At 35.6% G+C, this 72,089-nt stretch overlaps 3 protein-coding genes across 7 annotated transcripts; 2 read left to right on the plus strand and 1 right to left on the minus strand.

Annotated features, from left to right (window-relative positions):
* Positions 1-209: 209 nt before the first annotated feature.
* Positions 210-44,196, plus strand: LOC120347438 (uncharacterized). Of its 5 annotated transcripts, none has more exons than XM_078117706.1 (43): positions 210-368; positions 1,218-1,346; positions 2,534-2,657; positions 3,177-3,274; positions 4,554-4,664; positions 5,114-5,217; positions 7,683-7,863; positions 8,938-8,987; positions 9,777-9,921; positions 10,720-10,780; positions 11,366-11,559; positions 11,815-11,871; positions 13,097-13,189; positions 13,576-13,668; positions 14,133-14,169; positions 14,865-14,929; positions 19,290-19,486; positions 21,565-22,022; positions 22,621-22,758; positions 23,411-23,542; positions 23,763-23,848; positions 24,424-24,603; positions 25,253-25,324; positions 26,367-26,477; positions 27,629-27,730; positions 28,328-28,393; positions 29,671-29,757; positions 30,210-30,315; positions 30,970-31,145; positions 32,286-32,390; positions 33,848-33,941; positions 34,101-34,169; positions 34,658-34,815; positions 35,572-35,640; positions 36,175-36,294; positions 37,199-37,288; positions 37,685-37,768; positions 38,530-38,736; positions 39,202-39,321; positions 39,900-39,973; positions 40,401-40,553; positions 41,085-41,243; positions 42,927-44,196. In XM_078117706.1, exons 1-43 carry the CDS (start codon positions 351-353, stop codon positions 43,066-43,068), a joined length of 5,115 nt encoding a protein of 1,704 aa, XP_077973832.1. In that variant the 5' UTR covers positions 210-350; the 3' UTR covers positions 43,069-44,196. The 5 variants fall into 5 exon arrangements, with proteins under 5 accessions (XP_077973832.1, XP_077973833.1, XP_077973834.1 ...); XM_078117707.1 differs by having other exon boundaries at positions 13,579-13,668; XM_078117708.1 differs by lacking the exon at positions 26,367-26,477.
* Positions 17,644-18,630, plus strand: LOC144429905 (uncharacterized). The gene is made up of 2 exons (XM_078118139.1): positions 17,644-18,008; positions 18,170-18,630. Exons 1-2 carry the CDS (start codon positions 17,785-17,787, stop codon positions 18,342-18,344), a joined length of 399 nt encoding a protein of 132 aa, XP_077974265.1. The 5' UTR covers positions 17,644-17,784; the 3' UTR covers positions 18,345-18,630.
* An 820-nt stretch (positions 44,197-45,016) lies between the features above and the next one.
* Positions 45,017-45,781, minus strand: LOC120346964 (zinc finger BED domain-containing protein 5-like). The gene has a single exon (XM_039416764.2). It carries the CDS (start codon positions 45,779-45,781, stop codon positions 45,017-45,019), a length of 765 nt encoding a protein of 254 aa, XP_039272698.2.
* Positions 45,782-72,089: the final 26,308 nt, after the last annotated feature.

Consider the following 72,089-nt stretch of genomic DNA (forward strand, 5'->3'; position numbering starts at 1 on the left):
TGTAAGGTGTAAAAAATGACAGGCTAACTAATCATTTCACAGCCAGACAGCGGTACCCGAAATACAGAAATACACTGATGAGAAAACGAGAGGCCGTGGTTCGCCATATGATTAGATCGTTTTATCGGCTTTCTTCTTAGTCTACCCAGGATAAATAATAAAAATCAAGTCAATAATGATTCCCATATTGTACTAAAGTTGAGATGTATCCACAGCAGATCTAATGGAATAATACAGAATTAATTGATTTGGAAAAAACATGAAATTTCAAATATATGTAAGTACAGAAGTAGGTGCTCGATATACTTGATTGCTCCAATACCAGCTGCTTGAAAGAGTTTGAAGAGAAAATGGATTCTTGCAATTTGGTAAGAGTATTTACCTATGTTACAGTGTTAAGTTTTAGTTAGCAACATAAAGCTTCATTAAAAGCGTATTATAAGGTTATTATTCTTCACATTCTGATATTTGAATTGAATAGCTTTCTATTTCACTCAAATTTTCATTGGATGACCAGGAATAGTCTCACCAAACTAAACAGTGGGGCTTCGTAAAACCAGTCACTTGCGAATTCTGGCCCCATTTAGGGACTCTTGATTTTTCTTTTTATGGTCCATTTAGGTTTCTGTTTTATTCGACTATTGAATGATCTTGTGCATTCCTATATCGCAATAAAGCAATCTTTTTTCTAATTTATCATGGCTTAATTAATTTTTCAATAGTAAAAAATGGCACAATTCAATACCAAATCAGGCGCTTGTGGAGCTATGTGAAAACTTGTGTAAAAACCTAGACTATGTCTAATGCTGTAATGTTTTCAATTACAATGACAAAAACAATCAGACAATGGGAAATAGATTTTTATGAAGGGCCTGATTTTCTGCTTAGGGTTATCACATTTTACCATTGAGAAATTAATTATACCTTATTAAATTGGCAAGTTCGATTTACTCATACAACATGATACAAGCATATAATATTGTTCCATGCAATATAGAAATGCACAAGATTATTCAAGATAATAATGAAGCCCTAATAAACTACTCAGAAAACCTCCATACTGCCTCAAAAGGTGCCTAAAAATTGCCTGAATTCAAGAGTGCCTGCTGTCTGGTTTTAGGAACTAAACAGTGTATGTGTCTATTCTACATTTGCATGTTTCCCCCTCAAATCATGCTAGAATTTATATTCAAAGTCTTACAATATTTTCTGTTTAGTTGGAGTCGAAGATAACTCATTTTACATCGTATGATGACATCTCCTTTTACCTTGGTTCAAATGTGTCCAACAGTCCACAAAAAATATCAAATAAATTTGTGAAAAACTTCGGTGTTCTGATCGACCAGGTTTTTTTTTTTTCTATTTATGATTGAGCTGAAATGTTTCAAATTTTAGAGTTCATTCTACAGTTATGCTTTGCTCAATTGAACAACATTGTTTATTTACTTTTAAATGCACTGTCTGTACTGTGTCAATACACTAATTTTTTCATTTCATTTTTATTAATTCCACATTTTCGCTATAAACAAGACTTGATAAACAAAGGCTCACTCACAGAAAGAAAAATGTTGCCGTATTGCCCGGCAAATAAGTCGCTTTTCTAGACCCAAATTTTTGGCCTGATTTTGGGGGGGGGGGTCATCTTATTAGGCGAGTATGATAATTTTTTTGGTGTTGCCTTATTATTTAATTTGTACCATAAAATACCAAATATCTTTGGAGATAGCATCCCCACGCCCTCATCATTGCCGTGGTATTTTAGATCGGTAATGTTTTTATATGGTGGAAGCAATTGCGAGTTATGTTAAACACAATTAGATTAAATTGGAAGACAGTTTGAATTCTTGTAGTTGTTATGGATTGAATATTACTCTACAAGAAAAGTCATTATAGGCTCTTTTGATTAACCAATGCATGAATTGAATATTACGCTACAAGAAAAGTTCATTATAGGCTATTTTAATCAATACGCAAACACGGCGACCGCTCAGATGTCTCTGCATGGTAATTTGAGATTCTGATGTTGATGCGATTTTACTACCCGTCTTATTGGCAGGTTATATGCAGAAACCCATTTTTTTCCGGCTTATAAACGGGCATTGTCTTATTTGCCGGGAAATAGGTATTTAGAAGTGATTTGTTCAATTCTGTACAAGGTAGGCTACTTAGATTGTACACTGGTCAAAGTTATGACTAAATCTGTCTGAAAGCAGCTATTTCAAATCAATAACAACACCACTCTAGACGGCCCCAACATTGCATGCCTGCATTTATTGATTTCTTGGTAATCTTCAGATATCGTACTTCATTCATTCATATATGAACCTAGTCTTGAGTGATGATGAATATACTCTCTGATATTTTGTCAAATTCCAGGATGATTGTGAGGGGAACTCTGTAATTTATTCATACTATAGTTCGTCATACTATACCTTAATTATTATATACTCTGGGCGAAGTTTGTGGCTAACTTTCTGTGTTTTAACCAGTGTTACCTTACTATAATGATGATGATATGTTTGTTCAATCTCAGGCAATTCGTGACGAGAGCCTTCAAAATGTTGGGGTCATAGTTCAAGTTTTTAATCACCTATTACAACAAAACCAACCCGATACAATTCAAGTTTTAATTTCATGTGGATTTCATGAACAGTTTGGTGAGTTATTCAACTTTTCTGTCACAAACTTTTTCTTCCCAATTATCGTTGTAAATACACTAAATTAAAATAGTTTTACTAGGGACTACTGGACTACTGGATTATAAATACACTTCATTCCTGAACTTGACATCCGTCACCATCCGCCAATTGATTTAATATCGTTATAGATTTTCTCCCCTTCCTGGGAAATATTGAAATCATAGTGCATTATGACAAACAAATTCACGAATTAGTGCCTCAAGTTTTCAACTTGAATTTTTTTATCGATTGGGTTTCTGTGTGACTAACTACTTATCCTCCTTTTACACTTTTGAACACTGGATGGCTGTATGCATATAGTACAAGGATGCTTCAGCACGATTGATGATAGGTATTCTAAGTGGAATCAAGAGTCTTGCAGCAAGGCTTTTGGATGATTTTTTTCATTCCACGTTTAATAAACAATGCAATTTTCACTTCTTTTTGAATTTAATTGATCTCAACTTATATCTTGTAAAATTTAAATATTTTTTTCAGGTGTTATGCTCGGTTTTGCTTTCTCTCAAGTCAGCTTGAAGAAATCACCAAAACCTGCTGGTGATCAACTTTATCTTACTCTTCTTCGGTTGATTGTGGTGAGTTTGGAACCTCTGTGAGCAATGTTCCCTCCAATTTTTTGTAGTATGTGTGCGCAGAAATTTCGTTGTGTGCGCACTTTTTTTGGAAATGACTAATATTTGTGCAAAAACCAATGAAGAAATTTTGGTGTTCTAACCGGGTAATAAGTGGGCCAACAACAAACTTTCTCAACCTGCCAACCGAGCACATTGTTACATTACATCGAAATATGTCTGTGCGCAGTAAATCTATGCGTGTGCGCAGCCTCTGAAAGCTGTGTGCGCGTGCACACCTTAGAGGGAACACTGTTTGTGAGAATTCTTTACAAAATTGCATATGACCATGCTCACAAAAGCTTATGATATATTTTTTGTCATGTGGTGCAGGGCTACTCAACTATTTTCATTAAAGGGTCGTTTACAAAACTTCAAAATTACTGGGGTGCGCACATTTCAGAAAATTTATTTTATTAAATAAACAAATTAATTATTAAATTAAATACAAGAGCAATGCATGGCTCACAAATATGGACACAGATGTCGCACATTGGTACCAGTACGGCAAACTGTGTAGCCGCATATATGTTAATAGTATCAAAATCATCAAAAACTATAAAACCATGCTTATGCTGCAGACACGGTCCATATTGGATGGTCAAAAGGTTCGGATTCAGACTGTGGCATGTCAGTTGAGTAGCCCTGATATAGTGTTTAAAATTATCTCACGGGATCTCACGGAAGCAAGATTGAATCTGCTCCAGATTTTGCATGTGCATTCATCATAACTCGGACCAGAAGCCTATTCATTTTGGGCGAATTATGTCGTATAATTAGCGAGTTATTAAATAATTAGTGATGGGACATGCAAGATTGAATCTGCTCCAGATTTTGCATGTGCATTCATCATATCTCGGACCAGAAGCCTATTCATTTTGGGCGAATTATGTCGTATAATTAGCGAGTTATTAAATAATTAGTGATGAGACGCAAGGTGTCACTATGGAGTAAGAGCACTGTTTTGAGGGATCCCCTAACTTTCGATCGATAAGTCTTCGGTCTCTGACCGATATTCTATTTTGTATATTTAATAATGTCTGTAGGCCTACTGTAAGATAGCAGTCTGCTGCAGTTACACTTGTTAGAGGTTCATCGCACATTTGTGTCTCAGGCCGGTAAGGTCTTGGACATGTAGTATCCGGTCTCTGTTATAACTTATACTGTTTATTTATTACGAAGATAGCCATTTTTGTGGCAAATAACAAACATATGACAATTCTTACGTTTTTTTTCCGTTCAGGATTATTGTAGAAATATGAATGATCATTTCAACTGGTTTTTTCAAAACTTGTTGCAAAAAATTACTTTCATTATATCGGATTGCACAGTGTATTATGTCATCAGGATGCAGGTATATTTTATATATATATTATATTTAATTTATTAAAGATTGAATATTAAAATTTTTGAAGCAGTCCTTTTTGAAAATGTTTCAAGAAATAGTTGCTCTGGTATCTGATCATACTTTTGATCAAAAATTTATCTAACGTACTTTTTATTTGGAATTCATATATATATCTAATTTTATATTTAAAAATAAATATTTCAGGTTTGGACTTTCCAGGTTAATAAAGCTCTCGGTTTATATTTGAGTTTTTCTTTTATTTGCAAATTAGAGTGAACTATGGTAATTAAGATGTGTTATTATCTTTCATTGCAAATATGAACATATACGGCTTGAATGAACCCCATTTTTTTTTCAACAAACATGCAAGAGCACAGGTCATTTACAACTTTTCTACAACTTCAAAGATGTTTTTCTAAATTGGAAATAATAATTATTTCCTATGTGCTTCTCAGACTGCAGAAAAATTTCTTGAAATATTTTCTGATGAAGACAGAGAGGCTGTTGAGTTTTTACGGGATTCTATCGGACAAAATGTGGAGGTATATGGCCAAATTTGGTGAGTTTGTTATGCTGATTTTACAGTATCATTGGTTTTTACAATGTTTAAATATTGATAATGTTTTCCAATTTGAAGAATTTGAAAAAGATATTCTGAGAATTTTAGTAATAACCCCCAACCTTCAGCATATTGAAATTCAATTACAGGGAGTCCTCGGGTTACGACGTCGCGACTTACGCTGTTTCGAGGTTACGAACGCGCATTCCGTAACGCTGTTTCGATGTTACGAACGCATTGCATAAAAATATAAAAGATAATACTGTACTGTAATATCTGAGCCCTTATTAAACTGGATCATTGTGATCAAGAAAATTAGTGCTTTGGGCTCATTGGTTTTTGTCATTTACGATGCAATTGCTAACTATTACGATTATGAATGAATAATCACTAAGCTTCAGTCACGTGGTACACAGTTTCAGTGATACTGTACGCCATTTTGGTTGTTCCGACTTACACTGAAATTCGGGTTACACCGCGTCTAAAGAACGAAATAACGTCGTAAGTCAAGGACTCCCTGTAATAATGTTCTGACTCACTGCTGTAAGAAATACTCAAGACCGATCCTGTGATCGCCAAGGGTAGGCACAATACACAACTGCTCTTATAGTAGCCCCAGAAACATTTTTACTGCAGTGCTATCAGATTTCCATAAATTTTGTTTTAAGTCATTAAATTTTAATAAATCGAGATATCCTTAGTAAATAGGCTTATACGAATTTTATTGGTCGTTCATACCTTTTCATAAAGATTATTTGTTAATAAGAAAAATTTGTTCAAATCAAGGTAATAAATAGCACAATTACTCATATATCAATAAGATTGATCTCTAGGCTAAATAACAAACGATCACTATAATGCTGTGAGACTATAAACTATTGTAGCCAGCAGGCCAGGGGCGCAGCCAGGATTTTTCCAACGGGGGGGGGGGGGGGGGGATGGGGTAATACGGTGAAATTGGAAGTTTGCATAAAAAGTGAAATACAAGACGTGAGGCTTGTAATAAACTAAAAACTTCACAGCGAAATTCCACAGTTATGTGTAGCTCGCCTCTCTTTTCCTGACAATGTTTGGTGAATATTTTGCATATTTTTTATATTGTCATTTAACAATTATTTACATGCGTCATGATTGAAGGAGGGCAAAATTGTATTTTTTATTTGTAAATTGTAATTATTCAAATATTTTAATGAACATCGAATAATGAGTATTATCATTTTAAACAACATTAATTGGGATGTCGGCTGCCGTCACAATGAATTTTTTTTGAAATTACTAGAAGACTGAAAGCTCTGTATGCAGTGTATCAAAGCGACGATGCCCACAGTAATTTTTTAGTCATTGCGATCGTTTAGGCGGCTGATATCCCAATTAATGTTGGTAAATTATATTATTTAAGCGCTTTTTTATTCTTTAGTTGATATTAATTGTCACGCAATGGCGAATATTGAAGTTTGGTGTTTAGATTTCTGGCAGAATTTTGAGTTCACATCGGCGAAGATGTTATTAAAGACTATTATGGAGTACATTTACAACAAAAATTAATTTTATTTTGCTTTGCAATGCGCCGTGCTTTGTATTAAAAAAAATGATTGAGTCGGGAAGAGAAAGTCCTTTAATTAGCTTATAGCCCTTCTCTCCTTTTGACAGTTTGAGCACCCATAAACCATAACGGCGGTTAAATTCGCTTCATGTCTGTTTCATGGAGAGAAAAGAGCATTTATCACATTTCAATCAACAATTACTCATTCTTATTTACATTATCAGCGCCAACTGAAAAGATAACATAGCAAAAGATAACATAACAAGACAAAAAAGTTTGTCGGTGTTAATTGCGCTACTGGGATAACGCACAGAATAATATTGTTTTGACGGCGAAACCATGATGTGGAACCTTAAAACGACGCTGTTGCTTTTTTGTGGAAGAAATTACGCATGAAAAAATTTTCTCATGTAACTCACGCTGGCTTCCCCCCCGCTGACTTGCGCCCCTGGTAGCCAGGGATGGGCCAAAACCTAATATTTTATTATGTTAATATTTTCGAATATGAAATATCGAATTAATTTTAAATTGGGGGGTGTTAATGAGGAAAATTACATAAATCACTATACAATCATGAAACGAACGCCGAAACCATTGCAATGACAAAAAAATTAGTGTGGGCTTCACCGCTTCGATTATGACATCAACTGTGATTTCATTAAATCCATTTTGAAAAATACAGTTTTTTTCTCTGTACGGTGATCATTTCACTGAGTCTTTAGTAATTTCAGTCTTAAAATATTGTTCGACTGGTAGTTGCAATTACTGTACTAATTGTTTGTGACATTGATTTAATAAATCCACTTTGAAAAATAACATTTTGTTTCTGTACGATGATAATTTCAGTAAAATATGATATATATATTTCTACTTTGACAAGATTGTCAAACTAACTCAACTTTAATGTTTTATCTTACGACAGTGAGAAGGCATTCAAGAGTTTGCCACATGTAGGAGATTTCCAACTACAAGAATCCATTGTTGAGCTGATATTTCGTATGTGGCCTTCCAATGTGAGGAAAAGTAAAGTCATGAAATGGTGTGAAGGCAATCAGCAGTTGCTGACAAAGTTTCTTGCCATTTCTTATGACAAGTTTGATTATGTGAGTTGTTGTTTTCATTGAGACAGAATTGCTGTTTTACTATTTATTATTATACTATGCAATTCAACAGTCTTGCTGCACATTCACACAAATGTATTTGAAATCATGATTGTTATAAACCGCTCGTCTGAGGAAGTCTGATTTTAGTGCAGCAGGACTCTAAAATTGCATAATATGGTATTTTTATTCCTGCTACAGCATCCTTGCATTATACACATACGGATCAACTAGCGCAAAGGCATTGAGGAAGGATTGGGAGTTAGTCTCATGCAACCTTTACTGATAGTTACTATTTAAAGTTGACTTTCTGCATCGAAATGCTTATTTAATATCATATTTTACAAAGTGAAATGAATTTGGAAAAAAATTTGGAATTTTCAAAACCGATATAAATTGCTGAAAAGATGAATTCATAGCAATAATTATCTGTTGGATATGGAGATATTTCATCCTAATCTGCAATGCTAATTGTCAAATTAGTAGTAGCATTGTGCCTAAATCGTTGTCACGGCGATTGGATTATAGTGGAAGTATTATTTTGCGAAGGAGGGCCTGATTCTGAAGGTGTAGTTTAGAAATCTTGCTGTAGGCCAGGGTTTCCTAGACTTTCCGTTCATCAAATTGGAAGTTAAGAATAGAATATCCTAATACTTGGTCTATGTACTTTGTCTACATTCTGGGGAAACCCTTGCTCTAGGTCAGGGGTGGGCAACCCCTGGCACGCGTGCCAAACTTGGCGAGGCTTCAGAAACGGAATCGTTTTTTTTCAAGAAAAAAAGTTTCAAGACTGAATTATCTGTTGAAACTTTGCGTACGTTTAATCACTATTGATTGTTAGCAATCCGTTATTTATTTAAACTCTTTTTGTTTTTTCATGACATATGGCTTCAAAGAAATATATCATGACGTCACAACTGAGTGAGCTCTCGACAATTTTGGTCGGCACGCGGAAGAATATTTTTATTAAATTTAGTCGATTTTGGCATGCGAGCCGGAAAAGGTTGCCCACCCCTGCTCTAGGTAATTACTTTCTTTAGAAAAATTCATTTATGTATTGTAAGTTTTTTTTTTCAGGGCGTCCGTATATTCTTGAATGACGTGAATTCATCTAGTGCCAAGAGAAAGTTAGTCCATTTATTTATACTTCTTTCATGAATATTTGTTTATGAATAAAAATATTTTGGTTCACTAAATAGAGAAATTTTACTCTACTGCAAACGATGGCAGAAATTTTGTCAGAATTGTCATGAAACAACCACTGTCTAAATCTATTTCAACCAGGACTAGGGAGCTGATTTGTAATCACAGTCGCTCTGACTCCAGTTCTGTAGTCATAGTTGAAGTTAATTTCCACTCTTTTTCCATTTTTTGCCCTTAGAAATAGACTTGGTATGACCTCGTCATGAAACAGGCCAATGCAGTTTTGCAGGTTTCAAATTTTAAAATTAAACCTATTTTTAAATGAATATTTGAAACTGAATTAGGGACCTAAATTATAAGCTGAAAAGGATGGATTGTATAATTGGTATGATTTGAAGTATTATTATATTTTAAATGGGAAAATATTATCAGATGGTTTGGAGCCGGAGTCACTAAAATATCTGGTAGCTCTTACTCCACCTAATATGGTAAGGTTTGCACTAGCTCCAACAAAAGGTTCCAACTCTCCGGATCTCCAGCCCTGATTTCAAACACACATACAGAGTGTCCATAAAGTCGCTTTACAATACAAGGTAGTTCTCAATATTTCTTTACCAGATTTATTGTTTTTGATCAGTAATTGTTTAAATATTTAATTCATTTCATACATCTATGAGAGCCGAAACAATATATGGTATCGATAAATTCCCTTTTAAGACTTTATTTTATGGACACCCTATATATCGATGTATAACATCTTATTTTCATTTCAGGGTTCTCACCTTGAACTACATGGAGTTACAAATCGGAGAGCAAACTCTCGTTCCGTGCAATCAATGGAATAATTGTGTTGATTTTTGTTACGAAAGCAAAGATCTTTCCATGAGATTTCCAGTTGAGGAATCATCAGAACAGCATGTGAGTGTTCCCATTGCACACAAATACTCCAAACCAGTTGTTCTTGAACTTTCATGAAACATGGCTCCTTTCAAAAACTCTCAAAATGTGTGGCCCCCTCGCTCTTCATTTAAAAATTAGCTCCATTTTCAATAACAGGTTTTTATTATTTATTTTGTCAAATAATAAAAAAGATGCGAGTGAAGAAAATAGAAGAATAAATGCATTACAGTCGAAGAGTCAAACAAATCATAGTTCATTTACTTCGAATTAATGTACTCATATCGAATTGTTCTTATCGAAGGTCTCTACCCGTGCCACCCAGAGACCTGCTTCCTAACTTGCCATCACCTCTCATTCACTCCATGATGAAGGCTGAGGGCCTAAGAAAAACTGATTTAGTGCATTGAAAACCTTGCCGATTCTACTTCTTACCAATCGCCCATGAACAACCTAATGTGTCTATGCGAATGGTACCTATTGAAAAAGAACTTTGTTCATGCCCTCTAGGGGGCTTGAGAGCCCAGTCTTAAAAACTGTAAATTTTGATTTTGTTCATTTTTCTGGAATAAAAATAGTAAATCTTGTTTTTGTGTGCGATGACGTCATCGAAATTAAAAATTACACTCCCTTATGGCAGCTATTTTTTCACGTAATTTCAATTCTGCTCAGCTGCGATACCGATACCAGTATGCTACTGTGACAGATTGCATGTCCATACTACTTTGTGTTCATATATTTGAGCATTGGCGATGCTGCATCGCTCTCTTGTTTTGCTTTCTAGCCATATCTTTCTATTTTTTTCACATTCTCTTACAGAAAGGTTCCTGGATCACAGGCTCCATTGAAGCAGCAGATCTGGTTTCGTTCAAAACTTCAGGTTTGTAGATTTTTCTGAAAAATGTTTCTGAATAACTAGAGGTTCTGAGCCACTGGTTTTTACTTCTTGTGGTATTAATTGATTAACAGTCTTAAAAAATTGCTATTTTTTTGTGTCACTACTCACTATAGTTAATTTGGTACTCCCGTACTAGGTGTACCAGGTTCTGGTTAGGCCATAATTTGATTCAGATTTTCCTTATTTTAGTTTTTTTACGATTTCGGAGACTGTCTGTGTTAGCCAAGTGAATATACCTCTGCTCATAGGTTTCAGTCCCTTTACACAACTTGATGTAAAGTAGACAAAATAAATCAGTTTCCTCCATATTGGTACACACACTTTTGGAGTGCCGTTAATGATGATGCGGTTTCCTGTTACTGAGTGATGATAATTTTCATTTCATCTTATAAAGTGAAAGGGTCCATTTTTGCGGGAAAATTTTGTTTTTTCATGAAGCTTTTCCTTGTTTCGGCCGCAGAATCTCTGTGCAGCGAAAATGGGCCACTGAAGAGAAAAAGTTGAGGTCCTCCGTTCTAGGCATCATCAGTTTTAGTTCATATTAGAAATATTCATAATTTATTTTAGAAAACCCCGTAATGAGAAGCATAGACCTTCATATTGAGTTTGAAAGTTTCACTTCACAAGTTTTGAAAGAGTTTGAATTAATGGACGAGCTCGCCACAAACCTGGTCATTCGATTTTATAGAGTTGCGCCCCTGGATGCAAGTCATTTATTGAAATTCACAAGCAGCCTGTTTGGTAGCAAATATGCTTCAATGGTGAGATATTGTTCTATACTTTGCACTGTCTTTACAATTTTAGTCTAAATGTATATGTGTGGCATGAGGAAACACTCAATTCTTCATTTCATTTTTTATCTGGAAACTCGCTGACAAAGTCTAATTGTAACTTAAACTATGTTAGCGGAAGAGGCCAAAGATCATTCGGATCCCGCCTAACTCAAGGTGTAATAAATTGTGTAGGAAATGTTGAACCTTCTTTGTTTTTCAAGATTTTTTCTAATTTAATTTCAGAAACAGAAGAGAAAAGGTTTTGTGTCAAGACCTCAAACAATGCTGATTATGAACCAGGTTTGTATGTTGATTACTTTGACTTATTGAGATTAAAAAATATTTGAGTCAACATTTCAACTTGGTTACAGAGACGTAGCAAGGCAGAGAAGGTTGAGGTTCCCTCCAGTAGGAAATAAAAAAAGCATTTTTCTGTATCATATATAGCAATTTATTGTAACTTGAAACACTTTTTAGACTCTCTCTTGAAAATCCATGTTTTCTGGCCTCAGACCTGCTAGCTGGTCCAGTCTATCTTGATGTTATGAATAATTTAGAATAGTTCAATCTAAAAATTATCATTTTAAACAGTTGGAAGTCCCACGATAGGAAAAGCCTTTATTTAATTTCTGATGACTGTAAAAAACAGATTGATTATTACTTATCGATCATTAGATCGGTAAGTATGTTGATAAGTATTTGCCGTTTGTCTGTCTGTATGTTAGATGCACGTGATATCTCACAAAGGCGTGGTTAAATCTGCCCCAAATTTTGCATGTGCATTCATCATATTTCGGACCAGAAGCGGACCAGACCAATATTCTCGTATTTAATTCTTGATGTTATGAATAATTTAGAACAGTTCAATTTGAAAATTATCGATTTGAACGGTTGAACATTAGGAAAAGCCTTTATTTAATTTCTGAAGACTGTAAAAAAAAGGAGAACCAATAGAACATTGTTTATCTCAACTTTTCTGTGTTGGTAAGGTGATATACAATATTCAAAATCTCAGTGCACTTTGGCAACTGGTACATGGTATGATTTGTTCATCTCTCTCCTCTCTCATCAAGCTCTCCTCTACCTTTGTACAAATATGAAAATCCTATCCTATTTTGTTAATCATTTTTTGTCTCACATTCAACATTGGCTTATTGATAATATTTTTGAATATATGTTTCGGTGCTCCAGTAGTTTGTTAACTAAGATTGTGGACACCGGAATGTAGTATGTGTATCAGGTTGGGGTTAGGACATAATTTCGGGTACAAATAGCCTACTACGGGAGTCACTTGGCTAGTCCCGAACTCTTAATAGAACTAAAATGAGGAAAATTGGAATCACATAACACATTATGTCCTAACCCTAACCTGGTACACATACTATGTTCCGGTGTCCATCATCTTGGTTCACAGACTACATGTTTCCCGTTTATTCAACTCAACAGTATAACTATAAATAGCATAACGAATATGATTTCATCGATTAAATTTTTCTTAATTTGTAACATCTGAAATTCTATTCAGGATCACAGCCAACATTCTGATCACAATACAAGCAGAAACAATTCATCGTTCATTAATATGCCTGAAGCTAATGGCTCTTTGCCTCCCTCTCAGGTTAGGATTTTTTTTTATCAGTCATTTCGCCATATCAAGGCTGACGGCCAGCAGTCACTGATTTACAGGAACTTCTATGCTTTTGAAATAATGTTAATCTTTTCAGTTTATTCTCTACCCTACCCAATGTATTACATGCTGTTTGAAGTGGTTAACTGATGACATTGATAGATACAAACCGAACAATGTTGCATTCTGCTATTTGCTTAATAACAACAGCCACATTTACTGATATAATATTGTGACAATACTACCGGTAATAATATACGCGTATAATTGAGAATTTTTTTGGTTACAATTTTTACCCTTATTAAGGAGCTTGAGCTTGAATTACTTGTAGAATATTTTCCGGTAGAAATAAATTTCAACCAAAATTTTTTTTGTAGAAGATGAGTCGAACTGCGTCTGTGAAAAATTCTCAGAAATTCAGTCAATCAGTTGCAAGAGGTGAAATCCACAGACCTACGCAAGATATTGTTGTAAGTTACAAATGTTGTTCAGGATGACCCACAAGAAGACCATAAATTTTCTAATTACTTCTATGAAAATGAAGAAAATTTATTTAAAATCTGAACTTCTGTTTTTGTATTATTGTACCCACAAGTTTCAGTAATTTAGGACTCTTTGCATAAAAGCTATCTTCTCTCTAAAATAATTTCGAATTGTTGTAGGTTATGCTTTTTGATTCACCCTGTATGTACTACTTTGTGATATGATTTAAATATTTTTACAGCATGAGATACAGGGATAATGTACACGATATGTATCTGATATAATCATGCAAGATTAATCAAATCTCTACAAAAAGTTAAAAATCATTCTAATTCAATCATTTTGAATTTATCACATATTGCTCTGGTCGTCTCGGACTTAGAATTGATGCTTTATCTCTTTACATGTAGTTCCAATATATTACTTGAAAAATATATTCTTGCTTTTACAGCCAAGCAGTCAACCAAGACGCCAATCATCTATTTCCGGTGAGTAGCTTTCAGGACAGACATCCTAAACAAATTGATTAAAAATTATTTATATTCTGTACTTAAATTACTTAAATTTGAAAAGATACAGAATGGTTTTTCAACCTAGATGCTCAGGTGGGTGTCTTTCACTAGATGCCGTACCGTACTCTGTGCGGCCACATCTTCGAAATGTCGTTCCCATGGTTACATTACTGACGGTGCTCGGAGTCTAGTGTTGTACGTATTTGGTTTGACTCTCGCTGTCTTTTTTTCCTCATGATATAATGTTTGACTTCTTTCTCTCTTCTGTTTATATTTCTGTTAGACTAATTCACGGGTGTCGCTGCTCGTTAACCAGTTTTGGTTTCTCGCCGTTCCTTTCGCCCTGAAATGCCGTATTTAAATTCCTTTAATATATTTATTTGCATGAAGTGTTTTTTTCTGTTTGGTGAAAAAATAAATTACTGATTACTGACGCCCAAAAGGAATGAATTGAAATCATTTAAATTTTGTCTTATAAATTCCAGAAAAATGATCTAAAATAGTAACAAATCATAAGCAAGTATATGACCAAGTTGAGGCCTCTCAAATTTCAATTCAAAATAGCATCTTCTTACCTATTATTATATATCAGTGGCTGTCTTACCAGTACCCATTTTTAGAGCGAAATACCCGATGTGTGAAAAAAAATTGCTTGTTTTTGCATTTATTAGATAACACACAACAAGCTTCTCAGCAAAGGAAATTGTCAAATTCATCCAGACAAATGCTTGCTCAGGTAAATTATTCGTTAATAATTCAGTGTTAGCTCCCTCTGGCATAGGCGTTTGTAAAATTTTCATATTTATCCCGGGAGGAAGGAGCACGATTTAAATTTTGAATTCCCTGAAGTTGAAATGATGAGAACTATTGTGATAAAATAAGTCAAAATCTTCGAGTAAATCTCATAAAAGGTTCTTATTAACAGCCCATAAAATAAGTTGTCACTGTAATCGACTACAGCATTTCTACAATCCAGAGTCAAAGGTCAGAATTCTTCCAAGGTCCAGAATTTTCTTTGGCCCAGACTCTACAGAGTCGAAATTCGAAGTCAATTGTAAATTTCATTCAATTTTGGCGCGGCGGTGTGGCTAACGGGCTAAGCGTTAGGAATACGCTCGCCACCGTACCTCTAATTACTCTGCATGGGTTCGCAGGTTCGAATCCCATGCAGGGATGGTTATGTGCGAGAGGATTGCTGGACTACTCGCCGTCGCTGGGGGGTTCACGTAACCGCTGGTCGGTTACGGCTTCCTCCACCACCAAGTCCATGCTTCCGAAAACAAACAATATAACTGATCCCATACCAGACTTGGAATGGTAACCGGACGAGAGACCGTGGTTCGCCATATGGATAAGCCGTCTTATCGGCTTTCCTCTCCCCCGGGATAAATATGTAAATCCTCCTATCCTATTCTTCATCAGACTTAGGGGTGTACCCAGGAATTTTTAGGAGAAGTTTCTGAAATATTTAATTGTCAAATTAGACCATATAAGCTAGCAGGTACATGGGTTTTCAAGATTATGGAGGATATAAAAAACGCTTCAAGCTGTAAAAAATTGCTATGAATGTCACAGCGTCTCCTCTTGCTGACATTAGCAGCTTTGAGTTTCTTACAGTCCAAAGAATATGCCCGCTACCTTCTCTTTGCTGTTGAAATGATTCTTTCGGTATAGACTTGGGTGACTGATATGCATAGCGACTGCATTCGAGCTCTCCCTGTGTTGAGGTCAAGTGAGTTTGGGCGATTTTGAACATTACGTTTACTGTTGTCTGTGGAAACTGGGCATCTGTCATTTGAAATTGATATGGGTACCTTTTTTAACAATTTAAACCTATTTATTGCATATTTCTAGTAAAGTCGACAAAGATCCAAACGATAGGAAATTATATAATAATTGCAAATTGTACGCATAAATGTCTTAACACTTTCGATGCCAAGGACGTATATATACGTCATTTGGCGCCAACCGTTCCGTGCCATCAATGCAAAATGACGTATATATACGTCATTCGAAAAGGAAAAAGTTTAATAGATAGAAGAAGGTCGAGTTCAGGTATTTGCCGTCTTTTTTCTTCTCTCTCTCTCTCTTGTTGTCAAGTTGGGGGGAAAGAATGACGTCGTCAGCCAATCGCGTCATTCAAGAAATACCAAGATGAAAGGAGGGTCTGCCATGAAGTAAATTATCAACTTATTTAGCATGGCCGAGGTACATATTAGCCGCAAATTATCATCAAAAATTTGTACGAGACCGACTGACGCCAACACACGGTTTCAACTTTTTACGGTGAAATGATTGAAAGGTGTGAGGAGAGATGATAATATTATCAATCATGTTACGAAGATGTAGAAAAACATTACTAAACCGGGAAATAATTCGAATATTTTTATATGCATGATCGTCGTCTTATTGGCAGGACGATGAAATGATTCAAAATGTTGGTATTTTTGAACGTTTTTTTAATTTTTTATCATTTTTGGGTAACGGATTGACGGACATCTGCAACGAAAGCAAGTTTTATCGTCCTGAGAGGTGAAATGTTACATTTTGAAATAATAAAGTGAGAAATTGATATTATTCGGAACATATATTTTTCTACTTGTCAGTGAGATATGATCCGAGATATAGTAATTTAGTGGGAAATATATTACCAATAACACAGTGCCCCTCGTATGCTTTCAGCTCATATTGAATTACTTCCGTAGCTATTGTATAACCATAATTATAGCAAAATATGCAATCCTACGACTTTGTGTCGGATGAACAAGTTCAATAAGCAGCCATGGCGTACTGATTACGTAGCTACGCAATAGCGATCACGTGTCTGGCGCCACGAAGACGGGACTACGTGCAGTCGAGACGACTTGCGTAGCAAATTGCGTGAGATGACAATTTCGGAAAATCGTGTTCTTGACAGATCAACTGACGAATTTCGATGAAGCTTTAAACCTTTTTATTATGTCAACTTAGAGACACCGGATGCGTATAATGAATATTGAAATTGCATTTGGAAATACTTCATTTGCACGCCAATATTAGTTCAAATATCCACACAAATAAGTATTTGCTCGCTATAAATACCAGATTGAATGAAATGTTTGCCGAGGCAAGTAAAGACTTCGAATTTCATCGTTTACTGACTGAACCCACCAAATCTGGAAGCGCCCGACGAAAACTCAGGAGCAATACTAAGATACAAACGCACCTGAAATGTATTACGCATGTTTCGGTATTATCCGACACATCAGTCGTAGGTGAAAGAACTCACCTACACATGCGTATCTTGTCGGAATTGCTCTCTCATGCTATTATAACATAAGTTGGAGATAACTTGTCTTAATCTCTCATTGCGATAAAGATTCAATTCGAACATTTTATACAGCAATCAGAATCATTTTATTATACGAAAATATCAAATTCGAACAAAGAAAACAAAATTGTTTACTAGCATAAAAATATATCCTTCATTCGCTATATATTCCAATAACATTAATAATGGCCAATTATTGTCACTCACAAGGATAACATATTGCAAAATAAACAAAGTAGTCACATTGCATATTCATACAACTGTAACACATATGTATCTCTATGACCTCGTCACCATTACAATACGTCGAAAGTATTGAAATCGGCCTCTTATCTTGCCATAGTAGTGCGAGTGATTCAACAACTGGATACATTTTCAATGTAAAAATAGATTATGGTAATCCAAACTTGGAACAACTTCCACCCGGCGTCACAAAAACTTCGAATTTAGTTTTGCAACTAATGGAAAGTCATCTGGATAGAGGATATCACGTATTTGTTGATAGGTATGTTGATTATTCGGTATTGATAAGACAAATTAGATAATTTATGTCTCGGCGCCATACTGCGTTCTATTTTAGATAACGAATCATTGTCGGATATATCAATCAATTGCATAAACTGTTTTATCACAACCAATTTTTGATAATATTCATTTTTAATTTAGACTCTATAACTCTGTCGCATGTCGCCGAGGAATTGCAGCGAAGGAAAACATCGATAACGGGAACAGTCATGGCAAACCGGAAGGGACTTCCAGCAGAAATAAAAACAAAACTAAAGAAAGGGGAAATCATCTCACTACGAAAAGGACAATTACTCGCACTACTATGGCAAGATAAGAGGCCGATTTCAATACTTTCGACGTATTGTAATGGTGACGAGGTCATAGAGATACATATGTGTTACAGTTGTATGAATATGCAATGTGACTACTTTGTTTATTTTGCAATATGTTATCCTTGTGAGTGACAATAATTGGCCATTATTAATGTTATTGGAATATATAGCGAATGAAGGATATATTTTTATGCTAGTAAACGATTTTGTTTTCTTTGTTCAAATTTGATATTTTCGTATAATAAAATGATTCTGATTGCTGAATAAAATGTTCGAATTGAATCTTTATCGCAATGAGAGATCAATACAAGTTATCATCAACTTATGTTATAATAGCATGAGAGAGCAATTCCGACAAGATACGCGTGTGTAGGTGAGTTCTTTCACCTACGACTGAAGTGTCGGAATGAACGATAACCGATGACACCGCTTGGTTCGCCCCTTTCCCGATGAATCAAAAACTAAATACGAGAGAGAATGAATAGGAGAGAACTCTCTCGTTTTCACCTCGGCACGGAACGGTAAAATTGAAAAAACTGATCTTGGCATCGAAAGTGTTAATCAAACAGCAATAAATGTCTAAAGCAATAACCAAAGTAACACTTTCAGACATAAGCAACACCAACTGAGCTGTGCCCCAGGCTACTGAGTGCACATGGCCACATCACCTTCACAGGTTGTTAGTCGTGATCAGTCACCTGCAACTGATGACATCAATGGTTATGCTCAACCATCTGGGAAAATGCTAGTTGCCAGAAATACTGTTAACAATGAATGATACAGAAAAAATTACTTCAAAAATGAATGATACAGGTTGGGCTCAACCCACCTCTGGCTACGCCCCATCTACTCTGATCAGACTCGCCAGCACTTTCCTAAACTTTGTGAACATTTTCTCTGTGAAGCAGCAAATATTCAGTAATTAATGCATTAATCCAATACTACAGGGGTCTCAAAGATACCATGAAGCGTCAAAGCCATCAAGTGCTTGCATTATGAACAAAGTTCCAATTATATCATTGCGAGATTTGTGTGAGACTCCGGTAACTTCCAGCAAACCTCATCAAGGATCTATCTCTTCTCAAGTGATGAGAGAAAACAAAATGATGAATAATCTGGCTATGCATGCTGTGACTAGTGGAAGGTTAGTAGTATAGTACAGGGCTACTCAACTATTTTTCCCAAAGATCCATATATAAAACTTAAAAAGTTACTACGGTCCGGGAATATGTTTCACAGAGCACCTAATCATAGTTTCAGTGCAGTGGTTTCCAAACCGAGGCCTGTGTAGGCCTATTGATATAATATAGCCCGTCGAACTTAAGTGAAAAAGTTTAACACTTTACCTTTTTGCATTCTAGATACAGTCATTTGTAACATTATTATCACAGTTTGAGCATTTGTATATTCTTAACCATCAATCATACCGGTATTTTAATTATACGTACTGGTACTAAAATCTAGCCACTTGCGGGTGCTCTCTCGACCTGGGAATGTCCTTGCTCTTTTAATTTTGGCCTTTTGGGTAAGTGCCTCTAACTTTAAGTTTATAGAATTAACAGATACCGTTTCATGGAAAACTGGAAAATTACGAAAAATCAGCATCCTTAACACGCACATTCCCTGGCCAGTGATTATTCCATTTCCATCATGGTCAAATGCAAAAAGATTGAACGATAAAATATAAAATAAGAAGAATTGAATTGAAAAGGAAACCACATATTCGAAGTTAATCCGGATCGTATCGCCAAAGCCAAGAAGCAGTTGCGGCTCGATTTGAATACCCAAATGATTCGGTTCCGAGCCGCGGTCTGCCATTCTGTTAACCAGTGGTTCCTAACATTTTTAAATATATTTATCCCTTTGCCATCTCTTTATTTCGCCATCACCATTCATTCAGAAAGTTATGTTCTTGTTCTTTCTTGGATTCTTAGCTAGTGTTTGTTACTCATGTCTCTGGTTAAGCATAGTTCAATGGTTTATAATGTATGCGAAATTATTTATTACAATTAGGGCTGTCCAAAATCGAATATTTTTTTGATTCGAATCGAACCGAATATTTTTCTCGAATCGAATAATCGAATATTATTGCGCAATCCTAAATTTGTCTCTAATGTACAATAAAAACTTCCTCTTCAATATTGTGCTAACGTGTGTGCAGTTACATCTAAATTATTGCAAATACTTTGCATAACTATGTTTCCAGAGTTATAAAAGGAGGTCACAAGCCTCCTTGAACTGGTCAAAAAATTAGGGTTTCAAAAATTATCAAGTTTTAAGAGTTGGAAATTGCACAGACTCTTTTAATGCTCGTAGTTGCTATTTTAGTCCTATAATCATTAGTATTATAACTCAATATTTTTTGTGTAATTTTCAGTAAAATGATAAACAACTATTAATATAGATATAACTGTTGCCCAAAAAATTCAAAACTGCATTTCGGGAACTCACAAATTCAGAGCTAGTTTGATGACAATAATATTTGATGACCATATTGTCGCTGTACAACAGCCATCAACTCACAAGAGAGCAAATATAATAAATGGATGAAACAAAGTATTGCCATTAGAAGAAATTACAAATTCTATCGGAAAAAGATATTGGACCTCCAAAACGTGTTTCAGTCCTGTACCATGTTCCTATAATTACTGACTCAACAGCTACAAATCGATTTTATTTATAGAACTGGCGTTTTTGGCTGACACAAAATTTGACTTTTTCTTCTTGTGTTCTCTCAAAAAACGTCATCTTTTAATCATTGTTACCGATAACTCTTCATTTATGACCATGCATGGAATGGATAATTACATATCACCGGGCAATAGGAGAGACCTTTTTACAGCAAAGAAAGCGATAGAAACATGTTTTTGCTTGCCGGGTGAAAAACGCGGTGCAAAGGTGGTCGTGAGGTGCAATATGTACCAAATTTTAGCGATTCGTAAATTGGCCGAAAAATGCTTCGAATAATTTGCGATTCGATTCGATTTCGAATATTCGGTTCGCTCGGACAGCCCTAATTACAATAATACTAAAAACTTCAAACTTTGTTAGTGAGACTACACCAAATACAAAGTATTATTTACCCCCCCAAAATAATTAAATTTTCGGGGAGGAATTGTTGAAGTTTCATTTACTCCCCAAAAACAAAAAATTTCTCTGAGTTTCTACTCTTTAGCTCTAAAAAATATCTAATAAAATAAATTCAAATCTTATCTATTGTAGAAAAAACACAGACACTTTTGGAATTTCCCATGACAACACTTCACAAACAACTAGATCTGGCGGCGCTTCACGTCAAAAAGCCATGAGTCATGTTGCATCACAAAGAATGGGGTTATCGGAATCAATTAGTAATTTTAATCAAACGATGAGTCGAGCTTCGTTGCAAAAATCTGATCCAGCAGTTTCAAGATCAAAAAGCTCTGTTGCATCACGAAGAGTGGGTTCTGTTTCAAAAGCGTCAAGTCATGCTATGTCACAACAAGTTAAGTCAGCGCGATCAGTGACTTATTCAGCCTCTTCTATGATACGGAATTTGCCAAAATCAAACAAGTCAACCGTGAAAAAGTCAGAATCGAAGCATGATCTTGCAGTAGGGAGTTATGGTGGCAACAGCAGTGACGAGTTCAAGAATTCTTCCAAAAATAAAAAGCAAAGACCAATCTGTGAAATAGTCAAAGGTGAGTCACCGTTAGTGCTACCACAGGACCTTTTTTAGCAAAATGAAGCAAATAACATGTCTAATTTGAAAATAGGACTGGTGGAAGAATTATTCATACTGGCTGCATGGCCTTTGACCCACAACCATCGCTAACTCTATATAACTGTATATTTGAATAATGGATGTCAATGAACAAAGTATGGACCTCCTGAAGTATTGCGCACCAAGATGGCGCACAACCAGAACTCAGGTTGTGTACCAGGTTAGGGTTCAGGTCGTGCGACATCTTGGTGCGCATACTTCAGGAGTACCCAAAGTATATTATTAACATCAACAAAAATATAGCCTCATATCTAGCACTCAACTTATAAAGAGGATATAGTTGGCTGAGCATGGTTCACCATCAGTCACTAGTATCTGATGACCTCAAGTACAACTGCTCATGCTGAGCCTTTTTGGAGAACAATACAGATGCCAGAAATATGAATAACATTATAAACGAACCAACCCAATGATCTGATTCTTTCGAGCTTCTATTTGGACCGAATTTTCTGGCATCTCTCCTTTCATTTTAACACTCTAAGATTGAGCATTTCTGAATACAATATAATTTTTAGAAGCCGGGAACACTAGTGTTGAGTGGAAGGACATTGTTCCAGAGACTCAGGCCGTTCTAAACAATTCTACTCTCAATCCACTTGATGTTGATGCAAACATCTCCACTGATTTGATGCTTTCTTGTCTGCATGGAGAAGGTCTGTCTAACTTTGTATTGGATTGTTGTTAATAGGAGATTTATTTAACATGTTTTCTTTGTTATGGTATATTCTTGCCTTGACTCTGAACTAGGCTCTGAACAAGAAGTCAGGGTCAATGTTCTAATCACTACGCTGGCGGCTTCCAAATATTGTGTCGAAAATTAACAGAAGTGTGTTAAACATAACTAATATATGATTGAATATTCACATATTGTACATATCATAAATGTTTGATTGTTTTTACTTTAAATGTGGTGTATATGGATTCTGCAAACTTCAAAAGTATGAGCCATAAAGTACAAATTAACAATCACAAAATTTGAGTTTTATTTATAGGCAGCAATTTTTTTTATGTGAGTGTGCCATTAGTTTTTTCCTGATGAATAAAAAAGTAAGCACTAGGCCATTTTGTATACAAATTTAATAACCAAAATTCATCAATGTATTTGTTAGATAAGCTCCAGTTACCCTGTGGTTTCCTGAAGGGTTTTTTCCATAGCTAAACAACTGTCTTGTAAAATGTCGTCCCCGTTGTAATACACAGTAATATGTGCTGCATTGGCAGTTTCGTTAAGAATTTTATGAGATGTTTGTTTTCCCATTTCTAATTTTATTTCCTCATGTTTGTTATTTCATTTATGCGATTTAGAACCTCGAAAATCATCTCCAAAACCTGCCAAATCTTCTGAAAAATCAAAGACGAAAACAGCATCTTCTAAGATGGTTTCTGTTGATGTTCATAGGAAAGTTACGAAAAATTCATCAAAAGCTTCACAGAAATGTAAGTGTTTTAAGATATGTTCGATACAGGAAAATGTTTTTTTTTCACATTTCGAATAGGGGCAGGGTCCGACCCTCAAACCCTAAATATTTCTCTCTAACATTATATTTTGTTTTTATTTTTAGTGAATGACTATTTCATCAAGGCAATTAATAGAAAAAATTTCTCTTCAACTTTTTATTTTAAGTGAATGACTATTTCATTTTATATTTTTTTTTAGTGAATGACAGCATTTCTCCTGAATTCCCATCTCAAGTTCTATCTGCTGTCATAACAAATCAAAGCCAAAATGCAAATTTAAAAAAGGTAATATCGTTTTTTATATCTAAAAGCGGAATCCCTATTGGGATTTAGGAGATATAGTTTCTTATAAGAATCGGTTAAAAGCACAAAGTTATGACGTAGAGGTGTCTCTTGGTGTGGTTCATGTCTTATGCAGAGTCTTGCTTGGAGTGTTTCAAGCATCTAGATTTCTATTTCAAGTTCTCTACTGTTGTCGATAACAAATTATATCTGAGAGTTAGGATTTGGCAGATATAGTGGATATAGAACCAGTCAGAAGCAGAAAAATCCAGATCCATACACCGTGCTTACAACCTTGTTCAGACTCTAATTAACAAGATGGGCAAACCCAAACAGGAAGATTTCAGTCTTTCTGACAATGCCCTCTCACTCTTGAGATGGCATGTTGTTCATTTGCTAGTATTGGAGCAAACATGGCCATTTTTCTATGTGATGGTGAAGGAATTGCAAAGGATACTGATATCATAGGGGATTTTGCTGATAACTGGTGATAAATACCCTGTCTTAGGGTATTCGAAATTATCCACACCAAAACATACAATTTCTCATGGAATTTCTTTTTTTATTTATTTTTGCAGAAAAGTGCTTCATCTGATATTGCTACTATTCCTGAAGATACAAGTGATGAGCAGAATAAAATTGCCTTGCATAAAAATATTGTAAAATCTTCACTGCCAGATATCAATGTTCAAAACTCATCTTCTGTAAATAAAGAGAAGAAATCACAAACTGCTTCAAAAGTCAATTCTGAATTTAAGGTGAGAAAGGAGTCCTACATTGCTAAGGTTATGTTAGATTTCAGCTATTGATAAACCATTGATTGATAGGCTATTTATAATGGGCAATTGCATGGTATTCTGATTGAGGATTTAGCAAGGTTTTGGTCAAGTAGCCACTTACTATTTTAGAAGGGTACTCCCGTAGTATGTGTACCAGGTTAGGGTTAGGCCATTATTTTGTTCCGATTTTTCTTATTTTGGTTCTATTACGAGTTTAAGACTGTTTGTGTTAGCCAAGTGAATATACCCCCTGTCCATAGGTTTCAGTCTTTTTACACAACTTGATGAAGAGTAGACAAACACAATTAGTTACCTGGATATTGGTACACACACTTCTGAAGCGCCTTTAGAAGATATGAAATGTTTCCTGTTCAAAACAACATACCATTTTTGGTCATCTCTGGTGGAATGGTGGTGTGGTGATCTTCACTTGAAAATGTTTTGTAGGACAACTTGTTGTGAAGATGAAGGTTTTTGGAGAAATTTTTGAGAGACATCATTGCAGATGAAATTGAAATATTATAGAATGTAGATATTACAGCTGCAACAAGCATCACTCTCACTAAATGTTTATTTAATCATTAATTTATTTAACAAAGTGTCATATATACATTTATTTATTGAACAGCATTTGCAGAAAGAGTTTTCAGACAAAGAAAATATTCGTTTTGATTCTCTACTGAAGGAAAAGAAAGCCAATGTATGTTATTCAATAGTAATACCTTAGTCTAGACGGGCCTGCATTTTGCCAAATATCAATCAATTTCTTGAGAAATTATTTCTTATCTGCTCTTGTTTAGATCTGGACATAAAATGATTGAGTCTGTTTAAATTAGCATTGAGATATGCTTTCCCCTAGTGCCCTTGTAAGAATAGGTTAATTGGACAAGTAGTGGACATAAGGATCGTTATATTGTTCTTGTTCTTTGCCACGTTTTGAAGAAACCGCTTTTCTCTTTGATTACTGGACCAATTGCTTTGAAATTTTCAGAAGTTAAAGATTTTCTTCAGAGGGCTATTACTTTTATTTTTGCTATGACGTCATCAAAATGATGTGGCGCTACGTCTCCATATATTTGAGCATAGTTCACTTGTTATACATAGACCAGTATTTTCAGTGCTTAAGTGATAGAAGCTCTAGTAGTGTAGATTGAAAAGTCAGTTTCGGGAATGAACCATTTGCTATCTGTACCTGTATCTGGTTTGATGTGAGATGAGCGTTATATTTTCCAGCTTTATGCTCAAGTGATAAAATCACTGATTTACTTTACTTATACCTGGTCTGGTGACTGGGTATGAGGCATTGTTTTTACATTAGTTCAATATTATTGGTAGGTTGGATAGACTAGTGTTGCCATACCGTCCAGACATGTCCGGAATTTAGGGTTAAATTTTGCGTCTGGGAAGAATTTAAAAAATGCTCAAATGTCCGGAATCCGGAATTTTACTGCATCTGCAATCGTACTATGCACACTGCTAATACAGAACATTGTTATTTCGTACCATGCTCATATTTTTTACTATGAGGTCATGAAAATAGTCATGCACTGTCCGGAATTTTGCGTTTTCAAATATGGTGACCCTAGTATAGACTAGTATCAGTTTTAGGCTCAAGTGATAGATGTTTTACTTCTGTAGACTGACAAAATCTAAGTATATGGGTTCGGAATGATCAGGTAGCGTTAAGCCATCATATCAACTTTTCTCTCACTATTATAAATTTTCCAACACTTCTAATGTAGGAAAAGAAAGCTTGGGAAAACGTTGTTGGAAAACAGAACAAGAGAAAGAGTGGTAGATTATTATCAGCTAAGAAAAAGAAAAGGTCGCTCATTAATACTGAGATATCGGAGGTGATTTATTTATCGCAATTTTGCTTTATATTGTTTCTGAGTAAATTCGGAACGACAGGATTCCATTTAGAGTTGCTTTGAGTAATATTCAACCTAATAGTTGATACATTGTGTTAGCTTCTAAGAAACGCTCAGATCAGCCGGTGTGTATTGAAAGGTTTGAATTATTTATGACAATTTTCCCTATAAGGTTTTGTGATAAAATTTGAGGAAAAGGGTTTTATTTTGTGTTTTAGTTATATAGTTAATTTGCAACTTGGTTGGTGACTTGTGCTTAGTATTGAGGATTGAGGAATGCTATCACTAACCTGTGTGGAGCCATAGTTTCGAAACCTAATAGTTATAATTATGTGTGGAAAGGGTTATAATTATGTGTGGAAAGGGTTATAATTATGTGTGGAAAGATTGCTTGGCCACATAGTCTCTTATTACTTATCGATCTTGATCGGTAAGTATTTGTCTGTAAGACCCTTTCGTATGTTACACGATATCTCCTGAAAGCAAGGTTGAATCTGCTCCAAATTTTGCATGTTCATTCATCATATCTCGGACCAAAGACCTGTTGATGAATTATGTCGTATAATTAGCGAGTTATTAATTAATTAGTGATGGGACACACGGTGTCGCTATTGAGTCAGAGCGAAGGTTTCTGTTTTGGAGAATCCCCTAACTTTTTTTTTTGTGAACATGCGGAAGATCGATAAGTCAGCGGTTTCCGATCGCCATCTCGATTGTTTAGTTAAGATCTTCACCATGCAGGTACATGCATCTGAACTTATGACGGCTCAACATTACCACGACCTGGCAAGATAGCATCGTGCAATAAACGATTAAGTTGTTTAATGAGCCCTCTCTCTCTAGATTAAAATTCTCCTACCTGTATGCAATATGCTCATATATATATATATATATAATGAAATTTGATCTGTTAAATTTACTGTACTTCATCAATAAATTTTCTTAAAGATTATTTTATTAATCCAGTAGGCAGTAACCCAAAAACATTGCTTTCTTATTAGCAAAGCCAATTTCATGGGCAATGCTATTGATGATCATGAATCACATTTTTAAATACTGTTACGTGGAAACTTTGATCAAAAAAATTTCTTCGAGTGCTCCTAATAAATGGCAGAATAATTTTCTTATTTCAGCCTCTAGAAGACTTGAGTTTAAATGACACGATGCTGCCAGACTTGAATGATGATGTACTGAAGTCAGTTAAAAAGATGCCGTATGCTGCTAAGTTTATGAAAGTAAGAATGATATATCTAGTTTTATGTCTTAGTATCAGGCGCTCCAGAAGTATGTGTACCAATATGAAGGTAACTAATTTTGTTCGGCTACCTCACATCAAGTTAGCCTATGGCCAGGGGGTATATTCACTCGGCTAACACAGACAATCCCCGAACTCATAATAGTATAACTCGAACTGAAAATCAGAATAAAATTATGTCCTAACCCTAACGACACTGGCTCGATTCACCATTCATGAAAAACTTAAAATTAATTTGAATCCTTATAAAATGACTTAGGCTCATCATCAGCTGATTCCAGTGAGACTTAACTAGACTTCAGATTCGTGGCTTGAAATTTCAGTACTTTTAATGACTTCAGTGGTATTTAAGTGATTGCTGTAACTTGCTTAGAGTTGAGTCCACTATTCTTCAAATCAGATGTACGTTGCCTTGCTTAGCTACCTTCTAAAAAATTTTAGTTCCGACGATGAACACCGCGCTGGGCAGGGTTTACTTTCGAGATTTTCAGCTTACATTGCCGACATAGGGTGATGTCTTCACTATTGCTGTCTACAATATATCAGCCATCTTGACTAATCAAAAAATTATTTTTAGACTCCAATTGACAATGAAAAGAAGGTGAACAGAGGAAAGAGAACAAGGGCTAGAAATAAAAATATAGTGAGTTGATTATGTGTTGCCACAGTGTCACCATAATTAGCATTCTCATTTTGTTCAGAACAAGACTTAAACAAATTGTCATTTTGATAGAAATGCTTTCTGTTAGCTTATGTTAGAAGCTTCCAAAATAGGATTTATCCTGGTTAAAACTATTAACGGTAAGTAACACATATTTATCAAAGAGTATTCTGATGTAGTTATCTCTTACTTGAACTTTTGTTCAAAGCAAGACTCGTACCAACAGTCAATTCGATAAAATAAGCTTTAAGTTGGGATGTATTTTAGTTCAAATCGTGAGGAAACGCATAATATGTTTTGTTTTCAAATGCTTATCAATCAGCTTTTGGGCCTCATGGATGTCCTTCACCATTATAACTATGTACTTACACATAATTCTCGTAATTTGTGTACATTTGATTTTTGCTGGCTGGAGAACAATAAACCTGACTAGGACTTGATGCCTTCAGAACAGTTCGCAAAGTATTTCCATACCGCAGCTGTAGTGAGTATCTGATGGAATAGGAGACTGTGATTGGCCATATAATTGCATCATATTATTGGCCTATTTCACTCGAACCGGTTAATATAAATAATGTCATTTTTGGGGGATTTGTCAAATTTAACCTGCCCTATTCAATATGGGGTGATGAACAAGGGATTTGAACCCAGGTAGTTTTTCCTGGTTAACATATTATTAGACCCAACATGCAAACTAACCACTATGCCAGTTCCCCACCCACTTTGATACATCACCACTCTGCTTAATTTAAAACTCTCCTACTGACACTCCAGTTCTAACATGGCCAAACAATGGGCCAAATCCGGCCTGGTTGGTACGGGTAATTTAATTTGCCACAACTAAACTAAAACCACAATCAAACTAAGGTTTGATGTTTTAACTGAAAAGTAGCTCAAGGAATTTGTTGAGATTGCAATTAGATTTAGTTCTGGCAAGAGGCTCATTGTTTTTCATTTTTTAAAACACTATAAATATTGTTTAATGAATGTAACTTTTTACGTCACACTTACATGCTCCTCCAGTATAGATGGGTAGAATTTTTGGCCCTTTGTCCTTGCCAACTCGTGCTCTACTATTTTGTGCAATTTGAATAGTTTATAATGTCTCCATATTATTGCAAGTATTACAATGGTATTAAATAGTAAAAAGTAACAACGAAACTAATACTGCACACTACCACAAAGTCAAGTTCCTTTCTGGTTGGGAAACTCTGCACTATGCGACACCGCGGCTTCATATATTAACTTTGCATTTACAGCCAACAGTTGTTGAAATCTACAAAACCGAATCAGAATTAGAAACTGGGGAGACCACAACAACTGAGCAGAGTGGCGGAGATCAGAAGGTTGTGAGGCATTTTATTTGAGGAAACTACAATAAGCAACTGTTTTATGAACTATAAGGCTAAAAACAGACAATCCAAATTTTAATAACTAAGAGTCTAAAGAGATTTTACAAGAAAATTCGTTCAAAGCAAGGCGATATACGATCACTTAGAAATATAGGAGGTTGATCTCAAGGCAAAGTTACGGAAGGTCGCTAAATTGCCAAGGGCCACTGTGACTGTAAATCTTTATAATGTAGAATTTTGCGTTTAGTTAATACCGCTCGACGCAAGAACAAATTAGTCCATGTCAATACGAACATGAAAACGGCAATGCGCTAGTGAATTCTACATAAAACTTTAAACCATATAAGTAGTAAACTAGATAGAAATTTATGTAGTCATTTAGTTTTTGTATCAACTGGGCTATTCATCACTAATATTTAGTAAAAAAAAAATAATAATTTTTACAGTCTGGAGATTCAACCGAACAGACTGATTCAACTTCTCGATCTGCTTTGAAAAGGTTGAATGTGGATCCAAGACCTGGTGGTTTAGAGAAAGCAAGACAGGAGAATGGTAATTAATATTTTCTGATTGTATTCGAATTGAATTTATTTAAGATGATGCATTGAAAGCAAAGTAAAGTGGATTCTAGACTTGAAAATGCTGTCTTGTAGTCTCATTACATGGTAAGATCAAATTGATTTTCGCTAGTTCATTCATGTATATTGTGCTAACAATGATTTTCATTTCCAAAACTTTAGAACATTTCATTACCATCCTAGGCCAGTTTTCTAATTTCGTTCCTTAATTTGTCTTGTGTATTGTAATTATTTTGTACCATGACTGAATTCGTAATAATTTTTATCTATATATCTTTGGACATTCACATATAGCAAGCGGTTAGGTCCTCTGAATCATTTCAGTAGGTTTTTGAGTATAAATTTCCAAGTTTAGGTTTTATTTTTAGGAAAATTTATAAAAATTTGAGATGCTTTTCTTCTCCTGGATAAATGCAAAAGGCCTTACTCGTTACAATACAAAAGTGCTAAACCATATGTGTTTCGACATGTACATATCATATATAAATAGCAGTATAGCTCTCCCGATTATTCCAGCAGGTCATTGAGTATGAGCTTTTTACCTTTTTTACCTGATACTTAGATCTATGCTTCAAAATGATCTTCCATGAAAATTACTTACACTATTATGTCACTCCTCTATACACAGAATCAGAAAAACCTCTGAAACAAGAAATACAACTGGGCAGACGTACCAGAGCAAAAAAACAGAAAGAACTAGAACTTCCTTTTGCTGAAATAGAAGAGATTCCTGTGATTGAGGAAAGTTTGGATGAGATTCAGCCAATTGAAACTGTAAGAGATGCTCCAACTTGTATGAACGAGGTAAGTTTAAAATTTTCCCTCAAGTTTGTGATTAATTTTTGAATTAATTCCACTCATTTTTGGGAAATGTTTTTGAATAAGTTGGATGTATATTCATGATGATATTGAAATTAACGTCTTTAATCGGCATCCGTTAAAATGCAGTACCACAATTCTATATAGTTTTGGTAGGGCTAGCCACTCCAGTGATATCCATAGCTTGGCTCGGAGACGATGCTCATTTTGAGAGGGGGTGCGCATGAGATTACTTTGAGCAAAGACTAATGATTCTAATTGTTACTTATCGATCTTCAGATCGGTAAGTATATTGATAGGTATTTGTCTGTATGTCTGTCTGTGTGTCTGTTAGATGCACGCGATATCTCACGAAAGCGAGATTGAATCTGCTCCAGATTTTGCATGTGCATTCATCTTATCTCGGACCAGATCCCTATTGATTTTGGGCGAATTATGTCGTATAATTAGTTAGTAGAGTTATCAATCTATTATTGATATAGTGATCTAGATTTTTGTAAATCGAGAGAATTTTGAAACCCGCCGAGTGTGTGTGTGCGATGCGCAGTGCGCAGGTTACAAGAGCGGATGAATCGAAACTGCAGTTTCTGTTTTGGGGGATCCCCTAACTATCGATCGATAAGTCTTCGGTTTCCAACCGATATTCTCGTCTAATTTTTGGCAAATTTATATGCCGCAGGTTGGAGCTCTACAGCTTAGCTCATCTTATGTATATCAATAAGGTATAAGAATCAGAACTGTAAATATTTCAGTTCTACTTAAAATAACAGTCATTGTTGGACACGTAGTGGACATAGCGATCGTTTCAATATTATGTTGTTGTTCTTGTTCTTTGACTCGTTTTTAAAAATTCGCTTTTCGCTTTGATTACTGGACCAATTGCTTTGAAATTTTCAGTGGTTAAAGATTAAAAATTTTCTTCAGAAGGCTATTACTTTTTTTTTTGCTATGACATCATCAAAATTATTGCCATTAGGTGGCGCTACGTGTCCATATATTTGAGCATAGCTCTCTTGTATTATTGGCTGCCTGTTTTCGGAGCTTTGTTCAGAACAGTGAAAGAAACTAAAAATTGAATTCACACCTGCCTCTGTGAAAATTATTAAACAGATTTGCATTTTGAAGGATCCAGTCTTGATTCCCTTACCTAACCAACTCGTAGAAATACGTAAAAGGAGAAAAAGTGAAGGAGGCCGACTACTGGAGACATCGTACCCTTCGGAACCAGAAGTGAGAATAAAATTTTCTTTTTTATCCTGGGGAGAAAAAAGCTGGTTAGACGTCTTAATCATATGGCTTACCAAGGTCGCTCTACCGATTACCAGTCCATGTTGGGTATCGGATTATGCCAGTGGTTCTCAGCCTGTGGTACGCGGGAGCTTTTCAAGTGTTACGCAGGCAGCTATGAATTTTTTGCAACAATAAACATTTGAGTTGGCTAAAATATGGCGGCAACACTTTCTCTTTCGGTTCTTGCCTTTGGGGATCGCCCTCACCCGCCACTGCCCACCTGGAACGAAAGTCTTTCAGATCTGACAGTAGACGATGCAAATTGTCCTTCGAGTTTTCACGCAATTAAGACATTGTAACTGCATATAATTGATACGTTAAAACTTTGCCAGTGGTTATAATTTGTCCCTGCAAAAAATGGATGTAGTGCCACATTATAAAATACTCCCATAGCGCGTTTCTTGTGTCATTGTTCCCATAAAAAAGCTGCTGTTTCGCTGGTACGCGGCCAGAAAAAACTTTATAGTTGTTCGTAGTCACCAGTTGAGAACCACTGGATTATGCCGACACAGAGTCCGATAATCCTCTTGACATAGCCATCGCCCACTGGTTGAGAACCTGCGAATTCTGTTATCGTTTGTGGAAACTTGTTTCTAGCGCAATGTTGTTGAATTACTTAGTAAACCTTGGCACTCATAAATATCTCTAAGTCAGATTTGGTATTGAATTAATATAAATGTTCAATTCATTTCAATGTGCGAACAGATAGTGACCTAGAGCAGGACACCAAACAAACCATGTGATTATCCCAAGGGATTAGAAGCTGTGATTGCATAGTGTAATTGTTTGTGCGGTCTTAATTTTGATACTTTTCTACAAAAAGATTTTCTCTTATTAAGAATCATTAGGCTTAATGACAAGTCTTCATTAAATGGACTGTCGGGTAGATGGCTTTGAGAAATTACTTATATTTTTTTAATCTTTCCCTCCAGAGCTTCCAAGGTCCAGTTATTTCACCTCTAACCTTTTTTATTTTAAAAACTCACACCATGTCAGGGTGTCACTTATATTTTGGCCTTTACGTCGGCTCCTATCAATCGATAGGGAGGTAACTAATTTTGTTCGCCTATTTTACATCGAGTTGTGTAAAGAAACTGAAACCTATGAAAAGAGTGTATATTCACTTGGCTAACGCAGATAGTCTACGAACTTGTAATAGAACTAAAATAAGGAAAATCAGAATAAAATTATGGCCTAACCCTAACCTGGTACACACACTACGGGAGTACCTTACCATCTGTATCAGTTCTGTATACTTGTTGATATCTTGTTATTGAACATTTTCAGATTATTCAATTTATTTTGGTCCATTCATGTTTCCAAAGAAAAAAAGAGGTTAGATTTAGATTGATAAAAATGTCAATAATGTTATTTTTGTTAATTTTTTTCTCTATAAGGTATTGAAAAAGAAGAGACCCAAAGTTTCTTTCGATGAATTTGATTTCAATTTGAAAGATGAAGAAAATGATTTTATAAGTGTCAAAAAGAAAGGTAAAGCTATGAGTTCTTTCATGTCAATAAAGCTAATCTTTCATGTCAATAAAGAAGATGTTTCGAATTTTTTTTATAAAAATTATATAACTGGACTGGATTCAACAATTCATTAATTTTGTTTCAAAAAATATCATGTCTTCATTTTTTTTTTTGCAGGGAAAGATAAAAAATCAAAACGCAAGAAGAAAGCAAAGTTATTCGATTCTTTCTCTGATGCTGCTTCTGGTGAGTTAACTTGTCATCGTATAGCAGCGTTTCTCAAACTTCTTTGCCCCGGAACGTCTACACTTTTTATCTTGGTAGGTAGAATAACCGGAAATTTTGCGGCTTGACCTTGCCGATCCAATTTTTTACACCAAGGGTGAGGCAATGTTCGTATTAATTGAATCTGAGAGCCTCGATATGCGAACACAACAGGGGCTTTGCTAGGTGAGGGATGGGGTTAAGGGTCGAAACCCTTAATTTTGTGTATCATACATAACACTTTTCATAGCTGGAAGGCATTTTAGAACCCCAAGGCCCTTGAAGACCGGCTCATGCTAGCAATTTCAGTCTAACTTGGTAATTAGAATTTTCAGACCTTATTTGAAAAATCCTTGAAAGGCGTGCCCCTGCACCACAACATGGTCAGATTCATTACCTTTTATCACTAGGATGCCACGCCCACCTATTCCATATAACTGATCTTGAAACACTATAATTGCTCCCTTCAGCTGCCAGCTCTGACATGAGTTGGGTCAAAGAACATATAAAGAAGATCCAGAATAAGGAATCTCCAAAACCTATTAAGACTTATCTGATGAAAAACAAGAACAACACTTCACCACTCAATCTACCAGCACTGGATTCATTAACCAACTATAACATGCAGGTTTGCACTCAGTGTGCCCTTGTGATAAAAAAAATATTGATAATTTTTTTTCCGGAACTTTTGTTATGTGGAAATTATCACCTCATGACTGCTTTTTTGATACTAACTTAGTAACTGCATCAATCCTCATGTCAACTGCCATTTGCTGGTATGTAATGCAATTCACTAAATCTATAGTTTTAGCAGCTCATTGTATTACAGTGGTGGCACATAACCTTGCTCTTACAATAGTCTTTTTTATAATTCTATATAGCTCCATGCAGTTCAGTGTTTTTTTGCTCGGGAGATAAGTTTTCTTTCTTCTGGGTGAATGTGCTTTAAAATAACTGATGAGTTTTAGTATGCTCTTGCTGTAATGCTCTTTCCTTACGAACTTTAAACCAGGGCTACTCAACTGGCGGTCTGAATCCGGATTTTTCGAGTATTTGATTCGGACAGCATCTAATTCTTTAGTTTGGAACATTAGCCCCACTTTTGAAGTTCCCTTTTATAAAATGACTTTTATAGTTTTGAATATATATGAAAAGAACTATAACACCATAATAAACAATCTTGATTAGCTTATAATCATTAGTCAGTCGAGGAAGTGTGAGAACAAGGATGCTGAAATATAATTTATGGAAAGCCCGGACCGAATTAATTTTGAAGTTTTGTATGCAGATCTTTGTTGAAAATAGTTGAGTAGCCCTGCTATAAACCATCGCATAGTTTCTTCATGACAGCTTACTGAATACCATTAATTCTCCCATATTTTAGGATATTTCAACCTCGTCCTCCAACCAATCTGCCAGTAGCCCTGAGGTTGTGAGACCAGAAGTTACAAATGTGAGTACTGTTGGTCATACTTTATCATCTTCTCTGGACTTTTTTGCTCTTAGTATTGAATCGTCGAAGCATCCGAATGGCACATACGAATGGCCTGGTAGTTAAAGAACTTTAATGAGAATATGTTATCTTCGCACTTTTGATTCCCTCTCATTTTTGTCTCAATAAATGTTGTTTCCCACATTTGTCCCAATTGTATGAATCCTACCTCATGTAGTTACTCAAATCATTTGCCCTCAAAATATTGAAAAATTTTTAAATTGCAAAGTGAATTTATCGTTACCTAATATTGTTTTGGCCCTCACAGATGTATTAAATGAAGTAAAAAAAAGTAAAAAAAAAAAAAAAAAAAAAAAAAAAAAAACAATTACTGATTAAAAAACAACAAACCTGGTTAAGATATATTAAGAACTGACTTCATAACAAAATTGAAATTGTAGAGGGACCTGTATATCTATAATATATCCGTGATTTGGTATGGGTGTTTACCTTATTTGACAATGTTTTTATTATACATTTCTTTCTATGTGACAGACCTCCTTGATGAGTGGAATAGCAAAGATGCAAAGCTTTGCAAAAGCATGTAATCTTACTTTTGCAGACATCGTTGGGAACAAAATGAATGATCCACTGCCTCTCAGCAAACCAGATGAGGTATAAATATGAAGATTCTAAATCAGCAGGGGTTGCCCTGCTAAACGTTAAGAATATACTTGCCATCACACCTCTTATTACCTTTTTGAGTTAATATGAGAGGATTGCTGGACTACCTTTCGCTGTAAGGTGGTTCACATAACTGCTGGTCAGTTATGGCTTCATACACCATCACATCCACGCATCTGAAACTAATAACTGACTGCTAATCCCATACTCGAGATGGACTGGTTACCGGATGAGAGATGTCGTTCGCCATATGATTAAGCACCTTACTGGCTTTCTTCTTCTCCGGGATAAATATGGAAATCCTATCATTATATGTTTCACATTTGTTGTTCTAGCTATAGTAACTATATCGCAGCAATAAAACCCTAGTATCAATATGTCATATTTTTTAGATATGGACTTTATTTGATACTTGTTTTAGTTTTGATTTTGGATTGTGCTTCATGTGCATTTTAGGTTTGGATGAACAGATCTGAATATAACAAAAATGATATTTCCTTAAAACCTTAAAATGTAACATAAGCTTATTCAATTGATTTGATACTGAGGTCATATATGCCACAAGTTATTTGCTTTTAAAAGCTAATTTGATTGATTGATACAGAGGTCCTATATGCCAAAAGTTGTTGCTTTAGCGATGTGAGATTCGTTACCACCGTCTTTTCTCATGACAATAAGCATTGGTTGGCACATGAGGCTGCCTCTGATGACTAATGGCTGACTCTAATGATCGTATAGTCGTATCGCTCTCCCAGTCTATACCAAAAAACTTTGCGTATGTTGTTGTCTATTTTTATTATTGTTGGAATGCTTATTTCTTTTTCTGGTTGACTAGAAATAAATCTCTCTGTAAGGCGCTTATATTCTGTACCAAGACACTTTAATATTATTTCAGGTTAGTCCATTGGATTTGGAAGAATTCAACTTTGACCCATTACCTGACTTCGGTACTTTGACAAAAGCAACAAAAGAAAAAGCTAAAAAAGTGAGTTTTTTTATTAGTTGTAAAAGCTGTATGCTATTACTCAACCATATGTGCCTCTATGCACTCAATGAAATTATTTTTGATATTTCATGCTAGTTAGACCATAGTGACATAACGGATTGGATATATTGGGTTTTCTGCCCCTGGTGTGTTAGCTTTACTTAGCTAGCAGCCAACCACATGACATTTGCTGCAAGCTGACCAGTCAGTCATTAGACGATGTTGCATGATGGCTTCGTAGTGACAGTGCTGGTGTTAACTTTATCACCGCCGATTTACCAGGGACTCAGGGAAGATTTTCGTCTTCCATATCTAGAGCCATAGACAAAAAAAAGATCACACTATCTACAAACACGCTTGGACATTTTATAATTGGAAAACAATCATGTTTTACAGCATGACTTTGATACTGAATCTAATATTGAAGAACCACAGATTTCACCTCTCAAGCTGAATGCTCTCATCAATGAAGGACCAGGGGTGAGACATATTGTTGTATAAAATAGATCAGGGTTTCCCAAACTGTGGTCGGCAACGCTGACTGCACAAGGGGTCCGCAACGCTGGTCGATGACTGGTTTCAATCAAAAATCCATTGCAACGCTTTGTTTAGGTGTTGCGGACGAATATCCATTTCTGTCAGAAAAGGCAATTAAAATTTAACTTTAACAGTGACCTACATGTGTGAGGCAGCATTTTCAGTTCTTACCAATATGCTGACATAATACAGGTCGACCCTTGCCGTGGATGGGATCTATGAGTTTGCTTGTCACAAATCGATAAATTGTTCATTGAAAAGAAACCCTATCCATCACATTAATTGGTTAGACATAGAAATTGATATAATATAGGATGATGGTCTGTCAAAACTGAGATTCACAAATAAGGGTTCGCGACCCAAAAAGTTAGGGAAACTCTGGAATAGAAAGTTCAAAGCCACCAAGCAGGCAACAGAGAAGTTTAAGGAGGGGTCGCAATGCTAGGCGCCAAAATGTTTTTACTTTTCCACTAAAAGTATTCATAAGGTTATTGCAAAGGGTGTTTTCACTTTGTTAATCATGAATTGTTGGAACATGATGGAATTTAAAATCTGCTAATTAAAATAACTCCATGAGTGCTAAAAGCCTCTGGAAAGGGGCCACGGGCCATAAAAAAGTTGAAAACCACTGTCATAGAACTATGCGATTCTTAAGAGTGATTGTTGTGCAGGATAAAGTAAGTAAAACTTGATGCTCTTCTCAGGATATTGGTGAAACTTTCATGAGCCGTGAATGTCAAAATGAAGTTGGTGAAAATTTCGTGAATCATGAATCACCAGATGAGAATTTTGTGAGCAAAGCTGAATTTTCTGATGAACTAAGTGAAATTAACTTGGACAGAATGAAATCTCATCAGCGACGCAGGGAAAATGAAAATGATGATGGAGAAACACCATGGCATAAGAAAGGGGTAAATACAATTTGTCGGTTATTTATGACACGAGTTCTCAAACTTTTGGGTGATTGAGCCTGCGAAAAGGTTAAATATTATTGGCAGCGCCCCACAATAAATTTGCCCACAAATTTGACACTTGACAAACATATTAATGAAGTAGTGTCAAAATATGGCAACAAGGCAGTAACTGAATTATGACATTATCTATTTGAACTAATTAGAAAAAACGCTACAATTGTCAAATTTTATAAATTTCATCATTGGTTCTTTGGACAGTTATAAAATTAGCCAAGTTAGTATTTTAATAAGTAAACGAATAGCTTGCAAAGGTTTCTCTTGCGGTTTGGTGATGTCTACCGAATTTATTACAGTTTTAAATTACTCAAAGACTGACTGAATTTTTGGTCAAGCAATAAATAAAGCTCTCTTTTCTCGGGTCAAATATGAAAATTCCTAATATTATTGACTTTTTCATTACAGAATACACTCAAACCTTTCAAAGTTCATGAACTTGCGAGACTTAACAACAACACTCCTTCAGAATCTTCTGTTGGAATGACAATCAGAGAGAAGAATAAAAAGAAACCAACAAAGAGAAAGATATCCTTTTTCTTTATTTTTTCAGTTCTACTTAGAGGTTCTCAATTACTGTATGGACTTTAAGTTGGTGTAAAGTACTGCGCTTATTTTATATTGTGTTATACTGAGTCTTAGGCCAAAAGCCTTGTGCATGTAATGATGTACCGTATGTCTAAGTCAGTGGTGACCACCATACCAATCGCAAAACTAATTTTACTTTTACTAAAAAAACTCCCTGTTCTTTCCAGTTTCATTGCTTGATAAGGTTATTTACCAGGCCGTTTCACTTTGTTGAGCATGAGTTGTTTGAACATAATGAGATTTGGAAACTGGCAATCATAATAACATTATAAATACCACAAGAATGATAAACAGGGGGCCATGAGTGCTGGAAGATTTCTTTTTGTGACTGATCTGAAAATCTGTCAAACTCGGGTATCAACAAGCACCTTAGTGTTTCTTTGTGTTGTTACCATCTTTAGCAGCCATTACATACATGCTCGCTTGTTAGAGCATTTAAACGTGATAAATTTCTCATAAAAATCTTTGTATTTTTTATTCAATTTCCCAAGTATTGTCTTAATTATTTGCTTCATCACATAGAACCAAGGTCTTCCCCAGTGAATGCTTTTGATGCTTCCAACCATAAAAGTAAGAAGAAACTCAACATGAGGTCAGTGTTTAACTTATTAATGGAATTTCGTGCTTATCTTGCACAATGCGGAATTGGGGTGAACCACAGCTCTTGTCTGATTACTAGTTCAGGTCATATATGGAGTAGTAAATCATTTAATTATATCAGATCAGGGGTGAGTAACAGGCAGCCTGCCGGCCCGTCAAGCCATTTTACTCATCAAGCACTGCTAGGCCCCTAATTGATTGAAGTAAATCACTTACTTACTCCAATCCATTGCCCACATTTTCACATCTATCCAGAATATGCTTGTATGTGTGTCAAGGCATCTGCATGAAAATTTGTTTTGCGAAAGTTGCAGTGCCACAGTTTACCATAGGAGCTGTCATGTCAGCTTTCCCTTTCTTATTACATGGATGACTATCTTTGATATGTACTTAGTGTAATTTAATTTACCCATCCACAGGTTAGAGCAGGCATCTTCATGTCAGACGGATTCCAGCAATCTAAGCTTGAATGCAAGTGGGAGATCTGACTGGTTGTCCAAGCAAATGATAAGGAAGATGGGAAAGTATATCAGGGATGTAAACAATACTTGGAATATGGGAGACTCTGTCAGGTATATTTGTTTATGCTTATTCACTTAAAACAAACAGCCATGAGGTACGTATTGTTGCTCCTTATCGAGAACTAGAGACGCGTAAATTGAAGCAGCTTGAATATTTTTTGATCAATCATATTGAATTCTAAATAAATATCAAGTCCATGCTTTTGAGAACAAGAGAACAATGCTCAAATATATGGACACGTAGCGCCACCCAGTGGCAATAATTTTGATGACGTCATAGGGGGGGGGAAAGTAATAGCCTTCTGGAAAAAATTTTTATCTTTAACCACTGAAAATATCAAAGCAATTGGTCCAGTATTCGAAGAGAAGCGATTTTTCAAAAAATGGAGACGGAGACAAATAACAATAACAACAAAATTTTGAAACGATCGCCACTAAACGTGTCCAATAAATAACTGAACTGATCCCATACCTGACTGGTAACTGTACGATAGGTCGTGGTTCGCCATGCAATTGAGCCATCCTATCGGCATTACTCTCCTCCGATATAAATATGTCCTATTCTAACAAAATCGTTCACAGAAATGAAGGACTTGAGGTTTTTAAGACCGAAGTATCGGAATGCGAACAAAAGCACAACATGTTAATGCAGGAGATGAAAGAACTGCAATCTCAGCAGTTTTCATTCATTCAAAAATTCAATGGAAAAGTAGAAAAAGTGATGGGAAAAGCAGCTAAAAAGTGAGTTGTTTTTTATGGTTAGAATATGGATAATTGTCACTGCAAAATTCTGCTTTGTAGTTTTGAATTCCCTTTCCATGTAGTAGAAAGATTGTGATGGATACGAACAAAATACCGATTGGCTAGTAATACCACTCCACTAAAATATGGGTTCCCAACCATTTTTTAAATTTGTCTTTTTCAGAACTCTTTATTTCTCTCTCTTTATTTCCCCTTTGGGGGGAAGTGATAGATAACAAACAAACGAGAATATCGGTCGGAGACCGAAGGTTTATCATTCGAAACTGCGGTTTCGATTCATGACTCTATAGTGACACCGCGTGTCCCATCACTAATTAATTATTAACTCGCTAATTATCCGACATAATTTATTTAAAATCAATAGGCTTCTGGTCCGAGATATGATGAATGCTCATGCAAAATCAACCACGCGTTCGTGAGATATCGCGTGCATCAAACAGACAAATACCTATCAACATACTTACCGATCTAAAGATCGATAACGAACTACCGATTGGCCACAGTGGTTCTCAACCTTTTTTGATAAATTTTCCTTTTCCAAATCTCTGTATTCCCCCACTATGCTTAAAAACTCTTTTCCCGTTATTCTATCAATCCTTGCAGGGGTGGGCCATTACTTTTTGTAGTGGGTCAGTTACAGATAATAGACTTGGTTACTGGGCCGGAGAGTCAAAACTCAATGTGAGGAACTATGAATAAAAAAGTTTATTTTTATATAACAATAAGTAACAAGCGGGGTCATCATTGACGGAATTATCAGATCGGTAAGTATGTTGATAGGTATTTGTCTGTCTGTCTGTTAGATGCACGCGATATCTCACGAAGGCGTGGTTGAATCTGCTCCAAATTTTGCATGTGCATTCATCATATCTCGAACCAGAAGCCTATTGATTTTGGAGGAATTATGTCATATAATTAGCGAGTTATTAATTAATTAGTAATGGGACAAGCGATGTCACTATAGAATCATGAATCGAAACGGCAGTTTCGATCGATAAGTCTTCGGTCTCCCACCGATATTCTCGTTAATATTTTCACTGGAAACTTATATCCATAAAACTATAATTTTTGCAGACACAAGTGGGCTGGATGCGGCCTGCTGGCCATCAATTGCCTACCCCTGCTATATCGTGATTCGTGATACATGCAACTTTTGCGCAGTTTAAGTACCGGTAGTTTGAAATGTGCCCATAGATATAACAATGTTAGTTTCGAAACTATGCCAAATACGAAGTAATATTTTCTCCAACATAGTGTTAGAAGCCACTGTCTTCGAGTAAGATGTTATATTTTATATAACATTTATAACCGTTATATTTTACCTCCTCAGCATCTCCCACATTTTTTGGCTTCGTCCTGTATTTATTCATTTATTTTGTGTTTTTTACATGGATCTTAAGGTTTAACAGTAAATACAAATTGGATATATTTCATAAATTCTTTATGGGTATATATTTGAATTTATAACATGTTCTGTTAATAATGTAGCTTATGTAGTATATAGTAAAAATGGTGTTTATGTTGTCATTTGTTACGTTTTTGTTTTGTTAACCGGCACGGTTTTCTGAAATGAGAAACCCTTTAATAGTTATTCCAATTCAGAGAATCCATTGTTAAATTTTGAATTTAACCATCAGGTAAAAGTGTGTTTTATCTTTTCAGCATTATGGAGGTGAAGTCGAGACATTCTGATTTTCTGAGGAAACTTCATCAAACGACAGAAATACAAAAAGATGCCATGGAAGAACTCAGAAGCAAAATATCGAAAGAGTTAAGAGAAATCATATTACAAAGCAAAGTATGAAGAAAGCGAGCAGGGATTGAACGTATTTGAGTATATTCCACTCTTTAAGTATAGTAATAACAGTCTCAGATCGAAATTTTCCTTCCAAAGATTTGACATATAACTTTTAAAACAGCGATTTCATTTAGCACATGTGAATACATAGAAATCATTCATACCAAAGCTTCATCTTAATTATCCTCTATGTACCATTTCGACCATCAAATTCTGAATTCACAATTTGTGCAAACCTATTGCTACTGACCTTTTTCTTTCAATTTCTCTGCCTTAATGCTCCACGCTCATCAGAATACATATGGGAAGGTTTTGGTTCCGTACGTGGTTTGACCTTTTTTGGTGGCAGTGCTTTTACTGGATCAATTGTTTGATATATGGGAGTAGCACGAAATGAACTTGCTATCTGTAGATGAGTAGGAATTACTTTACTTACATTAGAGATAATTCAAAGTAGTTTCGTTTGTAAATTTATCTTTTCAAACATTCAAAATCTGCGAATCACACATAAATAAAATTAAAAATAAAATTGATGAAGTAATTTCTTGAATATAAGAATACGGTACAAATAGTTTCGTTTTGAAATTTATCGACTGAACATTTGACCCAAAAAATCAACTACTTCATTGTCTAAAAAATTGCAACAACTATCAATTTTTACTATTCCTCTTACACCAATTACAATCTGAACGGGACGTCTTTATACTCATTTTGCTCATAACAAGGTACAAGCAGCTACAACTCCAATACAGAATAAACTTCAAAACATCATGTAATCTTACCGCGGAATATTGTCGAAATAATAACAATTCTCTAAATTATTTTGGTTTGTTTTGTTCTTTTTGTTTCGCATTCAATTTTTCGGTCCTGAAGTGTGCGCACCAAGATGTCGCACAACCTGAACCCTAACCTGGTACACAACCTGAGTTCAAGTTTTGCGCCATCTTGGTGTGCATACTTCAGGAGGTCCAATTTTTCTTTGTTTTTGTGCAATTTTTGGTGTTTTTTTTTCACAATGAATTGAAGTTTTTTTTAGCCTAGCATATATATTGTTAGTAATTTTTTTTTTTTTTTTCACACAATTTTGTTCGTTCGAACACTGTTCGTTTTTTGATAAAACTTTATATGAATTAAGCGTGTACTGATTGTGATAATAGTATTTCCGACTGCAGCTTATTCCGCGAACCGAGCCATGTACACATGGACATAGTTTATTTTGCTATCGCCGACAAAAGAACACAAATATTAGGGATAGGATGAGATTTACATAATTATCCCGAAGGAGGAAATCTGATTAATTATGTGACGTACCACGACCTTCCTGATTACTTGTTCGTGTCTTGTATGGGAATAGTCGACCAGTTATTTTCAGTTTCACATGCATGTACTTTATGGTGGAAGAAGTGAACCACTCTATTGCGACGAGGATTCCAACAATTCTCTCGCGCGAAATCATTGCTCACGGAATTCGAACCAGCGCAAGACAAAAATAGGTGCGATGACAAGAGGAACAGTGTGCAGGGTGAAACTGTTAAATACAAAGAGAAAAATTAAATGCAAAAGAACAACATCAATAAATTTAATGCGATATTTGCGTCTGCTTTGATGAACACAGTCGTTGAAAATTAGGTTCAAATTTCAACTTGTCAGAACACGATAGTATATTTTCTTCCCTGCCTTGCATTTTGATGTTGAGTTTATTTAAGTGTTCACCGCCATGTATGCAAGTTTTGCAACCCAATAATTGTCTTCAAGGTGCTTACGCAAATCGTGGTTGTTCTGACTTAATAAAAACTGGTTCACTTCATGCCTAAGTTCAAAGAGTCTTGCGAGAACTTTTCCCCGAGAAAGCCAACGTACAAGCGTATAGTACAATAATGACTGATGCTCTGAACCCATTTCTTCGCATAATGCCAAAAAATACGTGAATTCGAAGCTCTCCCTTTAATGAAGTTCACAATGTCAATGCAGGTTTTATCGCTTTGGACAGTTCCTCTGGCAGCACTTTGGTCATCAAAGCTTCTCTATGTATGCAGCAATGCGTAACTTGAATGGCAGGATTTTGCTGTTTCGCCAACGTAGCAAAACCTTTACCTTTGCCCAACATTGCTGAAGCACCATCTGTGCAAAGGTTAATGCAATCACTCCAGTAGATACCGTTGGCAGTAAAAAACTCGTTTGTCACGCGAAAAATGTCCTGCCCAGTTGTTCGCTCTGGAAGTTCTATGCAAAACAAATACTCTTCTGCAATAGCGTTGTCGTCGACAAATCGTACAACAGCCAATAGCTGTGCTTGCTTTTTGATGTCCGTTGTTTCGTCGGTTTGAAGGGAAAATTTTCCAGATGTTTTTAGTTTATTAAGTAGCGTTTCAAGCAGATCTTCAGACATATCGCCAATGCGCCTTTTAATAGTCTCGGCGGACAACGACACTTTCCTGACTTCTTCAGCTTCCTTCTGTCCAAGCATTAATCCGACAACTTCTAGGCAGGCTGGTTTTATGAGTTCTTCTCCGATATTATGCGGCTTTTTCTGTCGAGCAATTAATTTGGCAACGTGATAGCTAGCTTCTACTGCTTTTTCCGAGACTGTGAAAGTTGATTTCATAAAGTGCTTTTGCTTTTTATTTTGACTCAATATTCGTTGAAAGAAATCCTTATTCTTGCCAGAATAAGGGGAATGTTTTGTTTTTAAATGCCTAATAAGTTTGCTTGGAACCATTGCTTGATTAGCAAGTTGTTCTCCACAAAGTACGTAATGTGGGCACCAAGTAAATCCATATTGAATGTAGTCTTTAGTGTATTTTCTTTTGTGTTTTTGCAGTATCACTTGCTGAAGTAGGTAAACTATCTGGTGGTTGCAATGCTCTCCTTAAAAATTTATCCATTCTGTTAGGGTTCGGGTTTTGCTAAACGCAGAAATATGTATTGGGCGCTAATTTACTATAATGGACCCTCGTAAAAAATTACATGTAAATTTTCGGATGCTCCTAATAATCATACGGGGCATTTCGACATTTTTGAGTGTGTCCATTATAGTAAATTAGCGCCATGTATTGTGACTTTAGATACACAACAATACCGGTATTATAAAAATTGCGCAACTGAACTGGGAGGCTAATACTTCGATTGATAAAATTTATTGGTGTGAACAGACATAAAAGCTCAAAATTCTCAAACAATAAAAAGTGTCTTACATTTCTAATAAATACCGCGGCACCCTTAACACAGCTCCGCGGCACCCCGGTTGCGGAGCACTAATCTAACAAGATCCAGTAGGAAAAATTTTCTTGCATGCTTTTTCATGGATTATGACATTGGCTTCAATACAACAGCAAGTAGACGTTAAAACGGTACGTAAAGATTACTAACCGGTACATCGAAAATACTTTTTACCATTAATGAGATGGACTTATCAAACGATCCGCTGTATAGCACTCTGAATCCACTGGAACGATGGAATAAGAATGTAAAATTGATGTGCTTGTCCGCTAGTAGCCGCTGTTCGCACGCAGTAGTCATGATATATTCTCGAGCGCATCAATGACGGTGCACTGTTGCGACTTTAAATATTTGTGAACATCACTTTGCGCATTTACTTGTTTGTTTGCTTTTTTTTTTATAAAATCCCAAGTGTTTGAAATTGTATGAACATGTCTCAATAATGATGCATCATACAAAGTATCAGTTTCCATGCTTTGATGCACTATTCGTACGAGTTAAAACATGCAAGCATTTTTGTACTATGGCGGTGTCCAGAATAAATTTGGTGATATTTTTACCCTGGAACAGAGGAAATTACGATAGTTTAAAAAGAGAGGCATTGCGGCCGAGATGTGGAAATATATAAAATAAAAATTTAGAACTCCTTTGATCTCCTAAAAAACGGGATCTTATTTTTCCATGATTTGCGCATATCTCGTGGGAGAAATAGAAACTTATTTTTTTATTTTTTTTTATATATATATAGGGTGTCCAAAAAGTTTCGCCCGATTTCAAAGCAATACCAATTGCAAATTTGAATAAATTTTGTTGTATGTTAGATGGGGACTACAAAATCCAATATCTATAACATCCAATTGTATACAAGTTGACTATAAAAAAAAATTATAATTGAAAAAAATTACATTTGATTATAAAGACTTAATCGGGCGAAACTTTTTGGACGCTCTGTATATATATATATATCCATTTTACTGTTGCGTTCCCATAGAGTTGTGATGCCTCCAAACGAACCAAAGATGAAAAATGCTTCGGATGATCAGAAAGAGAGTCCAACGGTCCAGTTGACTCCACGAGTGATGTTGTTCTACTTTTGTGATTGTTTAGGATCAAATAACCGTGTTCGTACGTTGACACCTTCTTAATTTTCGTTTTATTGTGGTTGTTATGGCTCGTTCAAACGACCTATGGTACTCTCACTGGAGGTCTGATTGGTATTCCTCAAAGGCACACCAGGGGGGATTTGGGAATCTGTTTATAAGTTAAGAAACAAACTAACAAATTTATTTATATGATCAAGATCAATATACATGTATTTGTATTGTTTTGACGAGAAATTGTCACGACACTATATTAGATACGTCTTGACCAAACGCAAAGATTAAGACAACAGCACACCAACTTCAACGTGCTTATGTCATATATACCTAATTGTTGAGACTTGAGATCCTTTTTCGAAGCAAGAATATATATCGTGCAAGATGTAATTTTTGGTCTGTAATATGTCGTCTTTTTGTTAGCAGTTTACATAGCGCATCTTTAAATTGAATACATACAATACAAAATATTTATTTTAGAGATATATACATTTATGTAATCCCAAGCCGCTCCCGAGATGCAATTCAGATGAATGTTTCTTGCTTGGTTTTACTTTTTGTGCAGTCTTATAGTAGGCAATGTCGATAGATTTCAATACTTGATTTCATACCCGATAATGTTGTAAATTTATTTATCTACGTTAGGTCGCAAATTCCAACACAACAAAGAGCGATACACAATGTCTTTTGAGGTTTTCGTTAATTGCGTTTCACATTTCTCATCAAATTACATTACGTCATTCCATTCCCCGAGTGAAAAGTGTTGGGAATGCGAAGTACTCTTGTTTTAATACACAATTGCCGACGCTCTTTCCAAAGACTATCGTAAAAGGTGTAATATTAAGTAGGGTGTCATAGTAATACTAAAACATGTAGTTGGATATTTTTTTTATATTCAAATGCAGTAGGCTATGGGACCTCTAGTTCCCGTTCCTAAACAAAAATGTGAGGTTTGAGAAAAACACTCTCGTCACGATTTTGAATAACAAGTTAGTAATTATCCAATTGAGGTTCGGAATGATTTAAAAATTGGAATTTCCAGTGCAATTGCTTACCCTAACTGGATAATTACTTATTTTGTGTTTGGCGGGACAAAAGATTCATTATCTGCACCCCAATCGAATTCGTAGAATCGATATTAATTTTACAGATTTAACGTCAAACGTAACGTGATTGGTCAAATCGGCTTCCACAACGCCTACTTCATTGTTTCAAACACGGAATAAACTCGCAAATGGGGCTGGACAATATGCTTTACCCTAAACAATTCCTGAAGTTTAACGTCTATCTTGCCCCCGAACACATATATATATTGAATAATATTGATTTGAAGAGCTATGTTTAAGATAAGTTTGATTTGCGAAAGGTTTCCAAGTTAGACGAACTTGGATACTTCAATTGTAGAGAAATAGTTATATTAGGGATATGTTATTATAGGGATATGTTTCAATTCGCGACAAAAATGTCTTCGCTATAGTATTTGAAAAGTGCCAAACCGTGACTACCTTACGAATTAATTGCAACAAAAACAACGCTTTGGAATTGTTTATATTAACGTTCCGAAAGTTTTATATTTATTGAAATAACAAGATCTCTTCTTTATATTACTTGTATGCTTGTTTTGTTTGAGTAAAGTCCTACTTTGAAAAACTTTCTGGCGAAAAGTAACCTGACACCCGTCGCAACGATTAAACAAAATGAAAGTAAATAAACGACGTAATGTTTATGTGATCCAGCGCAGTAAAACCTAACAATTGTTAGTAAATTCCAACTTTTTTTAACAGCGTTATATGAGAACCTTTTATCTGTGAAGGATACTGGAAACAAAATGATCAATATAAATGAATGGGGCTATAGATAAAATAAATGTCATCACATGGGCGCAGGGGAGGGGGCCTTTTTGAAAAAGAAAAAAAAGAGCATTTTTCTGTATTATACATAGCGACTTTTCGTAACTGATGATTCTTTTTAGTCCCTCTAGACCAGGGGTCACCAAACTTTTTTGGACGCGGGCCGGGTATGACTCAAACTGTGTTGAAACGGGCCGGACAAATATTTTTGTCAATGCAATAGGCCTACAATAAATTCACAAAAATTGGGAAATCCATTCAATTTATTCAACAATATATATTTTACATTTCTGAAGACTTGAATATTAAAATCTATATATATCGCAGAATATAGATCGAGAACATCTTAGGAAAACAAATATACAGGATTTCTATATATATATAGACGACAATCCTGAGTTTAGCTGTTATCAAAACGTTGCACGACTACGGACTGCCTGCTGTAGCATGGAATTCCATGAAATTTCGACATAATTTAGATAAAATAAACAACTATTATCTGGTATTTGATTTTTATTCATTAGCGCATAAATTTCCCAACATTCGGAGCTTTTAAAATTACGCTCAAGTTATACGTGGTGCAAATTAATGATATTGTCTATGGACACCAATAAAATTTATGTGGACGTGTGTATTCCTTTCCCAACTTGATACATGATACTTACCAATTTTTATGGAGTTTGTACAATCAGAACATCGTTAAATTTTACCCATAAAGAACCACTGTCAAACATCATGCACAACTCCAGCGTTTATTTGCGACGAACTTTCGGCGGTGTCAAGACCGTTGCCAGAATAAAATCCTTAAATAGTCTCAATATTCCATAGATGTGACGCAGATTGAAAGATTAGTGATTGATATGTGTGTTTTTTTCATATTTATTACAGTTCTTATCAAAAAAGCTTTTTATAAACTGGATATTGTTTTCTTCTTTTCACTCAGATCTATCCACTGGCGCAGTTTTCATTTTTGGCAGTTTTGTAACTTACCTACATATCCGCATTTAAGCAGTACAAAAATTAGTGTGACTTGTGAAATTGGAGCAGTACGCGAGGGATTACAGTACTGTTAGCGCAAAATGCACATTCGACGTTCATTTCAGCACGAAGACGTATACAGTTTCGGCGAGTGCATCTTTCGCAGAAAACGTTGCCTCCCGGTAGAAAATTTTAGCCTATTTTGTCACAGCTATTTCTTAGACTAGTTTTTCATTACTACTATTAAAACTACAACTCCTAAAGAGGCAAATGATGATTGACTTACTTGATTCATACCTAAATTTCCCAAACACAACCAGAAACTAACGAATAGCATTCAGAATCGCAAAAACGAAGTATTTTTTACAACCACGACTGAAAATCTGTCAGGATGTCGAAAGTGTCTGAGCGGATGCGAAAAGGCCCATTATTACGTCATTTTTTTTGCATCTTGCTGATTGGCCAATGTTACGAAACAAACAAGGAAGACGATGCTCGAGAAAATTTTTTTTGGAAAAATACTTGGCCACTTTTGTGTGTTATTGCGGGCCGGATAAAATGACGACGCGGGCCGGATCCGGCCCGCGGGCCGTAGTTTGGTGACCCCTGCTCTAGACTAGAGTTTTCAGACCAGACGTGGGCAAAGAACGGCCCGCGAGCCAAATCCGGCCCGTTGGGTAATTCAATCTTGCCCGCCGGATGCTGCCACAACCCAACTGAAACCAAATTTTAATGTTTTAGCTAAAAATATCTCATGAAATCTGTCGGGATTTCGGTTAAATTTAGTTTTGTCTCGAGGCACATTGTTCCCCATCTTTGCTTTCACTGTCATTATTGTTCATAAAATTAACTTTATACGTCACAGTTACATGGCCCGCGTGGGTAACATTTTTGGCCCCTGATCCAAAAACTTGAAATTCACGTTTTCTCCTACCGCACCCGCTAGCTCGTACGATCTAACTTGATATTAGAAATTCCAGATCCCCTCTCACACTCACTCAAAATTAAATGTAACTCACTGGCAGTAGAGACTAAGGCTGGAATCGTATAGTAAATTATTCGAATCGACTCAGACAAAAATTTCGAATTGCGGCTATCTATTTTTGTCCGCCTAAGGTCGAGGTGAATCCCTAATTTTTTTCATGTCAAATTTTTAAAATGCGATTTTGACATATGATTCGTTTCTCCCGAGTGAGTTATTGACGAAACATGTTACTTACTGTGGGTGAACACTCACCAAACTGTGTGAGCGATAGATCACATGTTTTCACGAATTTATGTGTTTGAATAAAACACATTACAATAAAACAGTCAATACAACTACATATCTTCCAAGTATTCGAGATTGGATTCGAAAAAATATTCGATTTGATTCTGAAATCATCATATATTAGAAAATGCCCAGCCCTAGTAGAGACTAAAAGCAGTTCAAATTGAAAAAAAAAAATCAGGAAAAAGTCAAGCGGTAGCGAATTCCATCCCAATACATCGCTCACAAATTTTCCTCGGAAAATAAAATCCCAATTTCTTTGATGATCAGTTTCTTTGAAGTATTATTTGTTTAGAAATAATAATGCGAAATAATCGTTCTATCATACATTTAAAATTAACTTATTCAGTAGAGAGTGAAACAAGTATTCATTTATAATATCTTTTCTTTTATTTTAAGTTTAGAAACTTACAAACTTTTACTTTAAGTCGCGAAAAGCTTATAATAGCATTTCTTTTGAAGTATCGTATGATTCAGTAGTATGCTGGTTAGTTTTTGTTTAGTTTGATTGTAAACAATTTGGCCATCGTAACTGTTGAAGATTATAAATAAGGCTCAACTACAATATGAGTCAATTTTCATAGCTCAATTTTGTTTGGGAGTACCTGGTCGTTTATTCACAGTGCTGTAGGCTTATCATATATCCGATGCAAAAACCGGGACGGTGCGGATTTGACAAGCCAAACGTGTTTCGACAAAAACTTTTGCTGCTTTACTAATACAAATTTTTTTTTTTCAAAACCCAAAGAGTTCCCTAACGTTGTTAGTGCAGCCTTTGTGGTTAGGTTATGACGAGCCAAAAACATTGTGCATATCCAGCAATTGGTAAGTTCCCTTACATCTTTGTGTCTGTTTGTATACAAAGCTATGGCTTTAGCGAGAAGTGCAATGGAACTTGTACGATATTCCCTTAATTTTAACAGGGTGAATTATCACCGTGGACCACCTCACACCTCCTGTTACTTTCTATCCAAGATGCTCAATTTCTCACTTTCGCATCTCAATATTTTTCTATCTTTATTCTCTTTGCAGCTCTCACTCTTCCGTATCACACTTATCCTACTCTTCACAGAATGAAAAAAACATTGTTCTAGAAACGGGGAATCGGTGAAATTGAAGGTAATATAACGATCAAGTATAGACCAAAAATAACTCTTCGATTTATCTACGTGTTTCACACGGCCCACACTCGACTGATTATAGTCTTACATTTTTCGGGAACCGTCAACAGGTGCGGTTGGGAATTTAAAACGTGAGAATCGAGTGATTGACTATTTCGCTTGTCTATATTTACGTTGTCTTGTTATGTCACAATCAAATAAAACAATGGTAACAAACGTAACAATGTATCTTAGGGGTCGATAATTCTTTTCAGATTGTGACCTCATAATAGAAATTGTTCGTCATAAATAAATATAATCTTTTGTTAAAACATGTGTTGGCGCAATGCTACAAATTATATGAATGTGTAGCTTCATATTTCATGATATGCGACTCCAGTATATTATTAATATTATCTCAGCGGGGGTTCATGGCATAAATCTTCAAAACTGAGTTTATTGTGTCTTGAGGAGCTGCAATGGTATAGCCACAATATAATATCAAAACTTTTTACAAGTATTTTTAGAATACGTATTTTTTTAATTAGCATTGCGACAATGCCAAGATTCCATTGGTAAATCAATTATGGAAACTTTAGAAAATTTAAAGTTGGAAATTAAATTTTTACCCGGGAATAGCTGATGAAGGACGCACCTGAAGTGTTTGCTGCCATTTTCATCTGTACTCAATTATCCAACAATTACTAAAAATTGAAAGATTTTGGAAATGTTTTTCAACAGTGCTCATTTTTCTCAATTTGAATTGTGGCAACACGTGGAGTAGTCAGTGTGTCTGCGGTCAGTCTTCATTAGTCACGTGACATTGGCATGTAGTGAAACAGGTTGCGATCATAGCAGGCTTATATATCATCCGTGTGAGGACGGAATATCTAATTGGACGTATCGCGTTGCTTGGTGATTAGGCACCACGTGACTATTGACGTTTAAAGGTGTTTAATTACGCGTTTGAGTTGCCGTGGTTGAGTTGTATTAGGAGCTGCGATAACGTGAGGTCTTCCACACTATAGTGTGAGATTCACCCCTAGCTATTATGATAGCGTGGGGTATAGCGCTGCCTTTTCTTTGCTTAATGAATGTCGTTGTAGAAATGGACGCATTGTAAGTGGTGACAATTTGTATAATACTTTTCCAAATCTCTACTGCGCACAAGACCATATAAAAGCAGCCATTTTCAGAATACGAGCCACAATACTACTGCATGAAAAGTTGTCTGTATATTATTACGTGTCGAATCTGGAATGCGGAAGTATATCAAAGGTCACACCTACGCATACGGAAGAAGCATAAGTCAATATATCGAGGCAGAACAAAGCTTTTTTTGAAGCCGACCACATTACTGTTACGTTATTTCATAAAATACAATGCAAATCTACGTTAAATTTTTTGTATTTTTAATAGTAATGCTTTACCGCTTTTTTGTTTGCATACCCTTGATAACAGAATCCGTGAATATTTTCGTGAAAAGTCCCACACACGTTGAAAATGACGTAACATTTTCCATGGTACCAATTATTTACGGGACAATGAATAACAGATTGGTCGATTAACTTCATAACCACCATGTGTAAGAAGCATTCATTCACAAAAATTGTATAATTTAAAAATAAGTTTACTGTCTTTTAGACTTTAGAGCATCTAGCACTGGATTAGATTATTACCCAGCAACCCCTAATCGTACTGGTACCCAGTGGTGGGATTCAGCCGGTTCGCACCGGTTCTGTAGAACCATCTCGCGGAATATTTTGAGATCAGCGAACCGGTTAGAATTACTGGTTACTGTCAATGTTCTGTTTGTAATAGAACCGGCTGAAAAATATGACTTTTGTGATGGAACCGGGTAACAAAAAATTTGAATCTCACCACTGCTTGTACCCTAGCATAGATTAAAAGCAATGCTGAAAAGCCAAAATTTATGTCATCTAATGAATTAGAATTCAAGTCACACTACCAAGGAAACAGCTATGTGAAGGGGGAAAAAATCGTATTTACTCACTTAGTTTATTTATGATTAGTATTATAATTTGAGCATGTCTTGTTTAAACGTCTTTGCTTTGATCGCGATGGTTGCTTCCCGATTTTGAACAATTCGATCCCACTATTGGTATGAATCAATCTCTACACGTTTATCCAAATCTTGAACGAGAAGATCAGCATCAAAAAAATTCAAAAAAATGTAACCCTCAGAAATAATTAACTTATCCTTCATTAGAACAGTTGAAGGTTTCGTGAAACTAACTACATTTCCTTGCTCTCTATGCCTTTGCGCAGGTGGATCCGTATGCGTATTACGCAAGGATGCTGTAGCAAGAATGTGGATGGCTATTCTATTCAATTCAAGAGTCTTGCTGCACACGAACACAAATATATTTCTGTAACGTTTCGTCTGACCGAGGTCAGACTTCTTCAGACAAGCATTTTACAATATCCTTCATTAAAACTGTAGTGTTTTATAAGTGTAGAGTTTAATGCCAGGGTGTTGCACGTTTTCGGTGGGCAATATAACCAACTTCAGGCATCTCGCTGGGCCATATAAAAAATTTAGTTTTTTTTTGTACAGAGCCAAATACAGTAATAAAGGCACCAGGCCAAACAGGAAAGATTGAATCCAGCAACAAGAGCAAAAAACATTATGTATTTTGTGAGCGCCTTTTTAAACATAAATTCTCAGATTATGATTTTATGCTTGATGGGGAAGATTCTGAGTGTTTACAAAGGACCCACTAAATGGCTTGGCGGGCATGGTTGTGGCCGCGGGCCGCCTGTTGCACTCCCTTGGTATATTAAATTCAATAAATCTGTTTAACAATTTTAAAAATTCATTTAAAAATATATGAACTGCGGAATTTAAACGTATATATTTCTAGCAACCTTATAAAATTTGAGAGTGTTTTTTAGAAGAATATTTCAGGTATTTATGTTGAACCATCTTCTCTCACCGAAATCAACATAGGAAGAATTAACTTTTCTTCATCGTAACTGAAGTTAAAAAAAAATTAAATTGACTTCCATAGCTATTGCAGTGTATTATGAGTTTATTAAATTTGTTAAACAATGTTCAAATATTTTCCTAAAAAACTCGAATAGCGGGTCTTAACAACAAATCTCTTTAGGAACTCACTAAATCTTGAACATAAAATAAACTCAAAATTTGAAGGGTGAAATATTTGGAAGTTCATGTTAACTCAAGGCAAAATAGAAAATGGGTTGCATTTGGACATGGGTTAATTTAGTTAGGGGTTAAGGAATGTCAAGTGGGGTCATCAGAAATCCACCCATGAAATTGCGCAAGTACTTGTAATCCTATGTCGGTATGCTAAGCCTGTAACTAATCTCTAGAAAAATTGTTGAATTACATGGCATTCCGATGTAATGTTGTTTTATCAGAGACATATTTGGTAAGTTGATTTTGACAAAAAGGAAAAGATTGACTAGGCTCTGGGCAGAAGACGCTTGAACGAATAGAATTATTACGTTTAAAAATTATTCCACAAAGATTGATGGATTTCTTTCGTAGTGAGGGGAACGTAGGACCAGAATACCTTGAAATTATAATCAGATTTACTATAGACCCTTACGATCAGCCGATGGGGCTAACCACTATCTGTCAATTAATATACAAATAATTTTTTGTGACAATTTTCTCAAGTTATGCCTGAAAAGGGATATAGACAAGCAGACGTTTTTGTGTATTGCGCTTTCATTTGATTAATGAATCATTCGCGTAACCAAAGCCTCTCACTCATATATGGAGAGTTACCAGTGTAATAACGGATCGAAATGTATCACTGCGGAATGGCTTACTTCTTTTGATTATTCCTTAGATAATGTTATAGAAATGGGGTGATGTCGCATCGGCATTACAACAGCATGTGGGTGCAGATATGACTAAGTCCCTTGGCATGCACTGTTTCATCTTCAAAAGTTCAACCCCTTATAGATTGTAAAATTGCTCGACTGATTTTAAGTTCTAATCCCATGTATTTTGTCGTTGACAAAAACCAATAAAAATATCGAGCTAACGTTTTCGTCAAAGACTCAGTCCGCGTCACAAAAATAATAATTTGACTTTTGATGTAATGGTAAAACATGGAAAAATACTTGCTTGGTAAATTTAAATCCTGGCCCAATATTTTGGGTGAGTCGGAAGGGGGGCATTGTTTTCACCATTTTTTTAAACAAATTGATAGATACTGCAACTAGCAAGACCAGAATTATTGACGTATGTCAGTATAACAGGAAGCAAAATGAGCTAAAATAATATTGCTATCGTCATTTCTTGATTCGCGCGGATTAAACGAATATTCAATTTTGTACTGAAATCAAATTCGGTTAAAAATCTTGACACCTGGATATTAGGAATGAGTAGTTATCAACTTACGTATTTGCGCGTGAAAATTAAAATAATACATTAACTATGTATCAAGTTGGCTCTTATTTTTCTTGAGTATTTTTTTAATTGGTAAGTTGCACTTATACGGTAACAGAATCCGCAAGAGCTGAAAAATAATCTCAAAAGTAGCTAAAAGTTGTGAAACCTTATTCCGTGTGAATTTTGGGGAAGTGTGAAATGATCAAACAAGTAATATCAAATGTCTATTCATGCTTGAAGGTGAAATCAATTTAAATAGCCAGAGAATATTTGATATCCTTATGATTTGACAGGACATGTGCTTGTTGCCTATGTAAAAATTGGTTCCCGTACATTTGAATCCACGTACATTTGAACCCACGACAACTGCACCTGCATACTATTATGCTATACTGTATCATACTGTATCTACATACTATGGATTTTTTTTTGTTTTGCGGATATTTGAACCCATACTATCCCTAACCCATGGCTTTTAGCATTCGGATATAGATTGAACCCGCAGATATACACATGGGTTCAAATGTACGTGGGTTCAAAAGTACGGCCACCTAAAAATTCATTGTGAGTTGAAAGTGTGATATCGCAAAATTTCTCCAATTGTAAATGATTTTTTTCATATAGTGCTACAGGGTGAGTTATTAAATTCGTAAAATGATTAGTCCATATCAAGGGTGATTGAATTAGACCAAAATTTTTCTAATTGCCAAGTCAGACCTTAACAGCTAGCCGGTCCGGCCGGAGACTAAAGTAGGGTTTCAAGCTACGGAAAATTGTGACGTATGATACAGAAGTTTATTTTTATTTTTTTTTATTTAAAAAAAAAGGGGGTTTCCGACCTTCAAAACTATCCTGGCTACGTCCCTATACGTAACGATCCTATGGTAAGACCGCTTCCGCTTCAATATTGACCAGCATAACGAATCGCCATTTGTCAGTCGGTTTAATCTTAGGACAGATATACAAGAAGCGTACTGCGAATCAAGTACAATGTTCATGTAACTACTAGTTTTTTAGCAATTTGTTCAAATTTTTCTAGTTTAACTGAAAAATTGGCCCCAAGTCCCAGGCAAAGTTTCTTATACACTTGTTGGTCTCAGGTATCCGCCATATTCATACGGAAATTACCTATGTATTCTATAGAGAATTGCTTTTTTTACATTTCGAAAGCGGGTAAGGGAGGTCCGGCTTCCAAACCCTCCAAGGCAGGTTGTGCGCCCTCTTGGTGCGCATACTTCAGGAGGTCCGAAAAATGATTCTAAATAGGGCCAAGAGGGGAAATCTCGCTTGAATTTCACTGTAAAGCAAACCAGTGGCGATCGAACTCTTCGTGAATTTAAATTTATGAGAATGTTGCAACCATCACTTTGCATTATTTCTGCGACAAACATTCTTCATGTAGCACAGTTTTATTCTACACTTTATGAAAGTATTGTCGGTTTCAAGTACCCGCCATATGCTTTCAATATGGAACAATAGACTTCTTCATGCTTTCACTTTAAATCTCACGGTTCAGCTCAATGCAATCTTAACGCTAAATACCAAAGTGAATGAGTGGTTGATCTCACAACCGTGTTAATATAAACATAAAATACCTGATTTGCAAAATTCTAGTTTCCACTTCGCCAGGCGTCCTTAACGCAATGGGTCGTTGTAAGATGGCTTACTCATTTTTTTTTATTATAATAGGAGGTATTCCTACATCTTCACTACATATAGGGCCATGGATAAAGCAATTACTGTTAGATAAAAGCTATTGTATTTTGCAGTCAACTTAATCGGACCACCGCCTAATGCTCCTGATAGCTAGCAACTAATGCAATAGGACGGGCGCTCCTGAAGTATGTGCACCAAGATGGCGCACAACCTCAGCCCTCACCTGGTACACATACTATGTTCAGGTTGTGCGCCATCTTGGTGCACATACTTCTGGAGGTCCTTAAGACGGATGCTGTCCATTGTCGCTTGACGATATTCAGTCATTAAAACTCAAAGAACAATAATGTGAATATGACGAAATATGAGCAAAGTGCAGCACTCTGCAACAGTTAATTCTCATAACTATTCGATTCAATTCTTCAGTAAACTTCTAGTCAATATCAAAACAAAAGATTCGATACACTGATTCAATTGACCAAAATAATTGGGTACTCCCAAAGTATGCGAACCAAGATGGCGGACACCGGAACGTAGTGTGTGTACCAGGTTAGGGTTAGGCCATACTTTTATTTCAATTTTTCTTATTTTTGTTCTATTCCTAGTTCGGGGACTAGCCAAGCGTCTCCCGTAGTAATTTTACTTGGAAATTATGGCCTATCCCTAACCTGGTACACATAATACGTTCCGGTGTCCGCCATCTTGTTGCACATACTACGGGAGTACACTAGAAACTATTGCAGTAAGGCGGATGCGGTGCATTGTCGCTAAAAGATAATCAGTGATTACAACGCAAAGAACAATAGTGTTAATATGACGAAATATGAGAAAAGTGTATCACTCTGCAACAGGTAATTCTCATAACAGTGTGGTTCAATTCCTCCGTAAACTTCTAGTCAATAATAAAACAAAAGATTCGATACACTGGATTGACCAAAATAATTGTGATATGATTTATGCTTGTTTTCATTGATAATTGCGAAATATCCTTGGATCTGAGTCGGTTTTGTTAATACATATTCTGCAACATTAATTTACTCATTCTTTATTTCCCTCAATCATATTTTGATCTTTACTCAATATAAATTTGATTTGGCTAAATTGAAGTCGACATTAATTAGTATTCGAACGAAATGCAAGTAAGAACTCACATCAATAGTCGTTAATACTAACCCTTTATGAACGTTCAAAGAGATTCAGTTTAAGGTGCTCCTTTTTTTTTTAATTTGTCAAGTCTCGTGCCCTTCCTCGAAAATCACTAGCTAATAGTAAGCTTCAAATAACAGATAGTAAGGCGAAATGATTCTTTCAAAAAACGTTGAAAATACGCGGATGGAATCACAATCTATAAATAATAAAGAAATGTAAATATACAAAATAAGGTGGGGAAGATCAAATCCAGCAAATATTTTTATTTTATTTTTTTCACGCCCCCTCAAAAATTGTCTTTGCCCCACCGTTTGGAAAACACTGGTTTGAAGTAATACAGAATAAATAACAAAACAGCAAACACATATATACAAAAACAGCAATATACGTAAAATAACTTTAGCTCATACCACCGCAATTTTTATACATTTCGTTCTAAAATTCGCACGGTGTGGTATTTCACAACTTTTGCTAAATTTGGGGTTTATTCGTGGTTTAAATAACTTTTTGTTTATGTTTTTCATGTGTGGCCGTAGCTAATACTAGCTTGAATCAGATGATTATGTACGCTCCAAGCTTGATCGAGTATAACATCGTTGTTACTTTCTTTCAAAATTGTCAACAAATGGTTCATGTAATCTAAATGAACCAACTTTTATCAGCCAACCAAAAAAACAGAGAAACCTGAGATTTCACTCGTGTTTTGCATGTCAACGTTTGCACGTTTCATTTGGTAAAAAACGTATCACACTAAAAGCGATCGCGAAAATGTATTTAATTCAAGTTCTGAATTAAACTTTGAGCCGTTACTTTCATTTGGTAAATATTTATAAGAAGGATAGATATATTCTCCCAATACCCATTTTTATGGCTACCTCTGAAGAGGGCTAATGGGCTGTGCAAAGAGTCGTAAGTAATGAAAGCAATACAAAAATTGCCTTGTGATTATTGATGCATATATACAAGTTAAATAACTTGATATTTTTCTAGTTTTTTTTTAGTATGTGTGATCCTTGTGTTTAATGGTCCTTTAAATAGGATAGATAGAGGAAGGTATCAGAATCTAATAAATCTCAATTATTTTTTATTTCGGAAACATCCGTCGATTGACCGATGGGTCAGAATCGAAAAATTTGTGAAAGATATTGGATTTTAGTTCACAAGAAGTTTATTTATTATAAGTCTTTTCAGAGTAATGTCGTTTTGTGCGGCGGTTATGACAAGTCTATTAAAACCCTATTTTAATTTGAAAGAATATATTGATAACTGATGACGTCATATACTTAATAACGTCATTATATTCTCGAATTAACTGCTTATAAATTGTTTGCTTTGAATCTTCGTTTCGTAAACATATTTTTTCGGGGCATAAAAGACTATTAGTTCTATAGTTCCGTTACTTCCGGTGAAATGACTTTTGTTTTGCCCCGTCTAACGGTTTAGTATTTGAATAATGGAATCATAGCTCTGTGTATTTTATCATACCCAATTCTCCATATCAGAAGTATGCAACACATGCGATCCGCGAAGAAAAATTGTGCGGCTCGCCAAACAAGTTTTTGATTGAGTTTAATCTGGTATGTGTAAGTGATTTTAATCCCTTTGAGTCAGGGGCGGAGTCGATTTCTATCTTTCTTTCTTTTTTGCAAAGTTATGGAGAATTTCTAATAGGTTTTATTCATAACTTCGCTTCAAAATTACTAAGCACGAACAAACAGTTCGAATAAGTGTAATGTAATAAAAATATAGTGAGAATTGTCCGCTCCCCATTTTCAGGTCTTTGCACGCCCTTTGTCACGGTTCTTCTTGACGAATTCAACAAAACGTTACGCTAAATTTTAAGGTTGAAGAGCAGAGTCCAAAAGTTCAAAATATGTCTTGGGGTAAATATTTGAAATGTCCGTCAACGCGTATCTACGTTTTTGCTCATGGCTTTGTTTTCTCAGCTTTTGCTTTCCCCCAATCCATCACATCGAGATATTTCTCCTTGATGCAAATACTATTGAGAATGTTATTAAAATCTCTATGAACCCCACCACTCTAAATTGTTAAACAAAAACATGTATAAATAATAAATATGCGCCAATTTTGCAAGGCAAAAAAATAAAATTCACGTTGATTGTTATCACTGAAATTAGCTAAAATGAATAAAAGGACTGACTGTTTTGACAAGCACCGTTTACTGACTGATGTAGGACAGATTGATGTTCATATTTATCACATGGTCGAAACCCCATACGATGACTAAAACCTAATGCAAATATGGCCTCTCGCCCGGTTAAACGTCTATTTTATTTAGACGAGTACAATTAGTTGGTGCAGACGTATTAGATAATCATGTCACATTTTATTATATTTGCGTAAAATTGTGCCTCCAGAAATCCGACCACAAGATAACCTTTTATTTTCTATTTGGTCATTTCATAAAGCATCCTCCAGGATCCGGTCCGATTGTGATTGACATTGAAAAGAAAAAAGTTACAAATCGATTTTATATTTTCTATACGGAGTTTATTTCAGTTTTTCGCGGTTTGTGATATCCCCATGACACAGAACAAAAATATTGAAATATGATCAGCACAAAAATATAAGTTATTTTTAGAATTCAAAAATAGATCAAGTTTTGCAGTTGCACGCTTGGTTTGCAACAAAAATGCATATCAAATAGCAAAAATGTAACATGTTTGCGTTGCTTTTCTTGGGACAAGCTTTAAGCAGCTATAGCTATACTGACTAAAAGGCTAAAATAATTTTAGTCGTGATCCTTAAGTTGCGATATAACAGGCCCGAATTAGAATTTGAACTTATACTATGGTCAGAATTACTTCTCATAGAAGAGACTTATATTGCTAGAAATTTTAAAATTTTCCATTGAAACGTTGATAAAAAAGGACTGCCTACGCTTAAGTTAGTCAGTGTCGGAGTCGATATTTTTTTTAATCCGAAGCCCGATATCGGAGCCGAAGTCTCCCCCCCTCTCTCTCCTCTCTCTCATTTTCTGCCCTTTTTCTCTCTCTTTTTTGTCCCTCTGGATTTGGAAAATGAATACCCGGTTCTCTGAATAAAAGCTGGCGATTGCTCCTAAATTCTGAAGTCACTTTCAAAAGTTTCCGTACATGTGGAAATTTTTCTCATGCTCCTACGCATATGGAAAGTAAAGCTTTACTTTTTGCATTCTCTATTTCCAAAAGAAAAACCTCTAAAATCAGATTGTTCTTGATTGTTCTTTAATTTTTAAGTAACTAAGTTTTGGCACTTGTGGAAATTTCACTAAAGTTATATGATTCCGTCGTAATAGAATTCAACAGGGTGTCATGGGTGAATCTTAGTCGCGTGGGTCGCTTGCAGTTTAGTGTGAGTTACATAATCACTCGACACCACTCTGCTAAAAATTTCAAGCAAAATTAACCCCATTTTTGTGTTAATATAATTTGTAATCTTTTAAACAAATTACCAAAAGCATCGATGCAGCTGACAAATTTCTATGGAAAATTCTATTGCTCGAATAAGTTACAGGGTAAGACAGACATTTTTTATGCTTTCGAAATCAAAATCTTACTATAACAATTGGAAATAGGGATAGATGTATAGCCCCAAATGCTCGTTAGATTATATCAATTTAATAATATCAAAGTTCTTGCTTGGTGCTGAAATAAATTCAGTCAATTTGGTCAAGACATGCTGATATACTGTTTCAAATGAGATTCAGTTGTAAAAATCATCGTATTTTTCTACGTACTTTAAAAAATGTCGGCCACTTAAAATTCATTATTTAGCATTTTTAGTACCGTTAACGGTTACCGTTACGGTCTTGAGTTTAGTAAATATTTCATACAAAACCATGAAATCGTTGGTGATTTTCTAGATTTTATAGCAGTGTCCATGGAAGACAGGACATCCGACACCGTGTGAATGTATTGTGTGTTCTGTATAAGTTTGTGGGCTGGTTTAGTGTTCTTAAATTTAGAGATTTTATACGTTCGCTTCGTGTGACCTACGTTTCTTTTTCGAAAGTAATATTGTAACGTTTATATGTCTCCCCAATCGCCCTGTATGGAGGCGGGAAGAATTCTAATGGGGATTAGGGACCATCTATCGTCACTCGCTACTAATCAATTATTGCAGTCCAATAGTCCCCTTCACGGGAAGTCATTGAAGTATCATCCAGTTATTTATCGAACCAGATGTTTATATGGCAAGGCAACCCAATATCTCTCTACACAGGGGAGAATACAATGGCTGCACCAGCAGTCTACATGTCAACCTAGTAGTCATCAACAGAGTATAGAATTGAAATGCCGATTGGGACTACGTTATGGTTATATATTTTACCCATTTCCATACCTAATTTGCTGTCTATATAGACGTCCAATAGCTATTTACAGAGAATGGGATTCAAATAGCGATTGGAACCATATACCGTTCACTACAGTAATGAAATTAAACAGAATAAATATATATATGGAAACAACTTTCAGAATTGCAACTGTATATTTGGGTCCACTGTGCAAAAATGTTCTTGACGATTTTATGTTGTTTTTGTCAGACTCAAACAACAAAATCACAACTTCTCGCAGGGTAATTTAAATTGCGTACGCAATATACCAAACCGGAAAAAGCTTTTATAACAAAGGTGTGCTGCATTTTTGTCGCCGCCCCATATAATCAACTTCAGATATCTAGCTGAGCCATGCAAAAAGTTTATCGGGAAAGGCCCGAGAAGAGAATGCAGCTATCGCTTAGTCTTACAGTAATACAAGCACCGAGCAAAACGGCGAAAGATTTAATGCAGCGACAAGAGAAACAAAACGTTGTATATTTTCACCCACGTGAGCGCCGTTTTAAACCTAAACTGTCGGATTAGGATCGTATGCTAGATTGGGGAAAGTTTGAGTGTTGAATGACAAGGGCCACACTAAATGACTTGGTGGGCTGAGTTAGGGCTGCGGGCCGCCTGTTGCACACCCCTGATCTAAAATCATAGCGATTCGCGAAGTATCAATGGTTGCTTGTCCAGAATCTTGTTCAAAGCGATCGTGTGAAACTCTCCATTACGAGCGTAGCCGGGGTTGGACCCCACCCCCATTATATAATGTAAAATAAAAAGAGTTTTTATATATCATACGTAGCAATTTTTCTTAGCTTGCAACGCTTCCTAGACCAATCAAGACTCTTTGAAATCCCGGACCTGCCAGCTGTTATGGTCTAAATTGAAAATTAAAAATTTCAGACCTTCCCCCTTTTCGAAATTTCCTCGCTACGCCACTGCACTCCTAATAAAGCGAGAGAATAAGCAAAAATCAATCCAAACCTATACGTTCCTGTAAAAAGTCAGAATTTGTCGTTCCGCTACTTTCTATCGAATGAAATTTTGTTTTGTTGTTTATTCACGGTCTTCATGCACGACCGAAATCTAAACATAAACACAATAAATATTTCAAAACCTACCCCAGAAATTGTTGGGGATCGCACAAACATGCCTGAGAAACTTTCCAACCTTTGGCGAAACTTTTTTAGTGAATGGGACAAAATTTATACTTTTTATTTCATCAATGAGACTGTGGTTCATAGATATTTAAGTTTTTATCATTCCGCTGCTACAACTCGTTGTTGCGGACTTGCTGTATCGCGGGTCACCAAAAAAAAACAGGGTGGCTCACCTTTTGACTTGCTGGTCGGTGATTCGCCATCTCTGCTATACTTTATATCATGACAGGATGAGTACTGGTCGATAATTCTCAACTCCTAATATGAAGTTCGTCATATGTCGCCTTCCCATGTTTTAGAATATACCATGCCTCCAGTAACGACTCTCACAGAAAAATATGCCAACACTATAAGTCATTGCCTCTCAAAGTCCTCCAAACAGAGCCACATGGCTCCACAGAAGAAACCTATAGGATCCCCGCGATCTATTCGTTTAATTATAGAAATTCTGACTTGGCTGATTTTGCTGCTGTAAGTGACTGGTTGAACATATGGCGGGTGTTATGTTCTTAAGGTATAATACATCGATCACGGTATAGTACAAGAAAATTAAAATACTGTAATACCAGAACGTAAAATAAAAGGTAAAATCAACTTTTAAGTAAAACTAAAACTTATGAATAAACTCGATCTGAAAGTAAGCCACTGTTCTTATACTAGATCAGAGGTGTACATGCGGCCAACGGGCCACAACTCGGTTCGCCGAGCCATTTAGTGTAGCTTTTGTCAACACTATATATCAAGCATTAAATCCAAATCCGACAGCAATTTTGTTTGAAAAATTGCTTATATGAATAAAATACATAATGCTTGACTAGTCAGTTTAGGGTTGCTTTAACTTCTGTCGAAGCTAATGTTAACAAACTCCAAATTTCAAGTGACCCAAACTAGAATGTTAAATAAATAAAATTTAGTATTGTGAGGATTTTTTAATTCTTTGTGTACATGGCAAAACTAAATTTTATGTGAGGCCCAGTTAGATGTCTGAAGTTGGATAAATTGCCCACCGACAAAAAATGTTGCATACTCATGCACTAATAAATCTTTAATTCTGGTGGGTTATTGGTAAATACTTATGCTGTGGATTGAAGATTTGACCTGGTTTCTAATATAAAGTCGTGAAACGATATAGAAAAGTTGAAGACTCATTTATTATGTGTTGTCTGATTCAAGGGTCACGAACCCAGACGATCGGATATTAGGTTTCGAAAATTTCATGCTTGACTGGAAAACTTTGTAATGGTGATTTGCTTCGTAATGACTGATGGCAGAATAGTTAGCTGTTTTGCTCTTTTGACATTTTTATTAAGATATTTGCTCCTAACAATGCGTTAGACAAGCTGACTTCCAAATTTTCAAAGGATTAAAAAACATTGTGTTTCTCCCGAGTTGAAGTGCAAGTGAGTAAATTTGTGTACGGTGGTGGCGATATGGGGCTACAATGAGACTGCGCTTTCGGTCAAACGTTTAAAATTTTGGATGTCCAAAAAATTATGACAAAATAAGTGAGCTTATATACCACCGAAAAATTCACTGTTATAAATTTTCAAACAATTTATTCAAAACTCAAAATTATGAAATTTTTTATACCGAAAAAGGCGTCGCCCAAAATGCCTAGGATGGCGAAGGTGTTGGTAGAAATTTGTGATACAGATGCGGGACTTTATTTTTGATATTATAAAATGGGGTGACTGTGTCCAGAGCACCGGTTGGCCATGGCCCACTGCTGGGCCATGAAAACAATTTGGGGTGGACCACAAACTTAAAAACATTTAAATTAAAAACTTTAAACATTGCTAGTTTTATTCGTTTTACTACAGGTAATTTTGATGGTAGAAGCAATGAATGATGGTGCAACATAATTGGCCAGAACTTCTAATTATTAAGTAAAAGTGTATATTTTCATGGATGGATTCTGTTTGTTCTTGTAGTTGTTCTCTTGCATAAAAAAGTTAATGGGCCACATAATTTTTTTTGCGACGAAAATGGCCTCTAGACCGAAAAGTTACCTCCCACTTCCCACGTATAAGTGGTTGCTTTTTCAAGGCTTTATTCGAAGAGAGGGCGTGAAACATCTTATAAAACCGTGTCAAACGAGAGAAAATCCCTTCCAGTTATCTCATTTCGTATTAATTTCTAGTGCAAACAACATTTTCCTCGATTTATCAAGATGTGTCAGCATTTGCAATTACTACGATTAATGGCGCGAAAAAAACCCGCCAATGTTTGTGTTTGATTATGTCACAACAATGTGCCATGTTGCGTCATAATAGAGAAAGAATATTAAATTGTGGCGTCACATAGTAATTTCTTAAAACGTTCCTTAACAAAATAAGAATAGAGACTTAAAATCACCATCTGTTGCATAAGCTTGGTTCATATATGATATGCCGTCTTTTTAACCTCTGTGTGGCCGCCCATTGACACATATTTTGTGACAAACGATGCCTCGAATATTTACCGAAACTCTTACACACACCTCTTGACCAAATTCCTAATATACAAGTGCTGACTGATAGCCGGGTGTTGACTACGTTTTGTGAGAAATATCTCTCAAGGACGACCGTACATTAACATTACCACGTGGTTGACTTTTTCAACTTTAAGTCGACCTGATGCTCGGTGGTATTTTGCCCTACTCAAATGAAATTTTAACGGGCATTTCATGTTGCAAAAATTCCGTTACTTACGCTATATAAAATAAATGAAACCTTTTTATTAGATTACTAATTTTGAAGGTTTCATTTATTTCAGGCATCCTGTATTATGCAATATAAAGAGTACGCAATTGCAGGTATTTATTTGACGTCCAACAAGACTTTAATTTTAAAAGTCATATTTTTGGCGATTCGGTTCCAGAGATACCATATACATTATCGGTTTTTGACGGGAAAAAACTTGCGTTTAAAAGAATAGTGTTATAGAAACATTTTCCTACGCATTAGAAAGTATGGGTCATCCTGGGAAAACAAGCAATGCGATTTCCAAATAATTCCCACCTAATCGACACGTCACATTAATCAGTCTTTAAATCCACTTAATTTAAATGGGTCAAAAAATAGTTTGTTGTACAATTACTCAATTGACATTTTCATGGCGACAGATCATTTTCAATTATTGAATTTAGTTAAAATCTAAAACACGGATAAAGTTAGGATCGGATTTTTTTTATATACTGAGGAGGAGGAATTCCAATAAGACGGCGTATTCATATGACGTACCAAGGCCTCTCATCCGGTTACCAGTCCATGTCGGGTATGAAAATAATTAACCAAATATTTGTTCCAAATGCACAAACTTGACATACATATACTATAATAGTGGTAGCATAAATCACATTAGGAATGTCTAAATAGGGCTGGCGAATAGGGAAGGCGAGTCAAATTGGGGCTGGCGAAATACGTTCGCCCTAATTTGATATCTTAATATAACTTTTATACTACCATTCGCTCTCGACATATACACAGATAAAAAACTATGCCAAGTACTTTTTTAGATTGCTTAGAGAGGTATGAATTGTAACGTAACACAAAAAGGAAGTCATCTATCGATTATTTTCCAAGTTGCGCAGGAGAAAATTTCTAAAAAATGTTGACTGTAACGCTAATCCAATTTCTCAACATTACGTCCCATTTATCAATACTTGTTATAATTGTTCCTATTTGTCATAAAATATCTTAGTGAGAGTGTTGTCATTTCAACAAATTATTATTTTACTATCTTTCATTTAGGAATAATGCTGTTTTGACAAAAGCGAGTCACAATATGGAAACTTTCATCACTATACAAATATGGGTACGTTTGAAAGTTGTTTACTATCTCTTCCACTGTGACGTAATAAATGAGTGTGGCTTTAAAATCTTTTCTCTCATACATGAGCGTGTTGCGTCATAGTATTGGAACAATGTTAGCAATGATGTTTCTAATATGTAGACTGAACAAGTCTCTTCAGCTATTCAGCATTGAGGATATACCATATTTTCATATATAGGATACAATACATTATGAAAGGAGCACACCCTACTCCTATCCGATGTCTATGGGAATTGAGCCTAACGTTTTTCACAATAATATTATACAAAGAAAAAGACTATTCGACGTATTCACGCTGATAAATTTGTTTTAATTAACTTCCATTGTGTGTGTGTTGAAATTTGATCAGAAGTTAGCATATGCTTAAACGTGGCCATGTTCAGAGGGACAGGCGTTGATTAGCGTAGTATAAAAATCTTTAATCTTTCATTTTTAATACAAAGATTTCCAAATTGGCGTTCCCGTAGTATGTGCACCAAGATGGTGGACACCGGAACGTAGTATGTGTGCCAGGTTAGGTTTAAGGCATAGTTTTATTTCAATTTTCCTTATTTTAGTTCTATCACGTGTTTGGGGACTAGCCAAATGACTTCCATAGTATTTGTACCTGAAAATATGGCCTAACCTTAACTTGGTACACATACTACGTTCTATTGTCTCATTGGGAAATTCAAATTATCTCAATGAAAATAATTTACAAAGAGTGAATGGTGAGTACCAGGAAATTGTGTTTAGCCAACAGAAGTCCTGCGGTGTGGCTCATCGTGCTAAGCGTTAGTAATACGGTCGCCATCACACATCTTATTACTCTACGTGGGTTTCACAGGTTCGAATCCCATGCGGGGTTAGTTATGTGCGAGAGGAATTTTGGACTCCTCGCCGCCGTAGGGTAGTTCACGTAACTTCTGGTTGGTTCCGGCTTCCTCCACCATCAAGTTCTTCTAAAAACAAGTAACTAACTAATCCGTAATCCCATTCCCGACATGAAATGGGAACTGGACAAGAGGCCGTGGTTCGCCGTATGGTTAAGCCGCCTTATCAACTTTTTTCTCCCCCAGTTTAAATATATAAATTCTATCCTATATCCGATCATAACACACAGAAATTGAATCTAGATCTATTCTCCTAATAGTGGGGCCAGATCGGATTGGGGTCAGTGCTTATGGGAATGGCGACAAAACAAATGATTAAGTAAATTCCCACGATCGTCTTACCATAAATGAACTTTATAATCCTAAATGATGGTCTGAAGTTTCGGTCAAAAATACATGGCGTCAGAATTGAGTCGACATGACGAATTTTCTACTCAGTATTAAAAACATTAAAATGTGATCAGCGTTCACAGAATAATAAATAGTTAAGATTTATTTATTTTTTTGCCAAAATTAGGTAATGTTGTTGTTTTTTCTTCTAAGAAGTTACCCGTTTTTGGACTTTTCGTCTTTCTGCAAAAAGCAGTCTTTTATTTTAATACTGCAAGTACCATTACGTTAAGTAGTGATTATATAACTCCGCCAGGTAATTTCTGTACCCCATTTGTTTCAAAGTAATAGTTAAAGCCCCAATGGAAAGAGAAAAAGCAGTTCTGTATCGGTCTATTGTGCCATTTCAATCACAACAACACGGCATGAGATTTGAGTCGACATGACGCATATTCTACTCATCATTAAGGACCCTAAAATGTGAAAACATCCGCGTCTATTGAATTAAGATTTTTCAAATTTTTGATGAGAATGAGTAATATTTTTTTTTATTATGAGAAGTGACCTATTCCTGAACCTTCTTTTCTCTTACAAAAATCAGACAACTGCTTTTATTATCATTTATTATCTAATTCGAAAGTTGGCAGGGGTTAGGATGACCGGAACCTTTTTCCTCTTAGCATACCTAAGAGCTCGCGCGTTGAATGGTTTGGCTCGAATAATTTTGTTCAAGACAGTAACAAACCTTCAACTTCGGAATATTGACATTATCGCAAATGTTATGATGGACTTTGTGCAGCAAGACTCTTGAATCAATCTCAAAACTTTTTATATATAGAAACAAACATTGATATACAAGATACGGATCCATTGTACAAAGCTCCCGCCACTAATGCAAGAATGTGATATTTGAGAAAAAAGACCAGCCGCCATCTTTCAAAATAACAAAGTAATAATTATCCAGTTTGGGTTTGGCTTAGGATGATTTGAAAATCTCAGCGCAATTCAGCGCGAGTTTCTTATTTTGAGCGTTGGCGTTTTATTTTTGGGGGGGGGGGGGGGGGGGGCCATTGTGCAAAAAATCCCTTAACACTCGTTTAGTTGACATATATCGCAGTACCGATAACTGCACTCACTCTTTCATTAGGGACATCCCAAAGCTGGTCTAACAATTCTAGAATTTCATAATAACTCACCACAGGTCACGATCATATCGCAATCAATTTCAATACAATAGAGACATTAAAATGAAACCACGAATATGTATGAGGTATTGCGCACGAATCAAAATTTGAATTTATATTTTTAGAATATGGTTTTGGTTATTCTAAAACGAACGTTATTTAAGTCACAATTATAACCGTCACGTCGTCGTTTTACCTTTACTATTCTCTGCACTATTATAAAATACGTGAGATTCACTTCCATAACATGATAATACAATCTCCATAGTAACGATTTACTATCCAAGCATTGACGTCACAAACGTTACGCTTGAGTGGTTTTGGTCACTGATATATTTTATTAACAGGCATAATTTACAGATAAAAATTATTACTGATACTACTAGTGAGGAAAAACTAGAAGTCAATCGCAATTACAGCTAAATATCACTAATATTTTTGAAACTGTTTAACAGTGCCAGAAATACAAAGAGAAAGTGACTAAATACTGAGAAATTGTCACGCGGTGGAAAAGACCTCAATTATATATAATAGAGTCTATCTTGAATCCGACACGAGCCTACTCAATTATATTTGGCTAACCAATGAGTATAATAGCACCAATAACCTGAATGTTATATTATTAAAGGGAT

Source organism: Styela clava, chromosome 11, assembly GCF_964204865.1.
Source record: "Styela clava chromosome 11, kaStyClav1.hap1.2, whole genome shotgun sequence".
In the NCBI taxonomy this organism is placed as follows: domain Eukaryota; kingdom Metazoa; phylum Chordata; class Ascidiacea; order Stolidobranchia; family Styelidae; genus Styela; species Styela clava.

Bases quoted from the DNA above. Each gene is read 5' to 3' on its own strand.
- LOC120347438 (XM_078117706.1), top strand. The intron at 24,604-25,252 runs GTGAGAAAGGAG...TTTATTGAACAG, and splicing joins AAGTCAATTCTGAATTTAAG to CATTTGCAGAAAGAGTTTTC. The intron at 28,394-29,670 runs GTGAGTTGATTA...TTGCATTTACAG, and splicing joins GGGCTAGAAATAAAAATATA to CCAACAGTTGTTGAAATCTA.
- LOC144429905 (XM_078118139.1), top strand. From the start codon at position 17,785: ATGACCTCGTCACCATTACAATACGTCGAAAGTATTGAAATCGGCCTC. The intron at 18,009-18,169 runs GTATGTTGATTA...TTTTTAATTTAG, and splicing joins TATCACGTATTTGTTGATAG to ACTCTATAACTCTGTCGCAT.
- LOC120346964 (XM_039416764.2), bottom strand. From the start codon at position 45,781: ATGGTTCCAAGCAAACTTATTAGGCATTTAAAAACAAAACATTCCCCT.